General features: G+C 28.6%; 8 protein-coding genes across 8 annotated transcripts; 4 read left to right on the forward strand and 4 right to left on the reverse strand.

Annotated features, from left to right (window-relative positions):
- The first annotated feature begins 1,596 nt into the window (after window positions 1-1,596).
- LOC109799071 (phytohormone-binding protein) lies at window positions 1,597-2,372 on the forward strand. Its single transcript, XM_020359560.3, has 2 exons — window positions 1,597-1,804; window positions 1,942-2,372. The coding sequence occupies exons 1-2, from the start codon at window positions 1,624-1,626 to the stop codon at window positions 2,226-2,228; spliced, it is 468 nt and encodes a 155-aa protein (XP_020215149.1). The 5' UTR covers window positions 1,597-1,623; the 3' UTR covers window positions 2,229-2,372.
- Window positions 2,373-3,311: 939 nt separating this feature from the next.
- Window positions 3,312-5,196, reverse strand: LOC109798307 (uncharacterized). Its single transcript, XM_020358527.3, has 2 exons — window positions 4,746-5,196; window positions 3,312-4,392 (listed from the first exon to the last, which is right to left on the reverse strand). Exons 1-2 carry the CDS (start codon window positions 4,972-4,974, stop codon window positions 3,599-3,601), a joined length of 1,023 nt encoding a protein of 340 aa, XP_020214116.1. The 5' UTR covers window positions 4,975-5,196; the 3' UTR covers window positions 3,312-3,598.
- A 3,984-nt stretch (window positions 5,197-9,180) lies between these two features.
- On the forward strand, window positions 9,181-11,662 carry LOC109798333 (uncharacterized). Its single transcript, XM_020358555.3, has 2 exons — window positions 9,181-9,442; window positions 10,662-11,662. Exons 1-2 carry the CDS (start codon window positions 9,214-9,216, stop codon window positions 11,444-11,446), a joined length of 1,014 nt encoding a protein of 337 aa, XP_020214144.1. The 5' UTR covers window positions 9,181-9,213; the 3' UTR covers window positions 11,447-11,662.
- A 567-nt stretch (window positions 11,663-12,229) lies between these two features.
- LOC109799178 (phytohormone-binding protein CSBP) lies at window positions 12,230-13,648 on the reverse strand. Its single transcript, XM_020359716.3, has 2 exons — window positions 13,412-13,648; window positions 12,230-13,009 (listed from the first exon to the last, which is right to left on the reverse strand). The coding sequence occupies exons 1-2, from the start codon at window positions 13,590-13,592 to the stop codon at window positions 12,723-12,725; spliced, it is 468 nt and encodes a 155-aa protein (XP_020215305.1). The 5' UTR covers window positions 13,593-13,648; the 3' UTR covers window positions 12,230-12,722.
- A 4,409-nt stretch (window positions 13,649-18,057) lies between these two features.
- LOC109793362 (uncharacterized) lies at window positions 18,058-19,392 on the forward strand. The gene is made up of 4 exons (XM_083061380.1): window positions 18,058-18,099; window positions 18,527-18,805; window positions 18,889-18,993; window positions 19,075-19,392. Exons 1-4 carry the CDS (start codon window positions 18,058-18,060, stop codon window positions 19,390-19,392), a joined length of 744 nt encoding a protein of 247 aa, XP_082917506.1.
- Window positions 19,393-30,780: 11,388 nt separating this feature from the next.
- Window positions 30,781-33,763, forward strand: LOC109799262 (uncharacterized). Its single transcript, XM_020359809.3, has 2 exons — window positions 30,781-31,138; window positions 31,725-33,763. The coding sequence occupies exons 1-2, from the start codon at window positions 30,907-30,909 to the stop codon at window positions 32,450-32,452; spliced, it is 960 nt and encodes a 319-aa protein (XP_020215398.1). The 5' UTR covers window positions 30,781-30,906; the 3' UTR covers window positions 32,453-33,763.
- Window positions 33,764-34,719: 956 nt separating this feature from the next.
- LOC109798473 (receptor-like protein kinase THESEUS 1) lies at window positions 34,720-38,296 on the reverse strand. Its single transcript, XM_020358784.3, has 2 exons — window positions 37,925-38,296; window positions 34,720-37,706 (listed from the first exon to the last, which is right to left on the reverse strand). Exon 2 carries the CDS (start codon window positions 37,583-37,585, stop codon window positions 35,048-35,050), a length of 2,538 nt encoding a protein of 845 aa, XP_020214373.1. The 5' UTR covers window positions 37,586-37,706; window positions 37,925-38,296; the 3' UTR covers window positions 34,720-35,047.
- Window positions 38,297-61,958: 23,662 nt separating this feature from the next.
- LOC109799033 (uncharacterized) lies at window positions 61,959-62,623 on the reverse strand. The gene has a single exon (XM_020359510.3). The coding sequence runs from the start codon at window positions 62,551-62,553 to the stop codon at window positions 62,347-62,349; it is 207 nt and encodes a 68-aa protein (XP_020215099.1). The 5' UTR covers window positions 62,554-62,623; the 3' UTR covers window positions 61,959-62,346.
- Between the last annotated feature and the right edge of the window lie 9,466 nt (window positions 62,624-72,089).

Raw genomic sequence — 72,089 nt, forward strand, 5'->3', positions numbered from 1 at the left:
TGCTTACAAGAAATTCTCGTTGGAGTAAACATACGTGACATCAACGATTTTTAAATTTTTTTCTTTGTTGCTTGTAGAAGCAACGGTTCTTAACCCTGTAAAATTGAAAATGAAGAGATTTGATTGGATGAGGTTCATCCAAGGTGGAACGTGTTTTGCAAACCAAAAAAACTGATAAAACTTCCCTCACCTGTTATTGCTCTTGGTCGACTCCCTTCGGTGGCCATGTTCTCAGAGCGCATGCATGTCTGGAAACCTCTGCCGCGTGAAACCCCCTGGACCCCCTCTGTCGTGCGGAAACCCCAAACCAACATCGTCAGCCGCGCGCACGGTTACCCCCCAGTCGCGCGAGCGCAACCCCTGACCGTCCTCGTCAGCCGCGAGCAGAACCCCCCGACTGGACGAACATCCTTAGCCGCGCACGAAACCCCCCGACCGATCGGATCCCCCAACTGCGTGCACGAAAACCCCCCACCGAACCCCTCAGCCCCGCGCGCGCTCCCCCCGACCAGCCCCCAGCCACCAGCCACGGCCAACACCCACCAGCCACCAGCCGCCAGCCACCAACCACAAGAGAGAATGAGAGAAAGTAAAAAGAGAGCTTGAGAGAGAAAGAGGGAACGAGAGAGACGTTTATTTTTTATTTTTATATTTTATTTTCTGTTTTTATTTTTTACATTTTATTTTCTATTTTTATATTTTATATTTTATAAAAAAAAATACATTTCATAAAATTTTATTAAAAAATAATTAAATCAAACACATTTTCAGTATTTCTATTTTCTAAATAGAAAACAAGAACTCAAAGTAAACAAGTTTTCTAAATCTAAAAATTTGAAAATAAAAATTATTTTTAAAGATAAAAATAGAAAATATTTTCTCAAATAAAATAGTCCTTTTAATTTTTCATTGTAGGATATACTAAGCTACTTCTTTTTATTATTGTAATTTTTTTATTATGTAATTTCTTTTATTTGTTATTCATATTTATATATTATTCATAATAATTAATTTTTTAAAAATTTATAATAAAGTGTAGTGTGAGTTGTCAAAAAATATAGTATGAGTTGTAAAAAAGTAAGGGTGCTTATAAGCAATTTTCATTGGAGCAAAAATTGTAAAATTATAATATAAATTGCTTATGAGTAACGTGATACAGTGAGATCCATTTAAAGTGGTTGGGAGTCAATATAAACTAGGCCAAAATAACTTGATTCTATTAAGGTCATTTATTTTAAAGCCTAATCTAATTTTATATGCAGGCTGACCCTACCTACCCATAACCCAAATTGTCAACTCTAATTATAATATTAAAAAATTAAAATTATTCAATTAAAAATTAAAAAATTAAAATCGCACAACTTATACTTAAAATTAAAATTATTCAATTAAAATCTTAAAAAATTAAAATCACACAACTATATTAAGAGATTAAAAATACATTTAAACCGTCTATTTATTTATTCTCTTCTTTTTTCTACTTCAAAACATTCTTTCAAACATCCCACCCTGAAGTAACCATTTATTTATTTATACTTTATTTTTAAATAGAGAGACAGTGCATTTTTTTTCCATCGGTATATATATCACCCATTTTTTAATTAAAGTCCGTACTGAACAAACATGACAAAGGAATTCAGCAACAAAGCAGAGGTAAGTGTAGGGTTGAAAACCTTGTGGCAAGCCCTGTCCAAGGATTTGGCTGTCATAATTGCAAAGGCTATACCAACTATTGTGAAAGATGTGAAAGTGGTCCAAGGCGATGGAGGGGTTGGCACAATCTTCCACTTCACTTTCTTCTCTGGTGAGAATTGCTCTTTCAATCTTTCATTCTTAGTGGTCCAAAGGGGCTCATAGTTATGATGTTATCTTATTAATGATCACAAAAAAATTATGTTTTTATTCAACACTGCTAATGTAATTCTTTGTGGGGTATCTTAGGTGTGTCCCCCGTAAGTTACCAGAAGGAGAAGATCACAGAGCTTGATGAAATTTCCCATGAATTTGGGCTGCAAGTGGTTGAAGGGGGCTATCTGAATCAAGGTTTCTCTTACTACAAGACAAGTTTTCAACTTTCTGCATTGGAAGAGCATAAGACTTTGGTCAACGTGAAGATCTCTTTTGACTATGAGTCGGACACAGAAGAAAGCACTCAACCAATGAAGACAGCAGAGTCTGCTTTATTCTTTGTTAGATGCCTAGAAACATATCTGTTGAGTGATGCTTAATATTATGCATCAATCATGAAGTATTTGCGGCTGGTTATTATCTTTTGCCTTTTGCCCCTTTAAGAATATTAATGTTTGAATGTTTTAAGTGACTGGATTTGGAATGAAGATGCATGAGGCTCTTGCTTCGCTTCAATTTGATTACATTATGCCTGTTGTTAATTGTTTCATATGATGTCACCTTATTAAGTGTAAAGAGTATTGGTCTTTTCTCAAATGATGAGCATTTTTTAGCCTTGTGTGTGTTGAGTTATTATGTCTGATTTTTGCCCATGGAAAATACCTTCTGACGCAGTACGTGGGTGTTTGGGTTCTCATTTTATTAGGGTTGTGATTAGTTAGAAAATAGTTAAGAGTTTGTTAGTAGATACCTATTAGTTGGCTTCTTGCTTACTCTCTATATCAGTCATATTAGATGGCTTAATGTAGTCACTTTTCTCAATTCAGTAAATTCTATTTTTCAGTCTTATACATTTTCTCTCAATCTTCTACTCAACCATGAATTATAACACGTTTGATGGGAGAAATAATAACCTGTTTGTATAGTAGTGTTTCTTTGGGTAGATATTGAAGCTAGTGGGAAGTAGGTTGTTCCCTATTCTTAGTGTTTTGCAATTAGTTGAGCTATGCATTTTGTTGCTAGACATTGATCGAGTTTTTTGGGCATAAGAGAAATGATCTTTAGTTCCTGATTTTATGTTCCCTTAGGTGATGATGGTGGTTCTGTTGCCTTTGGTTTGTAACAAGAGCCAAGAGTGGCATGTCTGAGCTTTCTTTTTTACTTTTTAGTGTCATATACCGTTTTTGATCTGTGAGGACCATAACCATAGGGTATTTGATTTTGACTGTACTCAAACAATGAAAGGTATCAATCAGAGTGTATTCTAGTTGTCACACTAACTCTTGCATAAATCAATCTAGCAAAAGAGACTAGAGTTTTTATAATGTGGCGAATCAAAATTTGAATTCTCGAAAGAAGTGTCCACATTTAGTATTTGATTGTACCCCAACTAGGATTGCTTCCATATTACATGAGCATCATTAAGTCCTGTTCTGTCAAGAGGAAGAAGGTAGCAATGGAGATTGTATTATAATTTGAAATTTTCATAATAGATATAGTGTTCAACAAGTTATTGGTACAGGTGGCACAGAGATCAGGTGAATTTTTTTTTTTAATACACTTATTCAAAAGTTAAACACATTAATACAATAAGACTTGCACACCATTGAGCAACAGACTCATACTACAAAGAAAGTGACCACTGTTCAATAATTATTTTTTAGAAGGTTTCAGACTTTCACCTCAACCTTGGTTATTCACTTTTTTGACAGTGGCCTAGCCAACACTGTAATATAATTAATGACGTTTCTCATTTCCTGCAAACAATTCCCAATCCATAAGAAAACTTGGAGCAATCAAGGGTGCCCATTAACTCTGAACTCACTTTAGTGGTCTCTTTGTCATATGAGGTTTGGTGTGAGAAAACACAAGCAGCACAATTTGGAGAAAGCAAGGAGGTAGTCCTGTATGTGTCCTCTCCTCCAACAACAGGCATTGCCACACCAACCTTTGCAGGATTCTCAAAATCTTCTCTATAAGTTCTCCCAAGCACACCCTCTACTTTAGGGGACAACCCAAAGAACCTGAACTGAACCTCCAAGTGAGCAAAGCAATCATCACTAGGCACTTGGTAGTTGTGAATAGTATCATCCTCTTTGGTCACAGGCACCACATTGACCAATATTTCAGCAACATCCTCTAGTGTGACAATGACACTGTTCATGGAAGCCACTCTCTCCACTTTCACATCCTTTTGTGGAGAGTGCCAAGTGGAAAGAGGGCCCTCAGGGACAACAAGAGGGTTGCCATTGTATGTGAATTTGAGATGATCAACATTTTCATTCCATTGGGGTGTCTTGGGGGCTTCAAGTGAGAAGGTTTTAGAGTTGAAGAGGATTCCTAGGGCTTGAATCCATGTGTAGTCTCGGGCTCTACCTGCTGGCCTGTGTCCAATGAAGCGAGCATTGATTTGAAGGGCTGAGTCTGAGACTAAGGTGAAGTGTTCATTGCTCTTTCCGTGGAAGTAGAATACTCTCCCATCCCCACCAATGAAACGAGGGTCATAACACCCTGATCCTGGCGCGTTGCAGTTTGGTTTGCGACCTACAAATCACAAAAATTTAACAATTGTATCATGCACGTAGAATTGTTTACATTATGTTCGGTGTGATATAGATTTTTATTTTGTTTTGCTGCGCGTATCTCCTAATTTTCTATATCAGAGACTAATTTTGTTCACTGTATTGTAATTGTTAATGGTCCAACGAGTTTCTATATATGACAGGGTTTGAACATGTGTTTTCCACTAAGTATATCGTTTCCATAATGTTTAATTGCAAGATGTCTAACTACAATGCTAATCCAGCCATCGAATTATATAAACTTGTTTGTTAAACTAGGTAGACAAATATTATTTGATTGATTTAATTAATACATGAAAGAAGGTTTTGACTTACTTCTGCAAACAGCTTTGCATATAGGTTTGTCACAATCAATTTGACAAACCTTAGCCTTAGGATCTGTTGATTCACTGCTTGGGCACTCATCTGGACATCTAATGTACTTTCCATAGCAACGAGTTCCTTTGGTGCTACATTGCCTGTAATAATATGCATTGGCCTGGATCATACATGATACCAAAAATAGCATCACAATTAGGATGGAACTGCCTTTGCTCATCTCCATGCTTTAACTCGATCTCTATTAATAAAACACACAGAAGAGATTAATTGATGCAGCAACACAATCTTTCATGAGCTATTTATAGATGCAAATGCAACATCAACTATATATGTTGCTTGTTAATTGTGAAGGTGGCTTTTGCAAACTTGTAGTCTAATCTATTGCTAGCTAGCTCAAACTCAAAGCATCAACATGGGTTTTTATGGTTCATTGCATTCAGGAAAATCACAGGCTACTACATTTTAATTGTTTAGCAATATTTTCTTTCTTATATTTGTTAAAATGTTACTATATATTGAATAAATAGGTTATTTCACAACATTTTAAAAAAAATATTATTATAAATAGAGTAACATTTTTTTTATTTCAATATTATTCTTTTCAATTGTTTTCAAAATCAAAGTTTCATATTGAGTAAAAAAAATGTCACATAGGTTATTTTGCAACATTTTAAAAAAAAATGTTACTATAATTACTTCTAAAATCATCATGTAAAAAAGTATATTTCTCCCATCTCTAATTGTTATTCATAATTAAAGTCTCACATCGAATAAATGAATGACTCATAAAGAGTATATATAATCATATAGTTATACTTAAGATAAATGAATTTTGATATTTAATATATAATTAATAGTGACTAATTAAGAATGTCTTTAATCTTCTCTTAAAAAAAACTCCTAAGAGTTTAGGAGGCATAAAAATATAATAATTAATAGTAATATCTAAATTAAAATTAATTATCATTTTATAAAGTTAACAAAAACTTAGCAATATCATTAAAATGTTACAAAAATATTACTTTGATAACATTTGAAAAATGTTACCTAATTGTATAAAAATGTTATTATAAGTCTTTAGCAACGTGGACTATATATAATATTTGATAATATGTTGTCAAAGTAAATTAGTAACATTTATACATAATTAGGTAATATTTTTCAAATATTGCTAAAAACTCTTTGTATTGTAGTGACAAGGATTCATCATATAATTGTTGTCTTCTTATAGAAGGGTACATATATGAAGGTGTTAACTGATTCCTTCAGCTGCAAAATTGGTGGATGAACTGCTGATCGATGAACAAGGCAAACTTATGGGAGAGGTAAGGAACTAAACCATATGATCTATCTTGAGGGTGACATAATATATTAATTTTAAATGTATGAGATAGAGTGAGAATTCATAAAATGTTTAGCTTATTTTTCTTCTGTGATGCGCGTTATGCGTTCCTGACTTCTGGGTTGTTAGTGGTGGTAACTTGTGCCATTATTTAGATATGATACTCGACATGATATTTAACAATTAATCTATGCTGAAATATATTGCTGCAAAACAAAATTTGGTTTAACACTATTTGGAACCGTAGGATACACTTGACATTTATAGTGTGTTTGGATGAGGAATTTTAAAAATTCAAGAAATTTTAAATTCTTGGTATTTGAATTACTTTGATTTCAATTTCTATCATTCTTTAAATATTTTGTTTGGATGAGTCAATTCAAATTTCTTAAATTTTAAATTGTTAGGTTGAATATGATAATTTGATTCTATCATAGTAAAATTGATTTTAAAAATATATTTATATGTTGAGATTTTTAAATTAAATTTTATAAAAATAAATATTAATCCTTTTTTAAATATTTAATAATTTTAAAAATTAATATTAGATAATATTTAATAATTTTAAAAATTAATATAAGATAATATTTAATAATTTTAAAAATATTTTTGAATATCCAATAATTAAAAGAATGAAGAGATAAGATAAAATATATAGGTGAAATAAGAAAAACAAATATGAGGAATTTCAAATTCTCCCATTTTTGGGAGAATTTGAAATTCTACTATTTTAAGGAATTTCACAAATGCTTGAATTTCAAATTCTTTGTAAATTCCTCATCCAAACAAAGCATTTCACCTCAAAGAATTTGAAATTCTTCAAATAAATAAATTACTCTATATAAATTCATCATCCAAACATACCATTAGGGCTGTTGGGTTCAAAAGATGGGAGGGAAAGGAAGAGGGTTAGAAATTATGTTTAGTTAAAAGGAGGGGAAAGAATGGATTTTAATGAAGAAAGAAGAAATAACTCTTATTCTTTGTTGAGCGCAAAAGAAGAAAGAATATATTTTAACTACTAATTTGCCGTTATCCTCTTATAATTTTAAATTTCATAACATAAATAAAACTATTTTAGCCATTACATTCGAAATGCATTAAAATTCTTTCCATCCAAATCTCTTCAATATTGGAGAGGAGTTAAAATTATATGAAGAAAAATTTTGTTATCTTCTATTTCTCTTATTATCCTCCTATAAAACTTGAGTCAAACAAGAAATTTTTTTTAAAAAAATTATCTCTTTTCCTCCACTTCCTTCCAATTAAACACTATCTCATATACATAAACTTTGGTCTCATATTCTAGTTTACATGATAGGAAATGTTATTCAGTGCACCTAAAAAGTTCATAAGGTGAATATGGAGTTGTTGAGTTTTTAGTAAAATCACCTAATAGTTCTAATATTTCTAAGTTAATAACCATGAACCTCTTAATAAAAAATTATGAAAACCCCATGATAAGGACTATGGAGTGCAAGTCTGAGCTATATAAATGTTGTTTTAGGTATTAAAGAATTTTTAATTATATTATATATATAATTATTATAAAAATTAAAAGCTTGTTTGGGAAAGATTAATTTCTTCCATTTTTAATATCAAACATAATAAATATAATAATACACACATATTCATATGAGACTGTGACCGATGATATATTCAATCTAATACATTATTGACAAATTTAAGACTTAATTTGATACATTCATTTCATGTGATCTATGCTATCGTTTTAAAACCTAGTTTTTCTATATTTCGCAAAAGCGCATATGTTTCTTATCATTAAACATAAATTTTAAACATAATTAAAATGTCTTAAATAAAATTTCAGTACATAAAATATCTTTTATTCCTGTAAAAAAAAATATTCATTTTTAGTCCTTAAAATAAAAATAAAAAGCGTATGTTTAAAGTAGATTAAAATCACATTACATGTTTTTGTCAAAAGTAAGGACTAAAACTGAAAAAACAATTTACAAAGTTTAAAATAATTAACTGATATTTTAAAAAACAAAAAACACATTTAAACCTAAAACAATCATGGAAGGTAAAAACAGAAAATATTCTTATGTTTTATACGATTGATTACTCGTCGGTTGATTCAACCAGTTAAACCCCATGCCTAGTTTGTGGTGTCAACTGATTGAAAGTGGTCTATGATCTATCATTTTGAATTATGTTATAAAATTGAACTATAACATTCCGTTCATGGTTGAATCTGGTGGCTAAGAGTTTGGTTTGGTATACTTTGGTTCAGGCATGATCGGATCCATTTCATCAACGTGTGCCTACGGCCCTTCAATAATATTTGAGTGTGTTTGGATAAATTTTAGAAGTGTTTTTAAAAAATTTTCTATTAAAAATTACTCTTTATTTTTAGTAAAAAGAACCCTCAAAAACACTTCTAATTTATATTCAAACATGGTAATATCTTTCGACATTTCGTTTTCTTTTCTTGTTAAGGAATTGCGTATGCCATACAACAAACTCCAAAGTGTTGAACATTTATAGAATTAAGCAGCAATATATTTTCAGCATACATTAATTGTTAAATATCATGCATGTAATTATGTACATGAGAGCAACATATGTAGATAAATAATGGCACAAGTTATAACCACTAACAAGTAATAACCCAGAGAAGTGAGGAGCACATAACGCGCATCACAAAAGAATAATAAGCTAAACTTTTTATGAATTCTCACTCTATCTCATATTTATAATTAATAGTATTATATTATTATTTCACCCTCAAAGTATCATATGCCTCTCCCATAAGCTTGCCTTGTCCATCGATCTTAAGTTCATCCCCCAATTTTGCAGCTGAAGGAATTAATTAACACCTTCACGTACCCTTATATAAGAAGACAATTAACAATCTTATGTGAATCCTTTTGATGTTTCTGCATGCAATGAATCATAGAAACACATGTTGATGCTTTGAGTTTGAGCTAGCTAGCAATAGATTAGACTACAAGTTTGCAAAAGCCACCTTCACAATTAACAAGCAACATAGTTTATGTTGCATTTGCATCTATAAATAGCACATGAAAGATTGTGTTGCTGCATCAATTAATCTCTTCTAGATCTGTGTGTTTCACTGATATAGAGAGTTAAAGCATGGAAATGAGCAAAGCCAGTTCCATCCTAATTGTGGTGCTATTTTTGGTGTCATGTATGATCCAGGCCAATGCATATTATTACAGGCAATGTAGCACCAAAGGAACCCGTTGCTATGGAAAGTACATTAGATGTCCAGCTGAGTGCCCAAGCAGTGAATCAACAGATCCTAAGGCTAAGGTCTGTCAAATTGATTGTGACAAACCTATATGCAAAGCTGTATGTAGAAGTAAGTCAAAAACCATCCTTTCATATATTAATCAAATGATATTTGTCTATCTAGTTTAATAAATGCTAAATTATATTTTTATTACTTATTTTATATTTAAATTTATTTTGATTCTTTATTTTTTAAAATATTCATTTTAGCCTTTTTATTTTTTATATTTGAATTATGTTGATCATTTAAAAAAAATGATCATTTTCAATTTATTGACATAATTTTAAATTAATTTTTTATTGATTGAAAACGTAAAACTTATATCATTAGATTCACCCAAATGAAATCCATGAAGCATAATTAATATTCGAATTTAAAAGGATCATAAATATAGTGATAATCATATAAAAAATATATCTCATGAATAATTAGAAAATAATATGAAATTATAATTTTTTTTTGAATCTTTTGATTTTCACTATAATAATTAGAAAATAATATGAAATTATAATTTTTTTTTGAATCTTTTGATTTTCACTATGTTTATAGCACTTTAGGTTTGAATTTCAATTACATTCAATATATAAGTAAATCTTATAAGACAATTTTTAATTCTTGAATTAGTTAAAAAATGATTCAAAAAGACTAAATTGACATAAAATTTAAAAGATAAAAGATTAAAATGAATATTTTAAAAATAAATTTAAAAATATAATTTATCCTTTAATAAACAAGTACGTATCAACTTGATAGGTTAGCGAAGTGGTTAAATACTTTGCACTTGCACGTTATAAATGTATGAGAATAACATATGAGAACTCACACTACAAAAATTATTACAGACATATAAAAAATATCATTAATTATAAGTATAATATATATAAGTATATATATCTATTTGATATTTTAATATTAATTTTAAATAAGATTTAATGACATATTTTATATATCATTATAATTTATATTCACACTTCTTAATAATATATCAACATATATTATATTTATTGTATAAATAGTATAAATAATTTTTAATGTCAAATATTATATTATTATAGGATATTTATTACTGTATTACAATTTTTTTGTAGTATCATAATGGATTCTCTTTGTGTGCAAAAACTTGTTAGAGCATCATCTGTCACAGTGGTATAAGAAATTAGTCTTTAGTCTAAGTGAACAAGGCACCACAAGAAAAAATCTGTATCACACACAACATAATGTAAACAAGTCAACGTGCATGATACAATTTTTTTTTTTTTTTGTGTGTGTGTGTGTGTGTGATTTGTAGGTCGCAAACCAAACTGCAATGCACCAGGATCAGGGTGTTACGACCCTCGTTTCATTGGTGGGGATGGGAGAGTGTTCTACTTCCATGGAAAGAGCAATGAACACTTCACCTTAGTCTCAGACTCAGCCCTTCAAATCAATGCTCGTTTCATTGGACACAGGCCAGCAGGTAGAGCCCGAGACTACACATGGATTCAAGCCCTAGGAATCCTCTTCAACTCCAAAACCTTCTCACTTGAAGCCCCCAAGACACCCCAATGGAATGAAAATGTTGATCATCTCAAATTCACATACAATGGTAACCCTCTTGTTGTCCCTGAGGGCCCTCTTTCCACTTGGCACTCTCCACAAAAGGATGTGAAAGTGGAGAGAGTGGCTGCCATGAACAGTGTCATTGTCACACTAGAGGATGTTGCTGAAATATTGGTCAATGTGGTGCCTGTGACCAAAGAGGATGACACAATTCACAACTACCAAGTGCCTAGTGATGATTGCTTTGCTCACTTGGAGGTTCAGTTCAGGTTCTTTGGGTTGTCCCCTAAAGTGGAGGGTGTGCTTGGGAGGACTTATAGGGAAGATTTTGAGAACCCTGCAAAGGTTGGTGTGGCAATGCCTGTTGTTGGAGGAGAGGACACATACAGGACTAACTCCTTGCTTTCTCCAAATTGTGCTGCTTGTGTCTTCTCACACCAATCATCATATCACACTAAAGTGAATTCAGAGTTCATGGCCACCCTTGATTGCTCCAAGTTTTCTTATGGCTTGGGAATCGTTTGCAAGAAATGAGAATTGCCATTAATTATATATATGGTTACTGTCAAAATATTAGTAAACTATGGTTGAGGCTAGTGTCTTAAACCTTTTAAAAATAATGTCTGAACATTTGTTGCTTATTTGTTTTATATGGGTCTGTTACTCATTGTTGTGTAACTCTTATATATATTAATGTGTATTATTATTAACATTTGAATAATTACAACAAGAAAGGAGAGAAAATCTGGATCTACCCTATTGAATCTTTAATTATTTTTTCCATACTTATAAGTTACATAATAATTTTAAACAGGTGTGAAAACTTATGTGACTGGTGCAATAGACGAGAACTATACCAGTTGAAAAAACAAAAACTATACACAAAATTCAGCATCTTTTTTCTCTGGATATTGTTTGATGAGTTCCACAATCCTTCCATTCTACATTATGAAGTGTTTGGCATTTGCAAAGGCCTTTTGCTTTTCTTTTTCCTTCACTGGCTATTGAGATAAAGAAAGTTTTTTTTTTGGTACTTTAAAAGGTGGGAGTGTTTGGGAACATAAATGGATTGATTTTGATGAGAAGAAAAATATTTGATCCAATCGCATTGATTCTTTAACTTTATATATCCCCCAATTGATTTGATTCCAAATTTAAATTTGATCCAACCTATATTTGAATCTTTTCCCCTTTTTAGCATAATATTGTCAGAGCTCTCGTGGTAATTGGTAAACCCTGTATGTAACATATTCTATGCTGTGAACTTTTTTATAAACCTTTTTTCTCCCTCTTTGCCATTAAATAGAAGAAAAAAAATAATTATAACCATATATTCACTTTCCTTTCAACCAAAATTATATGGTTCAGAAACAAATCAACATTATTGTTATATAGATTTCCTGTCTGGAAAAAGTAAAACAATATTCTCCAAAACCAAAGATACAAGTACAGCAACAAGCCCCAGATTACTAATATTACAATACTAGCCTACTAAGTGCATGTCTGGATTCACGTTTTCGATTCACGTTTTAACCGATTTGACGCAGAAGTAAAAAGTTATAGCGTCTTATTTTCACGTCGTTTGCGTGAGTCAAGCCCGGGAAACGTGAAACTAAACACACCATAAGACATGTTTGGTTTCAGAAAATAGATTTTATTTTCGGCACTTATTTATAATAACATCATATTATTTTATTTTTATTTTTGAATATTTATAGAAAAATAGTAAAAGCATCAAAAAACTATTTTCTATAAAATATTTAAAAATAAAAATAATATAAGACAATATTACAATAAATATTATTTTTCTTCAAGCACCATTTAACTGCAGATATTTTTCTAGGCGTCTAAGATAGAGTATAGTGGAATCTGATGTCTTGGTAGGTTGGACCCTTTCTTCTATGTCGGATTCATGGTCATAAGAGATTTTCACCTTGACCAAAGTCTTTTGCTCTTCAATTGAAGATAATTGAAAAGTTGTTTTGTAGTATGACAATCCTTGACTCAGATAACCTCCCTCAATCACTTGCAGCCCAATTTCATGTGAAATCTCATCAAACTCTGTGATCCTCTCCCTCTGGTAACTTGGGGATATATCTAAGGTTCATTCCAATAAGTGTTGTTAGACAATAATATTGCATGTGAATTAAGTAGGTGATTCGTTAATATATTTCAATCAATTAATACATTTTAAACTAAGTTAAAGTTTCTTTTAATAAAGATAAAAAAAATAGTCAAATTGTTTCTTATATAACACAATATATGAATTGTCATAATGGTTATGTACCCTGTATTCACATTATTTATTTAGCAAAAAAATCTTGTAATTGTTTTTCATCAAGTGCAAAAACCTTTAGACTGAGTGAGAATCATAGTATCGCGAGTAAGATCAATCTTTGATTTAGTAGATTGAGTGATACCATTATAAGAAAATAAAATGATTCTTAAATATTAAAAAAAAAAAGAGGAAATATTTGAAAAGTGAGAAGCAACACTCACCAGACAAAAAATTGAAGATGAGGATTGTACCAACCCTTCCATCACCTTCAATGAGTTGCACATCTTTCACAATATTTGGGAGTACCTTTGGAACTATGTTTATGAAATCCTTGGACAGAGCTGCCCAGAGGGCTTCCAATCCAACACTGATCTCTGTTTGGGTGTTGAATTCCTTTATCATGCCTCTTTTCTACGTTTGGCACGTATTCATATGTCTATGTATAGTGCTATATATATATAGAAGGGGCATCTTTATCATATCATTGACATATATGAGCATGAAATTGAAATATGCTTTTGTCTTTCTAAGAGGGGTTGGTGCCTGTGTATATTAAATTTAAACAAAATGTATAAAGCAAGTTTGCTGGAATACATTATCAAGATTTTATGCTGTAAATAAAATATTGTCGGTGAACTTTGAACATAAAAAATAATATTATTAGAATAATAAAGTATAAGATACCCGCACATAATAGTGTCGGTTCCTTTATATATAGCTCCAAACATATTCGGCAAGTTAAATTAATATATCTTCATGTACCAAGATAGAGTTAAATAAGTGAGAGTGGTTAAGTTGACAATTAAATAAGTGAGAGTGGTTAAGTTGATAATTAATTTACGTTGATTGAGTTAAGTATAACATTTTTCAAGTCAATTAGTATATTTTTTTATGATAATTGAAAAGTAAAAACTAATATGTGTTTATGAGATGTGACTTCTATTAATCAAACATTATTTTAATATAAATAGAAATTAAATATAAGATTATCAAATTTATTTTTGTATCTCAAGATAGGTTTATAATTATTGAGTTAAGAGATTTGGTTAATCAAATGGTCAAATAGTATATATGCATATACGGCATATATAACTGATTGAACTTTTCTTCTTGTAAATTAAAAAAAAAAAAAATTGAGTACATAAAGACTAGTTGGGACAATAAACACACAATAGACTTAATCGATTATATAGGTAATCAATTATTTTTATAATTGATTATAGTTATAATAAAATTTTTGTTTGGGTAAATTTGTCAAAAAAAAATAATTTTAAGATGTTTAATTTCATTTGGATATATAAAAAAAAATTTATTGAAAAAATTGCATTTTTGATCTTTTTTATTTCTGTCAATTTGTAATTTTGGTATCTCTAATTTAAAATAAAGACATTTGGTTCTCTTATTTTTGAAAACACAAAATTTTGGTCTTATCATCAAATTGACATTTACTAATTTTGGTATCTTTAATTTAAAATAAAGACATTTGGTTCTCTTATTCTTAAAAATATAAAATTTTGATCTCGACATCAAATTGACATTTGCTAATCATCGTTTACTAATATTTAAATAGTAACATTTAGTGACATGACATCTAAACATAAAAAAATACTAAAAAAAAATCACTACAAACAAAAGGCAAATTTTAAATCTGTCGGAAAAAAAAAAATTTTCGACGAAAAATTTCTGATGGATCATACATTTTTCGACGGATCAAAATCTGACAGAAATTTCTGACGGATTTATATCCGTCAGAAATTTTTGACGGAATTTCTGTCAGAAATTTTCGATCGGATTATTCCGTCAGAAATTCCATCAAAAATTCTGTCAGAAATCATGCCCTATTTATATTAATTAATATTAAATCATATTAATTAATAGTGGATGCTCGTGCTAATTAATTAGAACCACTGATAACGGAACATTATTCCCTAACTGCTCATTTGTAGCCACAAAAACATGCATCAATAATTTAGAGAGCCTTGTACCATAGCAACTCTTCATACATTATTAATTACAATAATATTAGTTATATAACATCTTTTTAGAAATGTGTTGACAAGATAATCGATAATATATTTGTTTTTAGATAAAACTTAAATGTAATATTAAATGCTAGAGGGAACCGGCCAAGTTAACTAGAGTACCATACAAAGAGGGGAGAGTGACACTTAAGTATTCTTAATTAAGATTTATATTAAAGTTTATATTAATATTTTATTGGATTTATTGTATTGCCCTTTATCAAATTTTTCTCGTATTAAGTGCATTTATTTAGAGTTTTATAAATTTTACACTCAAAATGTGAGGAAGTGTATTAAAAATTTTATATTGAATAATGATATAACTAAAATAAAGTATATATAAATAATAAAAATTCGTACATTACAAATCACTTATATATATATATATGATTAAATTAAACTTAGATTCATATAGTTAAGAGAAAACTAAAGATTGTGAAAGGCTTAAAAAAGTGTTTAAAAGGATCGACTATTTTTTTAAAGCTAAAATTAATAAAATTTATTTGAAATCATCAACGTTACAAGAAAATTAATAAAATCTATTTGCTGAATTATATTTGAAACCATCACGTAGTTATTTAATTTTGTAGATTCATAGGCATTTCTAAACGATCAGTGAAAAATAAGGTAAGGGTTGAAGGATTAATCTGTGCGGCTTACTTGCACCGAGAGACAACTCATTTTTGTTCCCATTATTTCAATCACTTCATGTTATCAACGAGTAATAGAAACGAAATGGTAAATGAAAGGGAAAATCTTCCACACCGATGTTATCAGTCTTTAACCAACCTGGTCGCCATTTTGGTAAGGAGTTGATTAAATGGTTAACCGATGAACAACACAATTCAGCCCATGTTCATGTGTTGATCAACTGCACTGAAGTTAAATCGTACCTTGAGTAAGCATTTGGCAATGAATGTTTTCATTATTGTACAACTTATCTTGTATTCTGATCTTAAACTCACCCTTCAAGTGATATATTTGGGCAGTTTATTCATGCAAACTCAAGAAAATGCTTTTGTTCTTATACATGCTGATTTTCCTAGATGGTTCAAGGAACAAGTATGTATATAACAATTTATTTTAATTCTCCATTATATATACATTAATTAAAATATAACTTTTCATGTGTCTTACATGCACACAGGTTCACAACGAGCCTTTAAATGGGAGAAACCAACACTTAAGGGATTTGTCAAATAAGCCATTTAGATGTGTTAAAGAATGGCACACATATTTTGTTAATGGGTACAAGTTTCAAACTTATGCATGGTGCAAGGAGAAAAAGATCATTAATAGTGGAGTTTATGTAAAGGGCATTACAGAAGGAGGTGAAGATGATTTCTATGGGGTCATTCAACACATATATGAACTTCAGTACAATACTTTAAGTTATCCTAAGAAAGTGGTTGTATTTTATTGTGATTGGTTTGATCCGTCAAGAAGAGGTAGAAGAGTGGATCAAAAATATAATATAGTGGATATTCGGATTGATGCAAGATATAAAGAGTTTGATCCATTTATCATTGCACATAATGTAAGGCAAGTGTATTATGTCCCATATCCAACAACACGAATGGATAAATGTGGTTGGTTTGTTGCAATCAAAACAAAGCCAAGGGGTCGTATAGAATTTGATGATGTGCAAGATGAAGTGGCTTACCAGGTAGATGAAATGACACATACCAATGAAGTCATTGAAGTTCAAGATATTTTAGGATTACAGGATGTACAAGGTGATCTTGAAGAAGTTGATGAGCCTGAAGAACCCCTACAACATGTTGAAGTACAAGAGGATGAGGAGGAAGAAGAAGAGGAATCAAATGAAGGGGAATTAGAAGAAGACTTTGATGTATATAGCTCTGAAGAGGATTAGGCAATAAGGATAAATGTCTAAAAAAGTTACTAGGACGGGATTCTATACTTTATTTTTATGTATTTTGTGGTACAACTATATTCATTTATCACAATGATTATATTGGTTTTATCCCTCTATTTAGTTCTCTATTTTTATGATGCATTTGAATCACTTAATCATAATATTATTTATACATGTTAATTTTGATTTTTATGATGCATTTGAATCACTTAATCATAATATTATTTATACATGTTAATTTTGATTTATCCCATTATATTTATACATGTTAATTTTGATTTATTATTCACAATATTATTATTCCTATATAGATATGACAGGAGAAGGTTCCTCTCTTGGTAATAAGGGAAAGGATAAAGGAAAGCCGAAGAAGTCACGTTATGTAATTAAATTATTTCCAGGAACAAATACTCCCGGATCATCTACTCGAACCCCATCAAACTTACCATCTCCATCACCATCACCTTCCTCAATTGCTGCACCCACACCATCCCTAGTTATTGAACCCACCCAATCACCATCTCCACTTGTTGCACCCACACATGCACCATCGTCTATTGCTGCAACCACACCATCCCCAGTTGCTCCAACCACTCGATCACCAACTTCATTTGTTGCACCCACACAAACACCTTCGCTAGTTTTTGAACCCACATGATCACTATCTCCATTTATTGCAGTCACACCATCCCCAACTACTACAAGGGTTCCATCATCTTCTAGATCTATAAATGGAGATGATTTAGACTTGGGAGCAGAAGACCCCCCCACCCAATGATCGCCCAGTAATTGAACCTATTGGGACAGGATAAGAATAAATTAGAATTTATTTTTCATCATTCACTGTCTTTTTAATTTTGCTAACCTTTTTTTTGTATTTAGGTTTGAACCATCCCTTATTGCTACACATTCTATCACACAGACCATTAAGCAACATTTTCTTCATCCATGGCCTACATGGAGAGCGATGGAAGATAGTGATAAGGATGCCTTCTTCCAACGTTTTAAGGTATGAATTGCTTGTTTAATTCTTGTTTGTGAACATTCATATGAATTGCTTGTTTGTGAACAATGATATGTTCATCTAAACTGTACCAATTTTTGAGTGATATATTGTTCATCTCATTTCTTTACTTGGAACTTTGATGCTTAATTTACATGTTCACAAACACTTGAACTTACTTGTTATTGTAGTTTCGATATAAACATTTGTTTTTAACATGAGTTGTAAAAAAAACTGATTTGAAATGCTTGTGTTATTGCTTTTGGTTTGGTTTAATTTATTTATTTGTATCCTCATGTTATATTTGTTTGTTGCTTCACTTGCATGATATCAATTCTATTAATTGTTGAAAAAGTTTTGAATTTCATTTCCTTATCTTTGACATTTTGATGTGTTACAATTATTATAATTCATTGGTTTTTTCTTCATGTAGCGTAAGGTGGCATGGAGACCCGAGGATGAGGAAAAAGTAAAGAAAATTTTTCACTCAAAAGCCTCTCATAGATTATCTGATATGTTTAATGAAGCTCGGAAAGCAGGTAAAAGGCCACTTTGGGTTAGAGAAGATGTGTGGAACCAATTGGTAGCACATTGGAATTCAGCTGCTTTTCGAGTAAAGTCTACACAAGCCTCACTAAATCGAGCGTTTGAAAAGGGTGGGAGTCTTCATACAGGTGGCTCAATTACAGTTCATGATCATGCCAAGCGCATGGTATGTATGGATTAAAATTTTCTTTTCTATTTTTACAACTTTACAACAAATTAATTTATTTTGCATCAATGTATTATTTGCAGGCAAAAGAATTTGGTCGCTCAGTACATATTGATGAGGTCTTTCAACATACCCATATACGAAAAGATATTGGACAGTTTGTTGATGAAAGATCTAACAAAACATATGTAAGTTATTTAAATAATTATTGAAGTTATTTTTAATCATATTTACAAGATTAGTAAAACAATGCCTTTGTTGAATAACAGGAAGATTTTCTCAATAAATTTTCTCAAGCTATGTCTGAGGCTGCATCATCTGTTGATGAATCACATCCTATCAACCCTGGTTTGGAGGATACAATTAGGTCTAAGTGTTGGTCTGATGCAGTTGGTGACATGACCACTAAGGGGCGACTGTATGGAGCTGGAGACCTTGCTCGTCATTTAAAAGATACACAGAGCAGTCGTGTCGACGTCAATCTTAAAAGGAAAGCATTTTGTAGCAGTTCACATGACACAGAAGACATTGTTCAATTGAAACAACGACTTGCAGAAAATGATGTGGTTATTCGTCAGTTACAATAGTTTCAATCAATTGTCTTGCAATTCTTACCCACAGAAGCACAAACTGCCATTCAAAATATTTGTCAACAACAAAATACCAACCTAGATCAACAAAATGGGGAACAACATCAAAACCAACAACAAGAAGATGACCAAGACAAAAATCAACAAGACTCTCCTAATTATGAAGATTATTAGTTAGCATTAGAAAAATATTTAGAAAAATATTAATTACTCTATTTGAATAACTATATATCATGTTTGAATTATGATTTTTTTTATTATTATGATATAAACATTACTATTATCTTTTAAATTTATTTTGATGAAGCTTCTATAATTTATATATATATATATATATATATTTAACAGGTAAAAATAATGTCAATTAGTTATATTAAAAAATTTATTTAAAATTTAAAGTTAATAATTTTTTACGAAAATTTCTGTCGGAAATATTTATCATAAAATTCCGACAGAAATTTTCGTCAGAAACGGTTTTCAAAAATTTCTGACGGAAATTTCTGTTGGAAATGTTTGTCAAATTTTCGACGGAAATTTCTGTCGTAAGTGTCCTAAAGAAATTTCTGACGGAATTTCTGTCGGAAGTGTTCCCCAGAAATTTTCGACGGAATTTCTGTCGAAAATGTCCCCCAGAAATTTCTGACAGAATTTCCATCGGAAATGTCTGCCAGAATTTTTCGACAGAAATTTCTGTCGGAAATTTCTAGGAGACATTTCAGACAGAAATTTTGTCAGAAATTTTTGATAGATACTTCTGTCAGAGATTTCAGACAGAATTTTTCGACGGAATTTTTCATCGGAAATTTCTGATGAAAATTGGTATTTCTAACGGAATTTTTTTCCAACACTTTAAATCCGTCGAAAATACCAAATTCTGTCAAAAATTTACTTGTTTCTGTCGGAAATTTTCGCCAGAATTTGGCATTTTTCTTGTATATGTAAATAAAATTTATTAATAAAATAAATATCAATTACTCATTAAAATATAAATTACTCATTAAAATATATTTAATAGAGATATTTTGTAAGTTATTTTGTTTTTAATTTTTATCATTACATGCATGTTACTTAAGTAATGGTATGTCATCAAACAATGTTAAAATTTAATGATCAATAAATATCAAATTAAGAAAAGGACCAAAATTCTATATTTTTCAAAATAGGAAGACTAAATATTTTTATTTTAAAATAGAAGGACCAAAATTATAAATTAAAAAAAATGAAGGATTGAATGGACAATTCAGCTATTTTTATATAATAAACTAACATAAAAAAATTGTTGAAAAATAATCATAAGTTTTAAATATTTAGCTTCTTAAGAATAGATTTTTTTTCTTTAAAAAAATCTATTTGTTGTCTCAAATATATAATTTATTTTACAATAGTACGTATCATTTCAACTTATTTTTCTCTTCCTTACATTTCAACTTATTTTTCTCTTCCTTAATTATCGTATTTATATTTCTCTTTTTTCTTTCTTTATCTTTATAGATGTTAAATAAAATTGTAACATATATTTCTAAAATGTATTTGCAGATGTTATTGAGTGATGATATATGAATATCTTCACATATTATACATTATTACAGTTTATCAATAGTTATCATTTTAACCCTTTTTTTTAATTTCTCTCCTCATATAATTTTTTTGGTTCGTCCTCTGGAGTATCCACCGCCGATAGCGGTGACTAATCTCCTCGCTACGAGGGTGGGATAACTGGCCCCAAGATTTAACGCGACTGCATACACAAGGCAGGATTCAAACCTCTAACCTTGCTTGAGCGTAGATCAACCCCTATCGCTGAACCTTGTATTATACTTACATATTTTTTCTTTTATCTCTTTTTCTCTAAGTGCTATAACTAACATTTTTTGTTGAGTGTTATTTTTCTTCCTATATGCATGTATTTTATCAGTGATTTTGGTGATTTAAGTAATAGGTAGGTGTGATTACTTTTTTTTCTCTTTCATTTCTCTCCAATTTCTAATTTTTTGTATTGTTCCACATTGTTCTTTATATTTTCCTATTATTATTATTTTTTTGTTGCATAAGATTTACAGTGACTAGATTTTCTAAAAATTAGACTATCTACTTACTCTTCGTCTTTAAAAATGGATTTTCCTCTACCTTACTGTCTCATGCACCAATGTAATTTACTGCACTCCATATGGTAGTACAAAATATAATTTCCATAAGTCCTACCCCATGAATACTTTTTGACTTTATTGGTTCTTTAACTCCACTGAACAAACATATTAAAACATCTTGAAATTACAAATACATTTGATTTTTTTTTAATGAAAAGGTATTTGTTTTGTTAGTTATGAAGTCAATTAATAGTTTTTTCATTTATTATTCTTTGATCATTTTAATGAGTAATATGAATAGAAATAGTTTCATAACCATTAATATTTTGATCATTCTTTAGGTCTACATATTATGAAAAATATTATGAAAGACAAGCTTTAAAGTTACTTAGATTTTTATGCAACTTTTAGTGGTTTAGTTTTCTGTCATATATATATGTCAATATTGACAATGAAATAATTATTAGTTAATTAGTTTTTAATAATTTTTTTTAAAACTATTAATTACTTTCTTTTGCTTCTGCTTCTTATATTTTCGGTATACATGGTCGTAGATACCATTCAACAGAGAAGTAAATTTTCATTTTTCACTTAAAAAAACTAACTACGAAAAGTAACCTAACAATTATTTTAATTTAACTACATGTAAAAACCTGCATAGTAAAAAGAAAAATTGTATTTGTGATTTTATTTTATTTCTTTTCGTGCACATGTGGTTGATTGCTTTCTCATGATCATGATGCTTATAACAACAACAATATTGACCATAAAAATATAGAGAAGCAAATGTTGCAGGCTTGAATGGCACAAAGACAGATGTTTTGGGTTGAACTTCATTTTCTATCACCACTGATCACTAAAATCGATCCATACAAGAATTTTACAATGTGTTGCACTATCAAATGTAATAGAATCTCCTCGTGAGTCTCATAAGGTGGATATCATGCTCTTAAATCCTAGTATATATGTATAATCTATTTCATACTTAAGTTTAAAATATAATTACAGAATTCGCTCCTCTTTATGAAGAATGGCGAATTAGCTCGTGCATACCAATTGACATTTTTTTTCCCAACCTTCAATAAAGGTTAAAAACCTCTTTTGGTCCCTGATAATATTTTTTTGTTTTAATTTAGTCCCATTTTAATTTTAGGTCTCAATTTGGTCTCCAATAATTTAAATCATTGCAATTTGGGACTTTCATCCAAATGATTTAAACGGGATTAACTCCTGCTGACGTGGATGTCAGGTGGATGCCACGTAGATGCATAGGTGGATGCCAAATGTCATGAATACACCTGGAACCAAAACGGCCCATTCTGAAATCAGAACGGCCCGTTCTGCATGCACATGTTATGTGTTAATTTTGCAGCTGGAACGGGCGGTTCCAAATACAAATTTAACACAACATGAGTGCAGCAAAACGGGCCGTTCTGCTGTTAGAACGACCCGTTCCAGAACGCCAACTTCATGTTTTTTATTGTATTTTTTTTATTATATCTATATTAATAAAAATATAATAAATAAAAAATACAATAAATTAATATTCATTTATGAATAAAACTAAAAAAAATCAAATAAGATAAGACCTTCCAAAATCCTTCTTTGATTTGAACTTATCCAGTTCAAAATCTTGACTAAAATGTCACAATGTGATTCAAAAATTAAAAATAAAAATTCATAATATATCATAAATTCAAAGACAGAAACATGATTCAGAAACTGAAAACAAAAATTCAGAACATAACATATACTAAAAAAGTTCAAAGAAATTATTGAGAAAGGAAATCATCTGGGTAACGCTGAAGGGAAACTCTAAACCACAAAAATTTAGGTTGTACCTCCTCAAGAACAGGTTGTTATTGTTGGGGTACATCGTCAATGACTTCAAGGGGAAACACCGTTTCGTTTCATCCTTGACTGTATAGTGTCAATTTGGTAGTAAGTGGTTCACTCTAGTTTGACTAACAATGAAATAAAACTTGTTACCATTGTCCTTAGTGATATACTGCATCGTCCTTAATGATATAGCTCAAATGTTTAGCAATTGAAGTTATCAATCCCCATTAACAATATTATCAAATCTAGTGTTTGAAATGTTTTGTACTTTGATTTTATGTGCACGAAATTCTGGAACCAGAACGGTCCATTCTGAAACCAGAACGGCCCGTTCTGGTTACACTGTTGGTGTGTTAATTTTGCATCTGGAACGGCCCGTTCCAGGTACAAAATTTACACACCAATAGTGTAACCAGAACGGGCCGTTCTGGTTCCAGGTGTATTCAAGTATTTTAGGATCCACTTACGTGGCATCTACGTGACATCTACCTGGCATCCACGTGGCCACCAGTTAACTCCGTTTAAATCATTTAGTCGGAAGTCCCAAATTACAATGATTTAAATTATTGGGGACCAAATTGAGACCTAAAATTAAAGTGAGACTAAATTGAAACAAAAAAATATTATAAGGGACCAAAAGAGGTTTTTAACCTTCAATAAATTCGTGAACAAGGCATATTTTATTCTTATATTTGAATCAAATCATACCCTACTGTCCTCACAGACGAATGAAACACAGTATATAAAGCACAGACAAGGCATACACTTGCCAAATCAAAGGCAAGCATACCCATCTATCTAAATTCATATAAAACAAACACTTTTAGTTAATTGTACGCAACAAAAAAGTGAGTTTTTAGAGTTCAAACTCAAAATCATTAGTTAAATTACTTATCTAACTGCATATTTAGAGTTCAAACTCAAAATCATTAGTTAAATGAAAACAATTTTGTACCGATTGATTCACGGATTTGGTAATTGATTTCTTTTATATATTTTGGTTACCGAAAACGATCAAACATTAATATTCTTGAGATGCCTCAAACTTAAAACAATTACCCACCCTAGATATTTCATAATATTGATGAGATAATATTTATTATCTTGAAGCATCATTCAACAGATAAGTTTCTAGGCATCTAATAAGAAAGAATAAAGTGGACTCTGATGATGTCTTCATTGGTAGAGTACTTTCTTCTGTTTTCTATACTAATAGTCAAAAGAGATATTCACGTTGACCAAAGCCTTATGCTCTCTTATTATTGCAGATAGTTGGAAAAGTTGTCTCGTATAGTATGAGATACCTTGATTCAAATATCCTCCTTCAACCACTTGCAACCCAATTTCATGTGAAATCTTATCAAGCTCTGTGATATTCTCCTTTTGGTAACTTGGATACATCTAAGATTCCCCACAAGCAGTATTGTATAAACCATAAAGTTTGTGTGATTGATATATAATAGAGGTGCAAGTGGCGATAAGATAACATCAGAAGCCCCTTGTGGACCTAAGAAAGATTGAATGAGGCAAAGCAACACTCACCAGATAAAATATAAAGTGAAGAGGAAGATTGTGCCAAAATCTTGGATTAATTGAATAGAGCTTGCCAATTCCTACAGGGTTTTCAACCCACACTGATCTCTGTTTAACGTATTAATTTTGGCATATAATTTCATGATTAAAAATCAATTAATATAGCTAATATTCTTCATCTTTGTTAAAGTTCCAATTTGATTTTTTAATTTATGTTTTTTTTTAATTTATGCTCCTTATTTTTTTCGAATCCTACAACGTTAGAAAATTACACTTAAGGGATGTTAGTAAATTATACTAACATTTCTTGAAAATGAGTGAAATTGCATATATACTCCTAACTCCTTACTTTTCTACAACAACTAATAACTTTCTTTTAATTGTTTGAAAAACATTACATTAACGTCCCTTTAAACATTACATAAACACTCTTAATTATTTGAAAATATTACAATGTGACTCTTGTAAGAGAAGGTACTATAAACATTAAAAAGAAATTAGTGCAATTTTATAAAATCTTAAGAAGTGTCAATATAATTTATGCATGTATTTTTTTAAACTATATTATTAGTGTGAAATGACTTTATCTATGAATAATCTCTACTGAAAAACTTGATTAATCATTTTCATTGAAATTTCTCTTTTTAATTATATTTTTTTTATCAACAAAACTTGAATCCAAAATTTATTTAAGAAAATTAAATCCAATTTTGTTCTGTACATGTCAATGATTTATTGGTTTAAAATTGTTTCCCTTTATTAATGTTAGTATTTTTAATATTTTTTCTCATTGAATTTATAATCCCTAAATTTATAAATCACACATCCTCCTTAATTTATGAAGTATATTGGATTGAGATTTTGAAGGATTTTTTTTTATAAAAAATCTTATGATATTTAATCAAGACTTTTGAATAACATAAAAAAGTAAAATAGTATTCAATCAAGACTTTTAAGATTTTGCAAGTTATGGTAATAATAACCTTCAAAATAATAATAACCTTTAAGATTTTGATATCATCTCCAAGATTTTGCAAGTTACGGTAATAATAACCTTCAAAATGAAAATGAAGTGTTCAATTTATGTCACTCATTAAGAAATGTAATCAAGAGAATATTTGGTATTTTAAAATCATACTTTACAATTTTTAAATTAGTATCGATATCTCTATTTCTTTTTAAGATACGAGCTGAATTTCTGTTAACATGTATAACATTACATAATTTTCTTCGTCATAATGAATGTCATTTTGGTGAATTTTCAATTGAATAAATGGATGAATCTTCATCTTTGATGCTATCAGTTAATGAAAACTATAATTTTGAATATATTATTCATACGCAAGAGAATGAAAGAGAATATGTCAATGCGTGAAGGATTAATATAACTTTAAATATGTGAATAAATGTTAATTAGAAAAACATTAAAGTCAATTATTTGTTAAAGATAGAGACAATTATTTGTCAAAAAACTATAAAAATTATGTTTTTTTTATTTATATTTTTTATTAATCATGTGAAATCAATGTTTATATTTTCATGTGAAATTCATAAAATCCTTTAAAATCTTATGATATAAATCCATCAAAATCCATTAAAATACTAACTATAAAATCTTGATTAAAATTCATTAAAATCTTAAAGGTTATCACATTCCTTCAAAATCTTCTAAAATTCATTAAAATCCACAAGACTTTTTTATTTTAAAAAACCCCATCGAAATCCTAATTCAATCCACCCCTAAGTTCATATTCAAAAGTAGATATGGAAAATTTAAATTTAATTTTGAGAATAAATATAAATATAAATATAAATGAAGAGGGATCTGTTTACTCCAAGAATAAATTTACATAAACTTATTTCATTCAATAACTCATGTTCTACATTCAACAATCCAACCGTTAAAATTAAAGTTCTTAATGCATAAATCAAATATACAAATTTTTAAAAAATTTATAAATCATTTAATACTTCATTTCATTAATTCAAATTGACGGATAATCATAAAATTATTTTATACATTAATTTGAATTGATGAAACGAAGTATCAAAAAATTTTAAATTTTTTAAAACTTATAAATTTGATCTATGCATTAAAAATTTTAAATTCAACTATTTAATCATTAAAATTTGATGTAAAACATGAGTTATTAAATAAAATAAGTCTAAATAGACTTATTCATATAATAAACAAATTCCTTTTATATATATTGCATTATACATAACCCGATATATATTGACATGTTTGTGAATTTGATACATGATAAAATTTTACTTAGTATGTCGTGACATGTATATTAAGTTTATTTTAATATTTTTTTTCTGATAGCATGTTTATATATACACTTTTTTTTTACTTGTGTCTACTATCTATTATAATGGTAATACGATAATTTAGTTTTTTTTTTCCTTTTACATTGTACGAAGTTGTACACAAATAATGTATAAAAGAAGTTTTAATTATTATATACACAAACATATAAACTTGATGGAAGTATTGCATAGATGTCAGAACGGTTCGATTAGGAACTAGTTCTTAATCAGATTAGTTAGTTAAAAAAATTGTTTTACAACGAATTAGTGAAAATCAATAGAATTGGTTTATAACTAGTAAAAAAATAAGTTAAATTGGTTTGAACATATCAAATTAATATATATATATATATATATATATATATATATATATTATTTTTATTTTTAAAATTTGAAATATTTTTAATAAAAAATACAAATTTAATAAAGAAATGTAAATTAAAATAACTTTTTTTAATACTTTTTTTTATAAATGCAATTTAACCATTTATATTAATTTTAATTTAATATTTTTATTTTTATAATTTATATTATATTAATATGATACTTTTTATTCAAGATGAAAATTTGTTATTATTAATGGACATTGTTATATTTTATTAAAGTTTAAACTTAAATGTTATTTAATTTATAATTTCATGTATACATTAAATATTAAAAACTTATAAATAATATTTTATTTTAATTTTTAGTGTTATAAAATTATGATATTATATTTATTTCATATTATTTATTATTATTATTATTATTATTAATTATTTTATTAATATTGATTTGATCATTGTTCAACTACAATTGAACAATTGAATCTTGAACCAATATTTAAGTTGGTTCAATGACCAATCTAATTTTAAAAACATTAAATATATATATATATATATATATATATATATATATATATATATATATATATATATATATATATATATATATAAAAGTCAAAAGAAATATGTTATTTATATGTAATATTATTATTTTGTAAAAAAAAATTATGATTAGGAGACCAAATTATGATTACATTTTGATATATTTTTAATTTCGTGGGTGCACCAATGAAAAAAACAGAGGAATTATTTAGTTAATATAGTTTAAATGTTTTAATTTTCTTTTATATATGTTAAAATAATATTTAATCAATAAAAATTATACATTAAAAATACAATTTAGTCTTTAATTATGAACTTTGAGACACTATATAAATCATGTTTATCCTTCCATCTCCTCCAAATTAAATTCTCCAATACTGAAAAGCACAAATCAGATGAAAAGAGACATTTTTCTCCTCCATTTTCTTTCTATCTTAAAAATTGAATTAAAAAATAATAATTTTTTTTCTTCCTCACCATTTTCTTCCAACCTAACACTGGATAGGATAACTATTTCCATTATCATTCAATAGCGAACAAAATACATGCAATATTGTGTCTATGTTGCGTCGTGTTTGTCTTTGTATTTTTTTTTATTTGATAAAATGTGAAGTTTGATTAATAAAAAAAAAGACAAAAAAAATAACCTATGTTCCTTTAACATGTATATCAATCTTATTTATTGATAATATGTATTTTTTCTGTTGTTTTTAGTTTAATAAAGTTGAAAAGTGGTGAGGTATATTACATCGATTCAAACTGTCAATCTAAAAAGAGTTTTTTCATTGCTTATTTTGCTACAGAAATTAAAAAGTTGTCTTAAATTTTAAAAATATCATCACATCCACTACAAAAAAAAAGGTAGTTAGTGGGGTTTTTTTCTGGCGGTTTCAAAAAACCGCCACAAAAGATTACATTTCTGGCACTCAAAACCAGCATTTACAAAATATCCGCCACAAACGATTTTTGGCGACCGTAGATCCGGCGGTTATTAACGACGCCGGTAATGCAATTTGTGGTGGTTTTTAACCGCCAGAAACTGCCAAAATAGCCGTCACAAATCACACATTTTTTTGTAGTGATCCTTTTCTATATTAGTTGTTACATAATCAATGTGTAAAGAAAAAAAAATGAAAAATTACATTTTAGTACTAGTGAAAGGACGATGATGAATATATAACTTTTGTTCAAACATTATAGCTTGAACTTACTCTTTCTATATGATAAATAAAAAAAAGTGACTTCACGTGTATTAAAAAAATTAATTAATTACATTAAATTTTATTGTTCTAACAATATTCTTTTTAAATTGTCTTTGTCATAAATACTTGAAATGTTAGCACAACTAAAATGTTATGTGTTAAATGAAAGATATTTTAGAAAGAATATTATTAAATGAGATAAAAATAATTGAAATTTACTTATATTTTTTAAATAAAAAAATCAGTGTTTCTTTTGCTTATAATAGAGAACAAATTTTTTTTTTCCATCTAGGATTTTACTGTAAACTCTCTAAGTGTGAATATTATGACTTGAACTTTATTTGGACATTAGTCTTGTTAAAACTCTAGTCAATGAAATCTTACCATTATTTAAACTTTTCTAAGTGAAAATAGTGCAAGCTTAAAAAGATTAATTCAAAATATATTAAGTGAGCCTGAATAGACTTATGTGCAAACAATTCTTGAGAAACAAATTAAATAATACTCAACTTGAGTATGGAGACACATGATAAAACAATTAATACTTCTGAAAGTCCTATCTATATAGTAGAACTCTTGATATCCAACACTGAATGCAGTCTTATTAAAGATGAACCAATTTAAAAAGTCTTAAATGTTTTATCACTTGTTCTGTTCGCTATATATATATCTTTCATAAAATACATTAAATAGTCTCCGAAAACTTAACAAGTTTTAAGATTATACTCACTTTAATTTTAAAACAAACTTATTTCAAAATAGCTAGTGTATCATATACGAATAACCATTTTAAGTGAATGGAGTTGCAAAATTTTGTTAAAAACACAATTTGTCCCTCTTTATGTGTTTTTATGTGTCTTCTTACAACACCATTTTCATCTTTATCGACTGCTAACATTTTGTCAGTATATGAATTTTGCTCTAGAATTCACATATCAGCACACTAGTGGCGTTGTAACTACCATTGTTTGCTCTTTTAATTCTATGTTGTCATTAAAGTTTTAAGTAATGACAATAAAGCAAAATCTTACAAATTTTTTCATTTTAATAATAAAAAATTAATTACCAATCTTTTTAAAGATTACCTACCATCTACTCCATTACAACGCAAATCTACATTAAGACATAAAACATAAGAATAATCGAATTTGATCTCATATTCTAATCAGTATAGATTTATAAATTCTTATGAAACTTAAAATGCTGTTGTTAGAATTTATATATAGTGAGATTGAATTTTTTAAAAGGCAAAAAAAATGATTTTTCAATGATACTAATAAATTCATAATTTCCTCCATCCCTCATGGCTATACCAGACTTAACGGGGGATCAATTGAATCACCCCTCTCTTAATACACGCAACTCTTGATCATGATGCCTTTGCCTTCATTGGAAGGTACATTGGTCAACCATCACTTGCTATGTATAATGTGAATATTAATGCACTTACAAGATTAAAAAAAAAATGTATCAAAGTTTCAAGAAATCCATCCTTGACACATTCTATATGAGTTGATTTACTTTAGATGAGACTTTAAGAAAGCAACAAGTGCCAACTGCCAACATTGTAGAAAAATGACCACTTGCTGAGATTTTTCTATTAATAGTGATAAAGCAAAGAGTGGTTATAACACAAGTTCACATCACATTTTTGTGAATAGGAAAGAAGTGATGGGTATCTCAAGTAGGAATGGCTTAATGTATGTGCTGCTTTTGTTTGCATTCTGTGAAATGCAAATCATTGCAGGAAAAAACACTCTGTCATGCCCCTTCCGCAGCAGCCCATGCTTTGGGAAGAAAGTGCCATGCCCTTCTGAGTGCCCTCTTAAATCCCCATCTGACCCAAAAGCCAAAGTCTGCTACCTTGACTGTGACAATCCCACATGCGAAACTCGGTGCAAAAGTAAGATCATTCGCTCTACAATTTTACTCTTAAAGTGAATAAGGGTAAAATAAATACATGTTAACAAGAAAATCATTAATAATTAATATTCTAATATATTCATGATTTGTTATGTAAAAGAAAAATTTATCATTGATTGTCTCGTAACTCGTATTATTTAACTTTATATTCTTTAAAGTAAATTACTCTCTTTAGAGGAAACTAATCTTTCATTATATGTTCAATTACGAATTAAGATTGATCATCTCATTTTGAATCTTCCATAACTTTAGAGTTGAAAATTTCATGTAAACGAGTAATATAAGTTAACGTTGAGAAAAAATCTCATTTCATAGCTAACTTTTGGATTGAGTTTGATCTAAATCTAAATTTTATGTTGCGTTAGAATTTTTCAGTCACTGTCGAATCACCAAGAAACATTTATTCTTATAATTGTAAACTATTTGAAATATTTATTTCTTATGTAAGAGTGTGCTAGAGATCTCTTGTACCAGAAAAATGTTTAAAATCTCACATTAACTATTAACATTAACTTTGTTGGTAATTTAACGAGTGGATGCTTAAAGATTCTGCATTTGTGCGACAGCTCGCAAAGCAAATTGCAATGGACGTGGATCAGCATGCCTGGACCCACGTTTCGTGGGAGCAGACGGAACAGTGTTCTACTTCCACGGAAGAAGAAACGAGCACTTCGCCTTGGTATCAGACACCCACTTCCAGATAAACGCACGTTTCATCGGGCTGAGGCCCGCGACAAGAGCCCGCGACTACACGTGGATCCAGGCCCTCGGAATCATCCTCCAGGGCCCCCACACCTTCACCGTCGAGGCCACGTCATCGCCCACGTGGGACAACGACGTCGACCACCTCAAATTCTCCCACGACGGCAAGCCCCTCGCCATCGCCCAGGGCTACCTCTCCACGTGGCAAAGCGACCACGTCAGGGTAGAGAGAGCTTCCAGCGTCAACAGTGTCACCATCACGCTGCATGGCGTTGCTGAGATATCGGTGAACGTTGTGCCCGTCACTAGGGAAGATAGTAGGGTCCACAACTACCAGATTCCTCACGATGATTGCTTTGCACACTTGGAGGTGCAGTTTAAGTTCCATGGTTTGTCTCAGAAAGTTGAAGGGGTTCTTGGGAGGACTTATCAGCCGGACTTTGAGAACCCTGCGGCGAAGTTGGGGGTGGCCATGCCGGTGGTCGGAGGGGAAGACAGGTACAGGACCACGTCGCTTGTTGCTGCCCATTGTAGGGTTTGTTTGTTTGGTGCAGAAGAAACACTCCGAGCAATAATATTACAGGGAATATAATTCTTAGGAATGTAGTATCATTGTACGTCTCCTTAATTATGCAAAAAAAAATGTCCACAATTTTAGTTATCTAATAACTTTTTTATGATTTTTATTTATTATTACTGGTTGATAGAAATGGTAGCAATTTATATTTCTTCACTATATTGTTCAAGATAGCAATTTATATTTCTTCACTATATTGTTCAAGATAACTTTAGATGTAGAATAAAATATATTGAAAAAAAATATTTATCTTATAAGTCTCTGATATAAACTAATCACTAATGATAATAATTTATATCAATATTATGATTAAAAAAATGAATTTTATTTAAGAACCTAACTGACTTCCTTTACTAAAAATAAGATTATGATGGATGATTAGATTTGTACAATTTCATTTTAAAATAATAAGCATTAATAATATTTTTTTTATTTGTAAGAAATGCAATAATGATAACAAAATTTGAATTTAATATATTGTACATTGACAATATATTGTCTTTTCTTAACTAAATAAGTTTAAATTAAAGTAAGATAAAGTTTAAATTAAAGTAAGATATATATATAGGATCAAAGTCAACTATCAAACTTTTTAATAATTAAGTTTTTAGTAATTGTCTTAAAATTATAAGGATGATTATGTTTAATTAATTAACCGTGTATTAATATTGCATCTTCTGAGCTCTTTTTTTCGGTATTATCATCTCCCCTTTATACGCGCCTCTAAAAAACATTGACTCCAAAGGTAAATTCCATTTAGGAACTGTACCCAGAGAAAAAGGTCAGTCTTTTTACAAGTACTTTTTATCGAAACAAGGATATTCACTAGGTGGTTAAATTAATAACAATATATACCACTAGGGTATCATGATTCATGGTTCATATATTAGCTCTGCTTAATTCGAAAGAAATAATCACTTTTTAATTGTTATCTGATAAAATTTAAAAAAAAAAAAAAACATTTGTGTTTTCTTATATAAGTTAAATCAATCTGTAAGGCCCGATAGTCCACCTGTTTCTCCATAGTATGATATTGTCCGCTTTGGGCTAGGCCTGCACGGTTTCATATATTAGCTCTGCTTAATTCGAAAGAAATAATCACTTTTTAATTGTTATCTGATAAAACTTAAAAAAAATAAAAAACATTTGTGTTTTCTTATATAAGTTAAATCAATCTGTAAGGCCCGATAGTCCACCTGTTTCTCCATAGTATGATATTGTCCGCTTTGGGCTAGGCTTGCACGGTTTTGTTTTTGGGCTCCTTCCCAAAAGGCCTCATACTATATTGAATGGTGGACACCCTTATAAACTAGCTAATGTTCCTTCATTTTACAGATGTGGGACTTGGGATGAATCCTAACACAATCAATAAAGATTTAAATTCGATCCTTTATCGTATATAAAAAAAATAAATAAATAAACACACGATGTTGTAAACACAAGAATTAAAATTGTGGCCACGTATTAAGTGAGACACTTAAATCATAACCAGCCTAATGTGGCGGAAAAACCAAAATAATATTTAGGAGAACAGATGTAATGAAGAAGTTAGAATCGTTTCCTTTGCACACACGAATTCAAATAAAAAAGTTAAAATAAAGATACACATGTAAGTTCATAAAATAAATTAAAAAAGGAAGAAAAACATGTCATTTGGAAAGAAAAAAAAAAAAAAAAAAAAAAAAAAAAGGGTGGGGGGGAAACGAATAAAAAATGTCATATGGAATAAGAAAAGTACAAGAATTAAAATTTAGGTAACGTATTTCTACACAGCCTGCATATCCATTATGACCTAAAAACTAGGATGAAAAATTAAATTGCTTGGAGAACGGGTGTAATGATGTTAATGTCAATGAAACTAGTTCCCTTTGCATACACATTAATATAGGAGGAAAATGAACCATCTCTTTCTTGGGTCTAAATCACAAGTGTCCACACCCAGAAGGAGACAGTTATGTTTAAACTAAAAATATTTGCAACATAATGAGACCAACTTTCTGTGGAGATATTTTGATTATTTCTCATATGCATAGTTCAATTAAACTGAAGATTCATTGTTAAAAATAAACCATCACTAACAATTCATTTCATGAAACATTTTCTCCAAGTTTTTCACATTATTTTCAACTCATTGAAGTTCCACATTGATTACGCACTAGTTTCATAAAGTCCTGAAACTTTTCAAGCGTCACCTTGGAAGCCATATGTAAATAGTAAACAGCATCTAAAAAATTCCATGAGAAGTGAAAAGCAAAGCAATTCAACTTACCATAACTCGTGTCTGAAGAAAGAACTTAGAACCTTCATATATTGTAACGTGTAAGAACAACTTGGGGAGCATAACTCCTAATTGGTTTATATGTAGTACAACAGAATTTTATGGGGTACCTTGCATGCAATTACTAACCAGCTTAATGGCACCCAACCCATCACTATCACTCAAGTATATTACAAAGTAAATTGATTTTGGCAGAAAAAAAAATGATTACAAAAGTAGTAACTAAATAAGAAATAACCTTCATTCACCAATCAGGACTTTTCAACTAGTCCTAAGGCCAGAACAGCCACTTACTTGATGGCCTTTGGCAAGAATTATCCATGCACAAGAGCTTATCTTCCGCGAGGATTTACCAATTGTGAGAACACTGCACTTGTGGCAGCATCTTCTGCATCATCATCAGTGCAAGAGTTTCCCCCATCAATCATACTCACACTGTTGTCAAAATGGTCAAGGGGTGTCAACTGAATTCCAGTGATGTGGTTTGTGCTGTTATCTTCAGGCTCCATGAGGGCTGATGAGGTCTCTTGAAGCTGCAATGCATACTCAAGGTTCCACAAAACATCCCCCATAGACGGCCGGTCCACACCGTGCTCGGCCAAGCACTTCTCGGCGGTCTCGCCAAACTTCTTGAGAGAAGCAGGATTCACCTTGCCAACAAGATTTTGATCCATGATTTGGTCAAGCATGCCTTTCTTCTGCCAGGTCATGGCCCATTCAGCTATGTTAACTTGCTCCCTGGGAAGAACAGGGTTCAAGGCTGGCCTTGTGCATAACACTTCCATTAACACCACTCCAAATGAATACACATCTGATTTCTCAGTAAGTTGTTGCCTTCTGAAGTACTCAGGATCAAGATAACCAAAGCTACCCTTCACAGCAGTGCTCACATGGGTCTGATCAAGAGCTGGACCAGTCTTGGAGAGGCCGAAATCAGCAACTTTGGCAACAAAGTTCTCATCTAAGAGGATATTCGTTGTCTTCACATCGCGGTGAATTATGCTCTGAGCTGCGCCGGTGTGGAGATAATGAAGGCCTCTTGCTGCTCCAATGCAAATCTCAAGCCTCTGCTTCCATGACAGAGGTGGCAAGTCCGTTCCATACAAATGACTCCTGAGAGGTCCATTAGCCATGTATTCATAGACAAGAATCATCTCTGACCTCTCATCACAATAGCCAATGAGAGACACCAGGTGACGGTGGCGAAGCTTGGACAGCATTTCAATTTCGGTCCGAAATTCAGCAAGGCCCTGCTCAGATCTTGGGTTGCCCCTTTTAACAGCTACATTGGTCCCATCTTCAAGTGTTCCCTTGTAAACCCTTCCAAAACCACCAACACCAAGAAGTAGCTTCTCATCGAATTTGTTGGTTGCGTCTAGGATTTCTTGGAAACTGAAGAATCGACCAAGATTTGTCGAAGCCAAAGAAATGCAGCTTGCAGTTCCACTCTTCTGTGAAATTGTTGAATTCTTTGTCATGGTAAGAGAGTTTCCATATAGTGGTAAAGGCAGCCATGAGTGGCTTGGTTGAGTAGACTTTGACTTGCGTTTCACCAAGCAGCAATAACACAAACCAACCACTGCTACGGCAGCTAGAGCCCCAACGGCGGAACCAACTATAACTCCTACCTTACTTTTCTTAGAATGTGAACTTGGAAGAAGAGTATCAACTGAATAAAGCCCATCCAAGCTCTTCAATGAGTTGCTAATCTTCATTATCTCCAACCCATTCATAGTGGCATTTGGGAGGTCTGCCACAGTATCTGGACCAACACTCACAGACAAAGTGTTAGAGTCTTCCGAGGCATTGGCAACGAAATCCTTGAAGTAAGGCACAGCCAAGTCGTTAGTTATTGATGAGAGGTCAAGGCTTTGAAGAGCTATGTCAGAATTTAGGAACAAATTGAACACCAAAGTGTTGAGTGACTTGCTCATGATATCACAAAAGTGAGCCCGGATGAAATAGGAGAAATTTGGATCCACATTGAAGACCCAAGTGATGTTGAAATTTGGATCATTCACATTAGCATCCCCCATTGCTTCAGCAGTGGCATAGACCCAATTTGGAGCCGTTTCAGGCGTAACAGCAACCGGATACTTAATGGTCGATGGATTCACGGACACATTAAGGACAGAGCTGTTCACATGAAGATACTTCCTATCATTCACCCAAGTCCTACCCAAGGTGTCATTTTGGGCAGTAATCAAAGGACCCCCCATGTTTAACCGATAAACAGTTTCAAAAGCAAGTTCAGAAAGCCCACTAAATGGTGCTGGTGGGTTAACAGCCAGTGCCTGATCAACAAACAACTCATTTGGCATTGACACAACTTCAATTGCATTGACAAAGGCTACCGAACCATTCGATGGGATGAAGATAACAGTCAATGAATCAGAGGTAACATTGATTGCATACTCCTTAAACATATAAGAACCATTGTATCTCTTAAAAGTAAAGTTACTCAAGAGTACAAAATCTTCAGTAACCACAGTTAAAGAAGCTGAAGTCAAGTTATGGTTAGAGTTTGGAATAGGTGAAAAGTATAGCCTAACCCAGTGCCTACCTTCTTGCTTAATCTCAAACCTATAAGAAGCTCTCTCTGTGAAAACCCTAGCAGATTGGTAAATTGGAAAAGGGGCACTACTGGAATTGGAACTAGCAACAACAGAATTCCCAGTTTTCAACACAAGTGAGGAATGCTGTGAATCAGGAACAAAAGTGCGACCTTGGAAGGTGATGTTTTGAGAAGAACCACAAGCAATTAGATAACTATCAGGAGGAGTGTACAAGGCAAACGACCCATTAACCAAAACCAGAAAAACAACTACCACAACACAAGGAACCCACTTAATGAGTTCCATTTTCACCATTGCAGCTTCCCCCGGGTCTTCAATAGTCCATAAACGGTTTGACGGATACCCAAATCACCAAAACGGGTCCTGTCAAAATCCGGATCCAAGGGGGACCCCAGAAATGCAAATCTCAGAAAACCTGCAACAACCACGGATCTATCAGAAGCAATGCACAGAACCAGACATTTTTATTGCAAGCAAGAGACAAAGTACGAAGTTTCCAACGTCACAAACACAACACAAAGACACAAACTTTAGCTCCAACACCACAACAAGGGTCTTAAATCCAGCATAAGATAAATCTTGTGACGTAAGTAGATTGAGCATAGGTTAAAAAATAATAATAACAAGACTTACCTTAATCTAGCACAGGGTATGGAACATTGGAGGGAGACCCAGTTGAGAATGCATTACACTACATTACATACATGATACATGAAAATGAAGTAATGGAGGCCATTAACGTAAACTCATCATCAAGTTGAGCTTTTTAGTGTGGTTGCTAACACCCTTTTCCAGGCTGTTGATTAGGCTGTCACTTACTGAGGAAAAAAGGGGACCCCACATAGAACAGAAGAAAAGGGGTACGAAACTTCAAACTGTTGTTACTACTCATACACACACACCCTTAAAACCAGCTGTTCCCTTGAGGTTTTGTGGTGGTGATCTTGTGATTTTCCAAATCCAGAATCTTTGAGAACAAATCAATAATTTAAAGCCCAAAAGGCAGAAAGAAAGAAAAAACTTGAAAATAACACAACAGTGAGTTAGGCAATGAAACTTCTATTTTGCATGATATAATATTGAATTTAATGGAATCTAGAAAAAAAAATATATTGAATTTAATATTTCTGACATATAATAATTACTTAGATAGTAGTGTTTAGAGTAATTTTTAATTAATTAATATAGTAAATCTTACAATTTTTTTTACTAAAGACAATGTTACTCTAGTCGAAAGATTATGATGAGAGATAAATTAAGTTTTTTCTCAATTATTTAATATAATTTTATGTTGAAGGTTCAACCTCTCATATTATTTGTGTTAATCGACATACTTAGTAATTAATATGAGTTTTTTTTCATATAATAATTGCATATATATAAATACTACTTCGATTTTTTCTATAATAGTTCGTACAAGTAAAAATGTTTGTTTAAATGAACTTAAATTGATTTGTAAAATTGAATTGATTTATGTTTGGGTGTCCATTTTAAAACCTAGTAAAATTCAATGTTGACTTCTTTTTATCTAGCATGAAGGCAACTTAAAATCAATGTAGAACCTAAAATCTGATTTCTTAACATGAGATCACACATGCGAATATTTCACTCAAAATTAATCATGTTAATTAGCAGGTATTTCAGCGTGATTTAACATAAATTTAAATAGACACTAAATTTTTTTATAAAGATAATATTTTAAAATTTAATTATAATACACTAATAATGCCAAGATTTTATACTTTAATATAATAAGAAAGTATTATATAAAAAAATAACTTTATAATAGTTATTTTAAAATATTTTAATTATCTTAAAGTATTGATATTCACATCATATTAAAAAATAAAATTTAAGCTGATAATTATTTTAGCTGTAAAATAGGTTGTAGTTGTATATTAACCTAAGTGGAAAGAGTTTATAATATTTGTAGTTTTTGTATAAATATGAAAGTAGAAAAGAAAATTGATGGGTGGGAGTGGGAAGGAAATAGGAAAGGTTGCTGCGCTGTACTGTGGTGTGTTGAAGGATTTGTGGGGCCCACATTAACGCGGCTTGAAGATACTTACAGAGCAGGAGGGGCAGGGGTATATGGCCCTTGATGCATGCATGGACTTCCTTTGCACTCACGCCGTTAATTTCGCATATATATATAATATAATAATACTCACTAATCATTTCTTATTTAATTAGTGTTATTTTTTTTTTTTTTTTAACCTCAAGCGTGTGGTTCAGCGATAGAAATTGATCCACGCTTAAGCAAGGTCAGGGGTTCGAATCCTGCTTTGTGTATGCAGCCGCGTTAGATCTTGGGGCCAGCTATCCCACCCTTTGAGGTGCCTCTAACGTAGCGAGGAGATCAGTCACTGCTATCGGCCCTGGATACTCCAGGGACGAACCAAAAAAAAAAAAAAAAAAAAAAGCACTCTCAAACAACATTGTTATTATTATTATCTATTTCACGTTATCAATATTATTCACTATTATATTTGTCACTATCATTATCGTTATCATTGTCATTATTACTATTATTGTCAACAACGATGATGGATGTTATTGGTAATAGTAATGATGATAACAACAACAATAGTAATTATGATAGTGATGATAGTAATTATGTCGACATTATCATCATTATCGTCATTATTGCTACATAATAATGTAGCAACAATATCAGTGACAATGATGACAGTATAACTATTATCACTATCATTATAGTTGTCAATATTGTTAGTGTCATCATAGTGGTGGTGATAGCGATAACCAAAATTGTGACAATGACAATGACGATGGATAATGATGATATTAATAATTATGCAAGAAATAATAGTAATAATTTTACAAGGAAGCATTTATAATTATACTTAAACTTGACTATTAATTATTTTTATCTATAATCTAAAGATTATGATTTATTCGTCTTATTTCTCATAATAAATTATATATGTTCTTATTGGATATACTTCTTATAAATAAATATTTTATTTGTATATATAAATTATATTTAGAATTTGAATGAGTAGATATTTTTAAACATATAAATTATATTTTAAATTTATGATAAATAATTCATATTATAATATAAGATTATTTTTATTTATTGAAAATTTATTTTAAGAATATTAAAACTTAATTAATAAATTATTATAATAAATAAAAATCAAATTATAATGAAGTTGAAAAAATCCTTAAAAATTCTTATTAAAAAAAATTAAATACACTCTTACTCTTATGTAAAATAGTGGTTCCTGTTTTATATACTAAGAGTTGATTTTATCTTATTTGATATTTCATATGTTGGTGTCTTCTAATTGTGTTGAATATATTTCCCTGTAAAAAGAAAATCATGAAACCCGCTGGATCATACATTTTATATACTAAAAACTTTATATATAACTTATCAAACAAAATTTGTAAAAATTATTGTGATTTTTTTTGGTACACAATCTTTTATTTTTGGTGCATAAAAAATTATTTTAACTGGCTTGCCTTTTGTTTTGTCTGGTTAAAATTAAATTGTTTATAAATAATTTTGATATATTAATAATATACTTATTATAATATATTATACCATTAATATTAATAGTTTATATTCACAAGACAAAACTTATACTAATAAAAAGTAATTCAATATTAAACTAAGAGTTTAATTTACATGTAATATCAATGTAGAAAAAGATTTTTACATTTGATAACTAATTAGAAATTATCCAAGTGACTAAAAAGAAATGCGTGTTGTTTTGTAAAACGTGTTAACGGTGTTAATGAAAGAGAGAGGGGGAAAGGAAATGAAGACAATAAATAACATCGTGGGAGAGAATCTGAGAGAAGGGTATGGTTTGAAAATTGACGTAAATGTGTGTACCTAAACTACACCACATTTTTAAATAACCGCCGCATTGGAGCACATGGCCTCTAACGTCTCATTTTCCAACTATTCTTCTTGTCCATTATTTGTATATTCCATTCCAATAAAATTCCACCAAGTCCTCCTTCAAAGTCAAGTACCTTTTCCATTTTTTCTTTTAACGACTAGGACAATTTTTTATTTTGTGAGGTTTATATTTATAAAAATGAATGAATAAATAAATAAACATATCATTACAAATATTAAGTATTCTGAAGTATGTTTTGTTAGAGGAAAAGAAAATAAAAAAAGAAAAAAAACACGGGTAACAATCTATTTTCTTTTGTTTGGTTAAATAAAATAAATTAAAATGTTGACTCTACAGAAATAAAAGATAAAAAAATATATAAAAAAAATTCCTTTTATTATTCCTCCAGTTTGAATTTCAATTCTTTTCTTTTTCTCATTCCAATTGAGCAATATGAGTTATTTATAAACATTTTTCTCATTTAACTTATCTCAACTAATGTTAATGCAAACAATATTTTGGGCATAGTAATTCTAATGATATTAACTAGATTGATGCTAAAAGAATCATTAAAGGTCTATTTATTGGTGGGAATTGAGTAATGTAATGACTCGATTGATCACTATACTTAATATAACATAGTTACTATGTAATGAAAAATATTAAATTGTAATAAACTATTTCAGGATTCTCATGCAATAATTACTTGGTCATTCATGTAAAAGATATATCTATAAGGGCAAAAAACATAAAATAGTTCTTACATATATAACTGAAAACATAAATTCCCTTATGAAGTTACATATATATCCTGTACATATATACAATCTACATAAAATATACCACTTATACAAAATAGCTTTAATCATTGATTATGCGTCTATACAATAACCATGCTACGCCCAAGTAACATCACCAAAATTAGGTCATTATCAGTATGACCTTCCACCAGCCAAAGTTATCTAGCTATATTCCTGCATTACTCTCATACCAAATATGATTATTACAATCCAACTACAAGGAAAATAATAAGTAAGCTTGTGAAAGAATCAACATAATCAATTCAATAAGATAGTTAGCTAAAGCAAAAGTCTCAACTGAAATCATTCACTAATGATTTATGACAAACAATTGAATAAAATTATCCAACAATTGATCGTCATATAAACAACTCAGTATAGAAGATAAATAACTTTCACAACTTCAAACACATCTTAACAACTTTCACAACTCCAAACACAACATAACAATAACTAATGATTGAGCAATTATTAAACAACCAACAATAACTACTAATCAATTGAACAACGGATGTGTCGTCATGCATAACAATTCATGGTGCTCTCCTATAACAACGGTGAGTAGTTTGAGTGATTTGACCCTACCAAATCACAATGACTGATATAAAATCAAAAATAATTAATTAGAAGTGTAAAACTATAAACAATGACTAACACAATGGTCAGATTGATTTCTCAAGTTTTACCACTTAAATTAGGAAAATTTAGTACTACTATTAGGGTAAAACAACTCAGGTGTGAGCCTACCATGACCTTAACATGCATAACTAAGTCTCTCATGAGATTAGTCCGCCAACTACCCTTCAAATATTATGTACATTTCCAATAATCGATTAAGGATTTTAACCATTGACTTCATATCTTACTCAATTGGTCACTTTATACACATATGGCTCAACTTGCCCCCATGGTTCCACACAAAACCTATAGGAGACTATTTAAAAACATCTTCTCATTTAGAAGTCAACTACTCACTAAAAGTTTTCAACTTTGGTCTCTTTGAGCACCATTATTGATATCCTCACAATGGGATATGAAATTTTTTTAAAACAACTCTCTCCTCTAATTTTTATGTATCTCATCCGAGACATGTATCACAATACCACATGTCTAGACAACTTAACTCAACTCCAATCAATTAATAACTTAAAACATCACTACACATTGTCCTAGATCAATGCAAAATAATTCATAATTATACAACATCATATTGTAAGTAAGAAAGCATTACACTTCATATAAATCTCAAGACTTACCCATGTTTCATTAAAGAAACCAGACCCAGAGCTATTGAGGCAGAGATTCTCTAGCTCGCCCATGTCCATCACCAAATCATATACGTTTGACGTGGATGAGGTAGAGAGTCTCTATGTCAATCACATCTGACGTGGTTAAACCCATGCCTAGCCCCAATTCAAGTAGAGGGTCTCTGTCAAACTCACACCTAACACCATTACACTTACGCTCGGTGTCATCCACGTAGAGAGCTTTTGTCTTGATTACACCCGATGCCATTCATCTTATGCTCGAAGTCACCAAGTCAAAGAGTTCTCCAGTAATCAAGCTTGGCGCCTCTGATCAATACCAAGCTCAGCGTGACCAAATCAAATAGCTCATCACTGACCCACATCCTACACTACTAATTCTATGCTCGAAGTGATTAGGACAGAGAACCCCTAACTCGAGCCACACTCAACGTCATAAAAGTGTGTCGGATGCGATGATGATTTTTGCATATAGCTGAATCACCAAATCTACTCAAACTTACAATTCTTCATGAAAAAACAACATGCAATCCAATATTTAGTGTATAGGCAACATATATGACACAATTCAAGTGCAATATACAACATGCAACAACTAATACTCAAAACTACCAAGTCTACCAAAAGCATCTTCAAAAACACATTCCTAACAACACTTATGAATCCAAAATTCTCGCCAATTCAATCATATAATGTCATATACAGTTCACAAACAACAAGCATTCATCAAACAACATTCAATTCACAAACTTTCCATACCTCTAGATGCTCTAAATGAGAAGAAATGAGGAAGAAGAATGTGATCTTTGCATGGTCCCGACTTGAGATCCCTAACTTTGGAAGATTGAATCTTCAAATCAATCAACTCTGATCAACTGCAAGAAGGGTGTAGAAGGGATCATTGGGAAAAGAGGAAGAAAAAATTTTTTGGCTCTAAAGATCCTTTTTTTAACTTCTCTATACTTTTTCTTAAAATATAAATTTATGAAGTTCATGTCTTAAAAAAAAATCGTATACTTTTCCTTAAGATAAACCAACTTAATACTAACTTAGACTACCTTAATCAACTTAACTCTCAAGAGTCTCTTGACCTCTAAAACTCAAAAACAACAAAATAACAATAATTCAACAAATAGTCATATATAACATATAATTAAATAAAACACCTAAAATATATAATGTTGCAAGTAATACATATAAATTTTTGGGTTCAAATCTTAGTGTAGTCAATATAATTTTGATGAATAAAAAAAACTTAATGTTGAAACATTAGTTATTTATTAGTTCAATAATGTTCTTGTTTCTAATTATTTATATATTTTTTTCACATACATGATTCACGCAATATAAAAAACTTATAATGAAGAACTCATTTACATCTAAATGACGTAACTTTTATTGAATAAATGTTATTTTAATATTAAAAATTAATCTAAAAATACCAATTCGATCTCATGTCAGAATAGACCTTAATAAAATCGATAGATGATGAGGCTTTGATTTTATTTTTAGACCGTTTTATATTCACCAATTGAAAATATATTAAATTAGTAATACAGGTGTATTGAAAGGTCAAGAGCCTCAATGTTTATTTTTCTTATTAGAAAAAATATGCTACTAGTAAAAGAATTTCAAAAGTTGCTGCTGGTAGTTTTCGCACCAACTTTTTCTATTACGCAGCCTCCAATCTAATGAAAATTCAAAAGAAAATAAGCATAACACATTTCTTCTAACATTTTTTATGAGTTAAAATTATTAAAAAAATTATAAATTATGAACAAAGTTTATTAAATAAAAAATAAAACTTGCATAATTTATGATTTTTAATAAATTTTAATTAATAATAAAAAAATATGCAGCTTAATAGTACGTATCCTCCTAACATATTTCTCCTATGGAGAAATCATTATCTATCAGATTTCCAGTACATAAGCTTTATAAGCTTAGAAAATGTCAAGTTGAAAGATGACTTTCTAAATTAGATACTATTTAATTTCCTAACTGCATAAAGTTTTTTCAACAAACTCCTCTAATCTCGGATAACTACTACTTAAATGATTACAAGTTTCAACAACTTTAAAAATCATGCATAGTCTGGGTCCTAGTCCAATCTTATTCAGGTGATGCAACTTGCAAGTATGATATATATATGCATTATTAATTAATAATTCATTCATCAATAATCTGTGAATGGATATGGATTTTTATCTGTAAAAAAACTTATTTCTCTTCTAACTAAGCATTTGCTGTGTCTGGGCAATTTCAGTTCTGTTCATACATTCTTGTGCCTCAAATCATGCACTTTGTTATGGATCATTTTTTTAATTGGTTTAGTGTAACCCTTTTTTAACGAAATCCTGCCTCAAAGACAGCATGTTTTAATTAAACGTTGTGATTTATTAAGTAACTAGTGTATTTTAATGTGTGCAATATATAAGTTATTAAATGTTTATTATATATAATTAAAATTTAAAATAAAGTATTTATATAAATTAATATAGTGTTTAAATATATAAATTAAATTTAAAATTTAAAATAAGTAGATATTTTTTAATATATAAATTATATTGTATATTTATGATACACAATTTATATTATAGTACAAAATTATTTTTATTTGTTAATAATTTATTTTAAAAATATTAAAATTTAATTTATAAATAATTATGATAAATAAAAATTATATATGAAATTGAAAGAATTCCTAAAAAGTTTCTCGTTGAAAAAAATTCTTAAAAATATTTTTGCGTAAGATAGTCATATCCATATTTTATATATAGGAATTGATGATTAAATTTATAACTAACGAAATTTAAGGTGTAAAAGAATACTTTCTAGCAATATGAAAATTTTAATTTGGATTTAATTTCAATTTAATATTGATTTATTGGTAAAAATGTACTTTTAATTATACTAAATTTTCAAAATTTGAGTTTAGTCCAAAAAAAATATTTAATCCACTAATTTTAAAATACAATACATTTTGGTTCTAAAAGTGATTTAGATAGTACTTTAAGATATATGGTTATAAAACCTTTATTTAAATTACTTTGAGACTAAAAAGGAAGTATTTTTAAAATAAAAAATCAAAATAAGACAACAGATTAGAAGAACTAAAAATAGGCTTAATAAATTTTAGATGTACCAAAAAGGATATTCTTATACATTTTTTTTTAATCAAAAGAGGAACAACTCAGTGCATCTAAAAATAAAATTTTAAAATAATATATTTCTAAATTAATTATGATAATTTATTAAAATTATTGAAATTTTATCTAAAATTTTTCCTTTTGACCTTCTTTGGAATACAAAATTATTGTCAATGAATCATCTCACCATGGGTATTTACCAACATCACATTTACATTGTATGTTATTTTATATAGATTTGTATTGAACTAGATAACAAAATGTTGTATTGAATTGTTTGGAATGTATTTTTGATGTGCAGGTTTGGAAAAATTTTAAAAATGAAAAATATATATATTAAGAAAATGCACTTTTTATGAAAGATGTTATCATACCTATCATAAAAATTACATATTCTATGATAGGTGAGACCTTACCCACCATAAAATTTGACACATTCTATAATGGGTGTGACCATACATGACATAGAATGTGTACTTTCTATATTGCATATAATCACAACTATCATAGAATATGAGTGTTAATGTGATTAAACCATCACATTTGTTACTCATTATGATATACATTAACCATCTGAGATAGAAAGTGAACTTTTTATATTATTTGTTGACCTGTCATAGAATGTATGGTCTTTAGAATCTATATCATGTATAAGATCAACATAAAATGTCCAATTTAAGTGACATAGAATGTCTTATCCACAATAATGTCTTTTCCAAGAATATGAACTTAAAAATACATTTAAAATATATATTACATTAGTTCAAATTTAAATTAGTATAAAAAAAAATCTCCTTTTACAATGATTCTAATTTTAGTCAAGGTAAAATATCTCATTTTAGATAGATTATAATTTGAACTAGTAAGAAAGATTTTTTTTTTGTTTTTATTTATTAGAACCAGTGTAGAAAAGTTGCTTCTAATCGATTGTGTGACAATATCAATGTAGAAAAATAGTGTAAAATATCATTTTTGTATTAATAAAAAATGAAAACAAATCTCATAAGTTAATTTTCATAAGTTAGAAATTATGCATACTAAATAAATTTATTTTAGTCCAACTAATTTATAAGTTATTTCTATTTCCTTCTAAACACACTACAAGTTAATATATATATATATATATATATATATATATATATATATATATATATATATATATATATATAATATTTAATTTAATTATGTAAAGAAAAAAAAAGTATATATGCATAAGTTAATGTGGGACAATATAAATGACATTGTTACACATTCAATATGACGTAAAATCTCATCCGAGTTGAATAACGACCGAATAGTCAATTTTTTTTTAAAAAATATATATTCACCTAGAGTGAATTTTACGTTATTCAATAAAGTCTTCTCTTCACATATAATTAAAAATAAAACATCTAATAGCATGCTTAGGTTTAAGATAAACTTTGAACCCCATAAATTTTTGGTGGATCCTACGTTCTATATATCACAAGAAAAAGAGTAAAGATATTGTTATAATAACTTTTATAACATTATTTTTTTTTATGTTCCTAACATAAGTCTGTTGTCATTGTTAGGGTCACCGCATCCGAGGTATTGTCTATTTTGGTACTTGTTGGGCCGTCACGGACTACTCTTAGCCTCGACTCTTAAGCGATGTGAGACTGTGGGACTTTTAGGTAGTGGTCTGGGCCCTCCTTCTAGCGCTAAATGTTCCTACCGTAAGTTTGCTGTTATTGTTAAGATGACCGTATCCGAGATATTGTCTATTTTGGCATTCGTTGGGCCGTCACGATTTTGTCCTTGAAAAGGTGTCTCGGTGGGTTAAGGAGGAAGGGTGTTTTATAAACTATCCTTAGCATCGACTCCTAAGTAGGGGTGGGTAGATGGACCCGGGTCCGCGGACAGGTCCGTAAGCCCGCGGATTTCGCGGATAACGGGCCTGTTTTTTTCAAATCCGTATGATTATGTCTAATTTTTTAGCCCGGCCCGTTAAGTCCGCAGACTTGACAGATTTAATTCGCGGGCTCGCGGGCTAGTCCGCGGACTTCACATTTAATATTTTTAAATATTATGATTTTAATATTAAGTTGTGTATTTAATTTTTTAAAATTATTATGACATTAAAATTATGTTTAGTTCGTATATATTTGTAATTTGAATTATTTTTATGACATTTTGATGCTTTTATTATTGAAAGTTTGGTACTATTATTTAAGTATTTGTAATTATTTTTATTTTAATATTTAGTATTTTAAATCATTTTAACTATTGATAAATTTTAGTATGATAAAATTTAGCTTGTAAATAAAAAATATTTTTTTCTTCTAATTTTTTGTATTTTTATTTTTAAAAAATTTATTTTTTTGAACTATTATTTAGGCCCGCGGACCGGTCCGTTATTCGCGAATTTTGGCGGGCCGGATACAGACTTAAAAAATAAGTCCATTTATTTTACGGACTGGACTTATCCGGCTCGTATAAAACGCGAGTTTTACGGACCGGACCTTAAACGGGCCGAACCGGTCCGTATACCCACCCCTACTCCTAGGCGACGTGGAACTATACCGAAACAATATATATTAATAATGAAAAGAAATAAACATATACAATTTGTATGTTATACGTGTAATATTGCTGGAAGAAGAATTAATAGTTTGGCCTAAATTGACGGCCACATCACCGCCACGACAAGGATGTTAACTGTTAAGCGAAGCTGACAGACAGGAGTGAGGATGAGACATGCATGGGAATCCGAAGTTGAGTGCTATACATCACAGATCACACAAACAACTTTTAATATCAATGTGCCTTCCGTCAAGGGCAATATCTGGACACAACATCATATGAACATGCATGTGTACTCTAGAAGGATGAGTGAGTCAATTGTCCATGGATCTTTCACGTGGAACCTTTTTTCTTTTTCTTCCTTCTTTTTTTTCGGTTATGTCGTGAAGATGGATACTAGTGTTTGGTGCTTGCTATGTGTTTTAACATAGCTTGTAAAGTACTAATAAAGGTTGGTTTAGTTAAAATTAAATAGACTCATTTCAAAAGAATGTGGATTCGATTTCTCATAAAATCTTAAAATTTGCCCCATGAATTTTGAAGCTCTAATTCTCCTAAACTTTTTAATAAAAAAAAAAGTATAGAAAGTTAATTTTGGTTATGGAAATTTTTGTGAGACTGGACACGGATGTTTTGTTTAAGATTTTTTTAAGAAAATTATTTATTTATTTTTTGGAAGATTTCTTTAAAATATGTCATGGTAGTCGATAAAGTCTCTTAAAATACAAAAGTTAGAAAATATATTTCAAATTATTTTTTTAGAAAGTTTGAAGAATAGTTTTTAGAAGTTTTTTTTTTTAATAAAATCACTTTTTATATTACTTTTAAATTAATTTTTTATGATGTCTTTTATTATTTATAGAGGGTCATAGTCCAAAAAGGAAATAATTTATATCAGAATAAAAAGTAAAAACTCTCAAAGCATTATTAGTGGGGAAGTAATAGTGATAGACTCTAACTTATTATTGTAATAAATCTTTAATATTATTTAAAATTTATTAAAAAATACAACATAAATCAAACTCTTCCTGAATAATAGATGAAATTCATAAAATTTTATAACTTTTAAAAAATATATTACTTACATTTCTCTTAATTGAAGTGACATGACTTAACTCTAATGGTTCTCTAAAATCACCACACATTTTCTTAAGTTTTTTGTATCTTCAAGAATTACAATGACAACAATAATAGTCAAACTTAAAATTTGTAAAATCAAAAGGCAATCTTGAAATTCTTGATAGGCTATAAGTTTTAATGATAACAAACAAAATCTTTCAAGAAAACTTTTCGAATGAAGCAAACATCATATTTCATCTGTTATATGAAGTACACCAGGTGAAGCACAACAATTTGAATTAATGCTACATTCATTTCTAGTTATGATTCAAATTATCTCTTCAATGCATTAAAATACTTTATTCCTTAACAAATCGAACAAGAAAACTTTCTTGAAAGTTGGTAATACTGGAAAGTCAAATATCTGTGTCAGAAAGAAAAAGAAAGATCCCAAAAATCACGAGAAAGCAAATAGGAACTCTAAACATGCACACACTACTCTGATTCAGCCACTATTTTTTGTCTCACCTAAAAGAAATGATGAAAAGTAGCTGCCAAGATCAAGTAAGAGATGAACATCTTCACACAAAGTATTAAATGCTTGCAGTAATGGCTAATTTACTCTCTCTATGTGATCTCGAAGAGAAGACAGACGAAGCAACTCAAAAAGAAAATTTAAATGTTCAACTCAGTTACTATAACGATCATCTTCTTTGAAACTACTATAAAAGGATCAGTCTTCAAACAACACAAAAGCAAGAACAAGAAGAATATAGCAAAAAGTTATAACGTAAATAAAAGATCAATACTTATTAAGAAATTTGCATTTCCTGGACTTCACATGACAATGATGACTAAACACTTATTCGAGTTAGTCTTGATCCCCCAATGTGTTAACATGAACCCTAGAAATTTGTCGGATCGCACATTAATTAAGCATTTTTTTGGGTTTAGCTTTAATTAGTATTGATTTAAGGTATCAAAGACCTCTTGGAGATTAGTATGATGAGAATCATAGGCTTCTAATTTAACCATCATGTTATCGACGTATGCCTCCATATTCTAATCCAAATATCCAATAAGAACTCCGTCCATCAGTCTTTAGTATATGTCACCTTGACTATTTTTAAATCAAAAGATATTACTTGGTAACTAAATTGTCTTGGTCAACTATGAACGCAGTCTTATCTTCATCCCTTGGGTGCATTTGAATCTAATTGTACCCAGAATAACCATCAATAAAACTTAGAAGCTCGTACTTAGATATCTTATCTATTAGACAGTCAATACTAAATAAGGAATATGAGTCCTTTGAGCAGACCTTATTGAAGTTCGATAAAGTCTATGCATTTGCATTACTTGTCGCTGAATTTCTTCAATATTACCACATTTAATAACCATATTAGATCCTGAATTTCACAAATATGACCCACTACTAATTTCCTTTGCAATCACCTTTTTCTTTTCTTCATCAAACTTCCTCCTCCTTTAAATGACGGGCTTGACCTTTGGATCCAATGCCAATTTGTGACAACGAAAATATGGATGAATTAGACATTTCAAACTGTATTTTTATTTACATGTAGCGACAGGACTCCGTATAAAATTCCTAAAAATCATGTTTGCATGGAAGACATGCATTTGGGAGTGAAGTTGCGTGTATCACTGTCACGCATATAATGTCAATGCCATGTGGCTTACGTCATTCTTATTCTCCATTTTGTCCCTTTCCTTCCATTTGGGTTCTCCACTTTAAATTTTCAACTTCTCCCATCTTCAACATTTCAAAAATCTTCTATATAAATTTATAAATATGAATAAGTTCAAAATATTTTTAAGATTACATGTAGAAGAGTGACTTATATATTCAAACAATTCTTGTAAAAAAAATGAATTTTGATTTTGATCATTTAAAAATATTTTTTATCTCTAAAATTTATAATAATTATTTTTGGTCATGTAAAGTGAACAAATGATTTTAGTCTATAAAATATACTTTTTTTTTTAAATTTTCATCTATTTAAAATTTAAAGTTATTATTTTTAGTTTTTAATGTTTATTTTAAGATAAATAAGTAACATTTATTTTAACAATCTATTAAAAAAAGTTAGAAATGTCACATACTTACATGATATCATAAATACTCATGTGAGTATCACTTAGTACTATAGATTAAAAACAACTATTCTAAATTTTAAAAGGAAGAAAATAAACATTTTATACATAATCTAAAATAAAAATTATTTTTATAGCAACTAAAAATATATTTAAGATTATTTTAAAACACAAATAATTTAATTATAAAATCAAATCCCATACTGATCTAACTTTCACTAAATCAATTTTAAAATGTAATCTTGACCAAAAAATATCAAATATAATAACATACGCGGCCCGTTTCACCATATATCACATACATTGGGCTTGGTACCGGCCCATATTCCAGTGATGAATCTAAACTTTATCTCAAACATTTTTAAATATTGTTAGGGCCAAAAGTAAAATGTATTTAAGCATTAAATATCACTATATTATGAAAAGGAGAGGAAAAAAATGCATTAGATTCTGGGGTTTTACTTCCTGCACTTGTCATTTTAGATGTTACACCTATTATATGTATTCACACCAAAGGAGAGTTTTGTTGCCTCTTTCTGTTTTTGTTTTTTTTTTCCCATAATATTGCCTATACAATAAAAACATTTTCTAGTTGTATATTAAAAATATATGTCCGTTCTGTGTTTAAGTTTGGTGTGCAATTAAAACATGTTTCTATTATGTAATAAAACTTTTAGTAAACTGAATAACTTTTAGGATAAATTACAAGCAGGTTTCTAATTGAGAATTTCAAAAGGTTCCTATTTATATATGGTTTAATTCGATGGGCAAGTTGTTCTGGTAGATGCAATGATGGTAGCTGCAACTAGCAATTGCTAGAGGCAGAGGATAATGTGGCAGACCATAGCTAGAACAGTAGTGCATTTTAAATTTTTTTTACTATTGTTTTTTATTTATATATTTTAATGCATTATTTTTATTTTTGTATAGTCTGTTCATTTGTGTTTATTTGGTATACATGTAGTTGGACTGGACTGTTATTATTTTAGAGAGCTTGAAGCCCAACAGCATATATAAGTTGTCTTATTTTTGTTTGGGTGATGATATATACACCTCCTATTTTTTATAAATACACCTCCAATTTCTTTTTTTAAAATAAAATTTCTAAAATATCCTTCTAATTAAATATGATTATGTTGATAGAAACGTTAATTTTAGCATTTCGGAAAGTATTTTTCGGAATAGTAAAATTATTATTCCGGAAAGCATTTTCTGGAAGTGTGTTTCTTATATAATTCCGGAAAAGTTCTTTCTGGAACATTAAATTTAGGGGGTGTATTGGTTTAGGATTTTGTAAGATTTTAAAAGATTTTTTTTAGTAAAAAAGTTCATTAGTATTCAATCAAGATTTTATGTCACTTAAAAATAATCCAGTGGTATTCAATCTGAATTTTCAAGATTTTTTAAAGAGTCCATTAAAAATCATTGGTATTCATTTGAGATTTTTTACAACTTAAAAATAATCCATTGGTATTAAAAAATATAAGGATTTTAAAGGATTGTTGTACGAGAAGGATTTTGAAGGATTTTCTAGTGCTATCTATAAATACCAAATTCATAAAACAATCTCATCCAAACCCATCGGATTTTGAAGGATTGTTTGAAGTGACTTTTCAAGTGCTTCAAGAATTTTCAAGTGAATTTTTCATTTTTTTTTCTGTGCTTATGTCTTCCCCATTTTTTCTCTGCTAATAATACTGCACTATTATTTATTGCTCATATATAATATTGTAATATTGCTCCCATTTCATTTCCCTATTTTGTGAAACTCCGATATGTAAATGATAGTGTCATTGACTTGCTCTATTTTTCTGTTTGTTATTTTTAATTGACTTGCTCTATTTTATTCTATTTAATTAAATTTGTTCCTTTATATAACATAAGAAAAATGCTTGAAATTTCAAATTTTAAGTGATAATTTTTTTATAACACACGTCAAGAAAAGGAAAAGGTGAAAGATGAAATTGATATCATGATCTCTAATATATATATATATATATATATATATATATATATATATATATATATATATATATATATATATATATATATATATATAGGATGAATTTAAATTAGGATTGCTGTGAGTAGAATGAGATGAAAATGGATCTTAGTTGGAGGAAGAACCTTCTCAGCATAAAAACTGCGATCTCTCTCTTTCCCTTAAGTTTGTTACTCTTATCCCTCCTCCTTTTATGACTCAACAATTATTTTATTTTTTTTACTATGAATTTTTCTTTTTATGTTTATATTGTGAAATTAGGATTTTTTATATTTTAAAAAAAGAAAATTAACATAAGACATTGTAGTATCTAATTTTTTAGGATTTAGGGTTTATGCCTTCATTAGCTTATTTTAAAAAAAAATAAATATTGTTAAAATATTTGTTAGAATAATTTACATTTATAAATATCGTTAAAAAATTATCATATAATATATAACTAAAATAATATATATATATATATATACATATATATATATATATATATATATATATATATATATATCCTCTATATCTAAATACTTTCATTTATATAAAAAAATTTATATATCTAAATATTTTCTGTATCAAATATATTGATTTTTTTATATAAAAAATTATCTTATGTTTCTATATTTTCATTTTTTACATGTTTTTTATAATGGTTGAGGTATTTGATCCATTTGGATAGCTAAGATATATTCGATCTTGTATGATTGAGGTTCTTCTAAAAATAATAATATAATTTTATTGATTTTGTCTCTTATCCATGATTATTTATATAACTAGTTTTCAACATATATTGTTTTAGTAATTCAAATGGGAGATTTACAAGGAAATAATAAAGGAAAAGGAAAAAGAGAAAGAAAACTATGAAGTTTAGACCAAGGAGGATTCCGATGAATTGTTACAATTGATAGTGAATGCTATAAAAAGTGGATTGCGTGATGTTAATGGGTCAATTAGCAAACTAAATGTAGAATTCATTAAAATCCTACAAAATTCTACAGAATCCATTAAAATCTTAATTTTAAGTCTTGTAGAATCCTGCAAAATCTTAAAAGTCATGAAAATCTTGCAAAGTCTTTTAAAATCCCTAGGATTTTTTTTAACTAAAAAAAATCTTTTAAAATCCTAATCCAATACACCCCCCTTAGTATTCCGGAAAATATTTTCCGGAATTATTTAACAAGCACGCTTCCGGATTTATTATTTTTTTAACTTATAATTTTTTAGATTCACACCTCCATTCTCACTGTTCTTCTTTCTTCTTTGTGCACCCCATTTCTTCTTCTTTACTTTTTTCTCCGCACCTCCATACCTCCCCTTCTTCCTTTTTCAATTTCTGCATTATTCTCTTCCCTTTTTAGTTTTGTTATAAGTTGTAAGCGGGTTCAGTATTGAAGGGAAAAGTGTCAAACCATATGCATTTTTTCTTCCAAGTAATTCTTCTCACTATTTGTTCCGGAAAGTGTTTTCCGGAATAATAAAACTTTTGTTCCAAAAAGTATATTTATGAATAGTAAATTTTTTATTCTGTAAAGTATTTTTCGGAAGTGTGTTTGTTACATAAATCCTGAAAATATTTTCTGGAATACTAAATTTAATGTTCCGGAAAGAACTTTCCGGAATTATATAAGAAACATACTTCTGGAAAATATCTTCCGAATAATAATTTTACTATTCTGAAAAATATTTTCCGGAATACTAAAATTAACGTTTCCATAAACTTAATCATATTTAGTTAGAAGGATATTTTAGAAATTTTATTTAAAAAAAAAAAGATTGAAGGTATATTTATAAAAAATAGGAAGTGTATATATCATCACCCTTTTTGTTTTCCTAATGGGTTCTAATGACCCAACATAAGAAAGGAAAGATGAAAGGCAGATGTTAAACACACCTCCACTCTCGTATAAACACACCTCCATTTTTAAAAAAAATATATAAAATATCTAAATTATCCTTTTAAAAAAAATTTTAATTCCTAAATTTACACCTCTCTTCTCCGCGCCCCCCTTCCCCGCACCCCCACACCCCACACCCCTCTTCTTCCCAAAGTTTCTTTCCGCTCAATGTCACTAAGAGTAATATGAATATACTTTTACAGTCATTTTGAATAGAAAAAAAGGACTAGCCCCACCATAACTAGCATAAGAAAGGCTCTTTGCCGGTGAAGGATTTGACTCTGGTAAGTACCCTTTTTCACACACTTTTTTTTTTCTCTTTTAGTTTTCACATGCTACCAAAATAGGTGTAGTGAAAGAAAGGTAGGGGGTGCATGTAAAAATTAAAAAAAAAGATGAAAGATATGTGAAAAAAAGTACTAAATTAAATATTATGGATGTAAAATTTAAAATTTAAAATAAAAAAATTAAGAATATTTTAAAATTTAATTAATTTTTTAAAAAAAGAGGTGTACTTATAGAAAAAAGGAGGTGCATATATCACAAACCAAGATGAAATCTAACTAAAACGCCTGGGCCTAGATGGCGCAGTGTAAAAAAACACAAAAAGCAAGAGAAGGAATAAGTATTACGAAAGTTTTGGGGTTTAAATTGGTCAAATTGATTTTTTAGAAAGGTATACTCAAGAAAATAAACAAATAGAATTAATTCATTAAATTTATCACAATTAATATGATATTGCAAAGTTAAAAGTAAAAGAAAAATACGAGAGAAAGGGGGGGAAATAAAAAATGGGCATGAGTAAAGCAAGAGAATTGTATATGATGAATAAAGTGAATAAAACAAAATAAATAATCAAAATAAAATGGTGGATAAAATTTGTTATATCTCTCTCTTTTTTTTTTCTTTTTTTTTTTATTTATAGTTTCTGTGCATAGTGTAAGTGCATGTCCCACATTAAATAATACAGTAATAAAGAAAAAACTGAAATAATTCCTTCGAAATGATGCCCATGATGTTGAGTCATGAATGATCATAAATGTGCGAGTGAATGCATCCCATAATCCAATTCATCGTCCTTCGTGTCAATTTCATGTCGCATGCATTTTCTTCATAAGGCTTCAATCCACAGAAAATATATATATATATATATATATATATATATATATATATATATATATATATATATATATATTTTGTCAATGTAAAATTTTTTATACCGACAATTAATTATATATTTTAAGTTATTTTATTTTATTTTTATTTAATTAAATAAGTAAATGACATGACATTTTTAAAAGATATGATTGATTGTCAGTGTAAAAAATTTTTACACTGGCAATATATAAGTGATTAACTCTCTCTCTCTCTCTCTATATATATATATATAAGAGGGTTCAAACGATACCAGAATAGCTTTTACTAAATATTACACTGCTTAATAACTTTATATTAAATGTGAATTTTATAAATCCAACTGTTAGATTGAAAGTTCTTTATTCTTAGATCATATATACAAAATTTGATACTTCATTCTTATAAAACAAAATTGACGTAATATATACATTTCAAAATATAAAATATGAACACTTTGAATACCTTCAAGTTATTCAATTTTAATAAAATTTAATACATATAAAGTGATATGAACTTTCAATCTAATGGTTGAATTTATAAAAATAAAAAGTTATTAAACAGTGTAATACTTAGTAAAAGTTATACCGATGTCGTTTGAACCCTTCTCATATAAATATATATGAAGAAATTCATTTATTTTAATAATAAATCTATTTAAATTTATTTTATTTAATAATTTATATTTCATATCAAATTTTAATGATTTAATTATTGAATTTAAAATTTTTAATACATAAATTAAGGTCATAAAAAATTTTAAATTTTAAAATCTCATTTTATTAATTCAAATAAACAAAACTCATATATATATAAAATATGAAGAGGGTTCAAACAACATTAGTATAACTTTTATTAAGTATTATATATTTTTTCATACTATTATACTTATATTTGGATAAAATCCTTTCCAGAAATATTATTGGACAAAAAAAATTGAAATATTTTTTTATTATAAACTAAAATTAATTTATGTTTCAGTTAAAAATATTTATATTAGATTTTTAATTCTCTTTTAATTTAACTCTTATATTATATTTAATAATAAACTAAATTTTTAATATGAAATATTTTTTTTGTAAAATAAATTAATTTATGCATCAGTTAAGTTCTTTTAAAAATTAACCTTTACATAAATTAACTTTAATTTTAAAAAAAAATTATTTAATTTTTTTTCTCCTATCAATGCTTCTAAAATATATTTATCCAAATAGAACCTTAGTTAAAAATCTCTATTTCGTTGCACATGACATAGGAATTAAAAATAACATTTCTATTTTTAATTTTTGTACAAATGATCAACTAATTTTTTTTATATTATACTTTTTAATTCTCATATTAATTTATTTTAGAATATATACATTAATTGTTAAATGAAATTAAAACTTTCTTAATTATTCATTGAAATTGTAATACAACAATCAAATTAAAATAAAAAACTATTAAAACATTAAACAAAATGATAGGAGTAGTTGGAAAGTTTTCAGCAGAAAAATTGGCATCTTTAATTTTTTTTTCTCCCCATTTTATATACTCTTGTTTGAGTTGAAAACACCTTAAAGTATACTACCACTTTAACAATATAATCTTTCCTAAACCTACATCTACATTAATTTGCAACTTTATCATTCTTCTTGGGTCGGCAAATTCAAACTTGAAAACCATACATGTGTATAATTTTCAAAATGGTGGAAAACATTTATTGAACATAACTCAATTTCCACGTTTCCAACTAGCATCTACATTTACATGACTTGCACCGTCGCCAAATAAATTCAAAATTAAGAAAGTTGATATAGTTTCAAACCTATAGCTAGCTTCGTTGTCATTCATTCCAATCACGATTGATCTAGTTGACCAAAACCTCATGTATGAAATGTGTCTTGTGCTATTAATAATACTCCTCATACAATACGACACTTATAGAGGATTCATTCACTTCTTTTTAAGGTACGAGATAATTAGGCATTGTTTCAAACGTTTTATGGCATGAATCTACTAACAAACTAATTAATGTCCTATTTTCAATGTGGCCGATCCTGAGAAAAATTAGAGTGTATAAAAAGTTATTATTATTATATAATAAAAGTAAAAGTGTATATATTTTTACTCTATATTGAGGAGGTATAACTCTCTCTGCCAAATGGACCCAATTAAAATTGCAAGTTTATGTCCAAAATAAAAGTGTATATTAAGTACTAGAATTAAATGACATGATCTTTTCAAATTTAAAATTTTAAAGGAATAATTTGATAATAAAGTTATTACATACACTACAAAAAAATGTTACATATAATAAATATATAAAAAGTATTATTATAAGTATAATATATATATATATATATATATATATATATATATTTGATATATAGTTATACATAATTTTATTATTAATTTTGAATGAAATTTAACAATATATTCTATATGTTACAATAGCATATTTTGAATTTTTTTAACAATATACCAACATATATTATATATATTGTATAGATAAAAGTAATTTTTAATAATATTATTTGATAATTCTAGTAACATTTAAATATGAAGGATTAGACCAAAGGTTTTCTTATAAATTTTATGTTTGAATAAACCAGATGAAAAAGGATTTAGAAATAATTATATTTCGTTTAAATCTTCTAAAAAGAGTTTTTCATAGAAAAATTACAAAAGGGTAGGATATTAAATATAATAATTTATTTTGTGTTTAGAAAAATCAATTGTTGGAGATGAAATGAAAAAAAAATGTTACTATATATTTTTATTATATCTACATTTGATTATTGTTATAAGTAATTATATGTGTGATGGAAAGTAATTTTAAGATGATTTTTAAAGTATACCAATTTTATAGTAAAATTGTTGTGGGGAAAATAATTTGATAGTTTTTAACCATAAAATTTTGCTCATGAGCAAAACCTTTTTTTTTTTACATAGAAAAATACTTTCTTTATCAACTCGATTATTTTATCAAAAATACTAATTTTAAAAATAAAACCGTCTGTGACCTTTAAAATACCTTATCCAAACATCAAAATGTTTAGGATAAGATTGTTTTGTGAAATAAAATGTTTTTAAATTATATTTCTGATAAAATAATGGACATCATGAAAAAAAAAAACAAACTTTTTTCCTTTATAATTTTTCAAAAATTTATAATCTATATTTATATATAAAGATGAGTTCTTATTTTAATATACACATTTTTTGACAATTTTAAATTTTTACAAAAAATTACATAATAATGAATAAAAGATAGAACATTTTATTTACATAAAAATTTTATTATTAAAACTGATCATACACTACTTTTATTAATGTGTGTTTAGAAAAAGACATCACATATATATGTATCACTAATCCAAATAAAGTAACTTAATTAGATGGTAGAGTTACGTGGTTGAATTGAGCATGTACTGGCACATGAACTAAATGCATGTACTTATAATATAGATATTAATTGACAAGAACACAATATTGACATTTTACATTAAAAAGAGAGAGAGAAATAGAAGTAGAAAACTGGTATTAATTGACAAGAACACAATATTGACATTTTACAATTAAAAAGAGAGAGAGAGAAACAGAAGTAGAAAACTGGCATTAAAGTTTCTCCTACAGTACAGACACAGCTGTGTCCCAGCCCCATGACACTCTCACAAATCACAAGTGCTCCTTACTAAAACATGGGACCAAAAATGACTCTTATTAGGTCAAAAGTAATTAAGAATTCAAGTGACACGATAACCAACAAAATTATAGTGAGTGAGTATCTATCTACAATGATTATTTATTTATTTTTACATAATTGCGTTTTTATTGTTATTATTTTTCGAATTTAATAATTAATTTTTAAATATATATATTAATTGTATAATTCTTCCATATCTAATACTACTTCTTTTTTATTTATTTATAAGATCTAATTTAAGATAGTTATTTATTTTTTTATACAAGACTCAATTTATATTATTTCACATGTTAATTATTTTTAGTTAAAATAAATTTTTTTAATTTGATATAGTGTATTAATTATAAGTTCTTTAACGAGTATAATAAACATGATATCTAATTAGTTAAAACAAAGAAGATGATTATTATTTAATTCTTTTATAATAGTCGTTTAAAATAATTTTACACAATCAAAAAATGTAATAATTTTTTTTATATATAATGATTTTATAGGATTTCCTCGGTCCCTTCTAAGTAGGGTTTATTCATATAACTACACCTTTATTCATATACAAGATTTGAATATGAAAGCCAGCCTAATAAACATTACAACTACATGTTAGATGTGAAGTTATCAAATAAACTTATACTACACAATTTAAATAGTAAGAGAACCACATTTCGCAAAAGAAGAATAGAGAGATTAATAAATCAGCAAAATAAGAATATCAAGAGAACAAAAGTGTGATGAAGTTTTCTTCAAGGACAATGACCAAACAATGACGATGATTTCCAACTAAAATTGATCAAAACACCCCCACTCTACTCAAGAACAGTATCTTATATCTGAAGGCTTTGCATATAGAAAAAGCAACCCAATGGTATTCACAGCATGCGTGGTTTCATCAAATCTACATCCATTTTTCTCATTCATATAAATTACGTACTGTATAATTTTTTTTAATGATCAACATAATACACAAAATATCTTAAAATTGATAATTAAGATTTAATCTGTGATTCCTAACATAGTTAATTAAAACTAATCTATATGACTTCAAGTTTTCGGCATGATGATCCATACTACAAAAAAAAAAAAAGCAAAATTGATTTAAATAAGAGGAATACAATAAGTACTTTAACTCATATATACAATATAACTAAAATAATAGACTTCACATCAAGAAGTATTTAATGAAAACAACACAATAAATATATACATTCTAAAATCAATTTTACAATCATTATACAATAAAAAAATCTTATACCAATAGGTAGAATAACTAAATTAACAATAAATTAATAAAAAAAGACTTTCAACTATAAAATGAAACTAATCAATATTGTGAAAAGCATTGCCGCAACTAACCCATAATCACACACCAAAGTTGTTGAATGAAGATGGGAAAAAGGGACTTGAAAATTTTGGCCCCAATATATTTCCAAATTAAAACTCGGATACAAAATATACTCTAAACCCCTAAATAAAAAAAAAAAAAAAAAAAAAAGAAGAAGCATTGTATAGATGAAAAAGATTTTATAGAAGCATTGAAAATTTCATGCATAGGACTTGAGCATAGCACCACAGAAAGTGCACATAATAGCCTTCCAAGATTTCCAATAGAAAGGGACGAAGCAGAATCTAGTTTGTGTGATCATATCTGCCACGCTGGCACCGCCGCCACACCGCGAGCAAGACCCCGCCACGGGTTTGCTCCGCTTCACTTTCTTCGTCTGATCCACAAGGAAACAAAAGCAAACCATTTTTTCTTTTCCAACGTAAGAAACTCAAACTCTCTCCCACGTTGTTTGCGATTTTGGAGTTTGGGGGATTGGGGTGGTTTTATAGAGGGTGCAGGGGAAGGGGATAGAGTTTGATTAAAAGGTCAACTGTATGGGCCGTCTGATGCCTCACGCGTGTCAAGGAAGAGTTTAATGATTGGACACGTGGTGGGATCCGAATGGCTGTACCAATGTTTGCGATCATGACTCTGGCGCGGGAAACCTACTCGGTTCAGGCGAGGTGTATTGCGTGGAAAGTAGGATGACAAAATGGGCTTTGTCCCGTGCTCCTCGAGCTTATCATTTCAACCCGATAAGTCTATCAATCCGTTGGGATAAATGGTGGGGCTGGTTCATCACCGTCTGCAAATTTTTAATTTAATTTTAATTTTGTTATAAGTTGATTAATTTTTATTTAATTTTGTTGTAAGTTTGTAATTTGTTTTTGTTGAATATATATTATACACAATATATATGTACTTTCAATTTCATGTGATTATATTTTTTTATTTAAATATAAGATATATTTTTTTTTGTAATATTATAGTGGTATAAGGGTTAGCTCGTCGGCCCGTCAACCTGTCCTTAGGTGAGGTGGGTTAACATTCTTAACCCATTTTTTAATGGTAAACTGGCCTGACCTAACCAATTTTTGGCAGACCATTGACAGATCTAGTCAAAATAGGTCAGATTGACCCATTTTACTATCCTAATGAAAAGTTAATGATTGTCATGTGAACGATGAAGATGAATTTCTATAAATATGAATATGGAAATGGAATGGGATGAGATATGAGAAAAGAAAAATCTATATCGTATTATATGATATCTTAAAATATTCTAAACTAAATCTTATACAAAGAAAATTAGCATATATTTGAGTAAATTTCTTACTTTCATTACGTTGATTAGGCTAATAGTTAAAAATATAATAAAAGTATATTTGGTGATGGCAAAAGAAGACAGTTTTGAGAGACTTACAAATTTTGAGAGACCGTGACACCTTAACCTCCTCTAACTTTACCCTTGAGTATAATGTTAAAATGACATAATAAATAATATAAACAGTGTAATAGTTAAAATAAACATAGTTAGAAGAAGGGAAATAATAATAATAATAATAATAATAAAATCTTATCTTGTATACATAAGACAAAGTATTAATGAAGAAACTTAATAAATATTGGTGAACAAGAAACAAAATATAAAAATTAAAAGCGTTTTAAAAATTAGTATTGCTTAAAGTAATAATATCTCAAGAACCCTATAAGCTATCGAAGATATTTGTTTACCAAACATAGTTAATAAGGTTAAATAAGCTTTTAGGCCGGCTAATAAAGCTAGAAGCTAGCTTAAAATGTTTGTCAAATATAGCCATTAACGCCTCTTAAAAATAAAATCAACTAAAAATCAAGTGTAAAAATGATGAAAATACTTTTCTTTTTTAATAGAAAGGAAGCTACTAATTAAAATTTTAATTTGAATGTATATAAAGTATAATTCCATTATATATATATATATATATATATATATATATTATAGAATAAAATAATATGGCATTTAATTTAGAATTAATTATATTTTTTATCATTTATTTTATTTGTAATATTCATTTTAGTTTGTTGTCTTTCAATTTATTTATTTTGATTATTTATCTTTTTAAATTTAGATTAATTTGGTCCTTTTAAAAAGTGACCATTTTTAATTTTGGTCCATCTAAAATAATGATATTAAATTTAGGAAAAATTTGGTACACAATAAATTTGTTTAGTTGGTTATAAATATTTTAGAAATTTTTATAAATTACTCTAAGAGAATTAAGGGTTTTTACTATATTAAATAAATAATTAAAAGTAACATGACACTTTTTTTTTTTGCATTAAAATCTTATTTTTATCTTACAAAAGTTAGTTTCTCACATTTCATATGAAAATAATTTTGTAGAAAATTTATACAAAAATCATTTCCAGAAAATTATTTTTTTTTTATAAATATTATTTTTTAAATAATAAATCAAACATGAGAAATTAATATTCCCAACACCAAATTTTTGAAAAAGCAAAATTTTTTCAAACATCCCTTAGATTAAATTATACTTTTGATTGACCTTTTATCTTAATTTTATAATTTATTTTAGTTTTTTTTAAGTTTTAAAATATTCATTCTAATTTTTTATTTTTTAATCCTTTTTTAATTGATTAATTTAAGATGTAAAATATATAATATTAGATTCACCTACATGGAAGTTGTTATCATCTATGTTTTATTTCTTTAAAAATGATTATTAAAAATACAATTTATTCTCCTCTTCCTGTCTAAAATCAAACTCCCAATTCACATCTTAGAGAAGGGGAGACATAACACATCCCCCCCCCCCCCCCCCCAACTAGTTGTCATGTTTAGTCCTAATTCATGTTTGCCAAGTTTAGTCTTTATTCATATATTCTGTTGTTCATATGAAATATAATTGAGTGGTATGGGTAGATCCACTTGCATGATAAGAGAAGAGCTTCATTAATAATTTAGATAACACGAAGACAAATTTTACATTTGTGACTAAGACTCATGCGAATTGTTTTTTCAATTGGTGTAATGGTCAAATATCTAATTAATAGGGACGAACGTGGGTATAATACAGTTCAGTTTTCAGTTAGAAGTTAGAACTTTTACTTGGCCACAAAGCTTGAAAAATATGACCAATGAGCATGTTGCATGCTTGTTGTCAACACCCATATATATTTGTTTTATTTCAAGGCAGAAAACTTGTTTCAAAAGACAAGAGAAACATTTTTATTTTGTGAAAAGGAAAAGATATTCAAAATTCCATTCAAGAAAATTAGCACAAGTTTTCTGAAAAGGAAAATAGGAAGGGTTTATGCTGAAATTTAGTGGGTTCCACGTTAAACACTTCTTTTCAACATTAAAAAAATAAAATAAAATAAAAAACTTAGATACAAATTTTTAAATGTGAATGATATTATTCTAACCAGAATTTATAATTTACTTAGATAATATGCATTTGCATTCAATATATATTTTATCAATATACACTTATGCATATTACTCATATAAATATCTAATTTTGATTGAAGAACTATATCAACAACACCTATTAAATTGTACTTAAGTTTTGTTCAAAATAAAAATGTTAAAGTCAAATTATTATCATAACCGGTTATATTATCCCATAAAACCAATTATATAGTTGTTCCTCTCCCCTAATCAGTTATTATTATTATTTTATATCAAAAGTACATGAATGATAATAAAGATATCGAACTTAAAATTATGTAAATATTACTTCAACTCCACCATAACCCCTAATCAATTATGAAGCCAACTTTTCCAATAAAACAATAATTAAAAATTTTATTTAGAAATTTTTTAAAATGCACTTAAATTTTAGTTAAAATATATTACCAAGTTTTAACTAAAAATTATCTTAAAATACATTATTCAACTAAAAAGCAAGGTAGTATATTTCAGCAAATATTAACATGGTTTGCTATCTTACACTCAATTTTAATAATATTATATATTGTTAACATACTTCAACTAAATAAATAAGTAAAAGTAGGTTAATAAATCTTTTTTATTTATTATTTTAAATCAAATAATTTATCAAAAAGTTAATTTTTACTCTATTTTTCTATTTCTTTTAAATCAATCAATTTTTTTATTTATTTTATTTCCACTATATTTCTCATTTATTTTTATTTTTTTGTTTCATTCTCTCCTATCAAATATTGTGCAAGAGTGTGTTTCATGTCTCCCGATGCATCAATATATATATTATTTATTAATAACTACCATAATCAAGGACTTTAAGAGCTCAGATCCCCTCCTGATCTCCAGCCAAATTTTTTAAAAAAGAAATATTTAAAAAAAATAAAAAGAAAAATAGATGATAGAGAAATAAGAAGAAAATAGAAAGGAAAAACAAAAGGCTGAAGAAGGGTTTTGGGCCGGACTTTAGTACTTTGGTGAGGGTTAGGACATTGGCCACAAATTTCAGTCCATTGGGTCGGTTATTAATACATTTGTGTTTCCTAGACATTCTTGGCTGTGAAATGCAATCTTTCATTTCATCAAATATTTACCCTTCATATTAAAAAGGCTAAAACCCTATTTTGATCTCTTATATTAATTGTTTATTTTAATTTAGTCTAACTTTTAATTTTAGTTTTAATTTGGTCTCAAACTAATTAATTAGTTTTAATTTGGTCCCAAATTAATTAATTGGTTTCAATGTGAGACTTCCGTCCAAATTATTTAAACGGAGTTAACTTTTGGTCACGTGGATGCCATGTAGATGCATACGTGAATGCCACGTGGATAACAATTTTTTTGAAAACACATGGACCCAGAACTACCCATTCTGAAACCAAAACGGGTCGTTCTGGTTGCACTCTTGGTGTGTTAATTTTGCAACTGAAACAGGTCGTTCCAGATGCAAAAATTAACTCACTACCAGTGTATCAGAACTTTCAGAACGGCCCGTTCCAAAACTGAGAATAGAATATTCTTGGCTTAATTATGTTTTTGATCGCTCAAGTATTATAATTATGCAATTTTGATTCCAAAGGTTTTAATTGAGTAATTTCAGTCCTTAAAAGATTACAGCTGTGTAAATTTAGTCTCACAATTTTTAATTGAACAATTTTAATCTCTCAAATATCATAATTATGCAATTTTAGTCTTTCTCATTAAAAATTTAATAATTTTAAAATTTTAATATATATATATAATGTTTTAAAACTATATAATTGTTTGCTTATTTAAATTAACTTATATTATAATTTTTTTTAATGTATCAAATGATATATATTTATTATTAATTTTTAATGGGAGAAACTAAAATTGTACTATTATGATATTCGAGGGACTAAAATTGTTCAATTAAAAATTGAAGGACCAAAATCGCGCAATTGCAATTTTTAAGGACTAAAATTACCCAATTAAAATCTTGGGGATCAAAACTGCACAATTGTAATACTTGAGGAATAAAAGATGCAATTAAACCAATATTCTTTATTAATTTTATTAAAAAAATATAATAATTTTGAAAAATATTTTTTTATGGTAAAAATTTTAAAATTACTTATTTTTATAAAATACAATTGTCTTATAAATAGAGTAATAATTTTTTCTTTTTCTCTTTCTGTTTCAAGAAATATTTAAGTATCACTTTATAATTTTTTGCAGCTTATTTAAAATTAGAGGAATAAAATGATAAAAATTAATAAGATAAACATAATAAAATAAAATATAAAAAAATATTAATATATTTATTTTATTAAATATAAAAGCATAATTAAAATATAATTAATAATATATATTTTATAAAATTATTAATACTTTATATATAAAAAGGATGAAACCGGAACGACCCGTTCTGAAACCGGAACGGGCCGTTCTGGTTGCACTTTTGGTGTGTTAATTTTACACCTGGAACGGGCCGTTCCGGATGCAAAATTAACACACCAAAAGTGCAACCAAAACGGCTCGTTCCGGTTTCAGAACGGACCGTTCTGGGTCCAGGTATTTTCAAAAAAATTGTCATCCACGTGGCATCCACGTGATATCCACGTATGCATCTACGTGGCATCCACGTGGCATCTACGTGACCAAAAGTTAACTCCGTTTAAATAATTTGGACGGAAGTTCCACATTGAAACTAATTAATTAATTTGGGACTAAATTGAAACCAATTAATTAGTTTGGGACCAAATTGAAACCAAAAATAAAAGTGGGACTAAATTGAAACAAACAATTAATATAAGGGACCAAAATAGAGTTTTAGCCTATTAAAAATATTTGGAGATAGCAGATGATAGGAGAAATTATTAAAAATTTCAAATAATTTTATTAAAACATGTAATATAATTTATCTATATTTTTGTACTATTTATAAAGACAATATCTCTTTTACTAATTGCATTTCTTGTCCACTTTTATATGAACAATTTTACCTTTATTTACATTTTGTAATTTCATTTTTTTTTATATTTTTATATGGAGTACTTTTGATGTACATTTTTTTTATCCTGTTCTACCCTTATAGCTATCTAAAAACTTTTAAACTCCCCAATTATAACTATCCACTATTACTCAACTTCAAATATTTTATCTTTTATTTTTATTTTTTTAAAAAAAATACACAAAGGTACATAGTGTCTCTTTTACTATAATAATCTATTAGTTAATTAGGACATGATCCTCTTTCATAATTGGTCTTATTTGTAAATAATTGCATTTCCCATCTACCAGAAAGATTAAAAAGAAATGTTACCTTTATAATAAATAATAATTATATATAACCAATGAAAAGGCCATATTTGAAGTATACAAATTTGGGGAAAAGAGTTTACTTAAAAGAAATTATTTTTAACTGAGTAACTATATCGATATAAATTTTAATTGATAAAGATCACAGTACACTTTAAATTAATTAAGAAAATAACTATACATTCTTATTTACGCACATTAAAAATAAATTCACTACTAATAAGAGAATGATATGTGTGAAAATGAGTTTGAATTTCTCAAGTAATAATTTAATCTTAATTTTGTAAATAGAAAAATATAATTAAAATGAAAGATTCTACTAAAAGTATTTAACTAAGTTTCTCAACAAATAATAATTATTAGGAAAGTTGATAGTTATTTTGTATTAATAATATACTTAAAAAAATATTAACTTTAATAATCATGAGTGGATGTCCAAAACCAATGTGTTGTGTTTTGGTCCAAACCAATGCGCCATGTTTGAATGAATGTCAATGTGGTGGTAGGAAAATATGTTCAGCATAAACGAGCTCATATGAGTCATGGGCTACATAAATTTATAGTGGGCTTTTTTACTTATACTTTTTAAATTACTATATCTAATTTTAATTATAAATAATAAATTGATTTTTTTGTCATTATTATAAGTAATAATTATTATATTTTAAATTTACTTAGAATTAATTTTTTTTTATACTTTTCATTCATTGTTAACTCTGTTTTCTATACATTTAATTATAACTGATATTAAATATAAAAATCATTTTAAAGTAAATGATAGATTTAGAATAAAACTGAAATTTATGGTAGAATTAGTTAAAAGAAATCATATTAAATATTTTTTTAATTTTGATGAGTTGTCCAATATTGCTCATAATTAGGATATGAGATAGTACTAAATATACTTCTCTTTTTTTTTTATTTAATATTTTTATTATAAAAAATATCCTTTATACCAAAATCTAATAAATTCTATTATTTACATTCCATCTCCACTGTTCTCTAAACTCTTTGGACTTATTTTTTCCTCCTTTTCCATATCAAAATTATTATAATTTAATAGTAATTTCATTAAAATCATGTCCACTCTAAAATCATCTTAAACCATTTTCTACATATCATTGTGAAAAAAATTCTTTAGTGGTCTATAACAGTGGTTTAAGGCAACAAACAAGTTGGATGATGGAGCTTTTGGTCCAAGACTACGCATAATTAATGGAGTTATTACTTTTTTTTTTAAAGCATATTATATGTGACTGTAATAAAGCAACAAATGTGTTTACCTTATTCTAACTGATGAAAAAAAAAAAATACACGCTCATTGTTTCTGATATGTAACTGTGTGGATTATCCAACCTTTTATTGTGCTTAATGTCATTTCTTCTTATTCATATGAATGAATGAAAGCCTTCATTAAAAAAAAAAATAGACCTTATTAGTGAAGCTATAACAGAAGAGCTTGCAACAATCATCTTTTAGAAGCTACTTACAAATATCATAACTATGAGCCTACTCTAACATAGAAAAGATTCTTTAATTTTTATCTAAAGTGTCTGAAACCTTTCTTGTAAAATATTTTTTTTCTTCTTCATTGTATCTTTCATATTTTAAGATAATTGATTTGTTTGTTACTTATCCTTTAACTTAAACCCAATGTTTTAACTTAAAATTTAAAGAAACTTTGTTTTCAAAAAAATACTGAGATTCTTGAAGTATGGAAAAACTGTGTTAAAAAACACTTGATAAATTGTTTGAAGAGATAAATCAAAAGTTATTTAGGTGTGAGTCAATAGTAACTTAATAAAGAATACATTATAACTTTGATAGATTTGAGGAATTTAATCTAGTTGATAAAAAATTAGACATAGTTATAGTGGTGAAGAGAAACCAATGTAAAAATTGTTCTTATATGTTTTTATACCATTTTCTAATATTGTCTTGCCAAATTGCATCATTTTCAAGCCATCATTTGTTTTAACAACAAATTCTTCGAGAACACAATCCACTCCTCTGTTTGTGTATAAATTTCTAATTCTAAAGACTTGATCTCATTATACTAATTATGCACATTCGATTGCTAAAATGATAAAAGTCAATTAGTCTTACCCTTAATCAAACTCTTCAAGATTTTGATTTGAGCATGAAGATAATTTGTTCAAAAAAATACTTGGGTGGTTGTTTACTACTTGGATTTTGTGAACCCATAAGATAAAAATTAAGTGCAAAATATCTAATCCTTCTACACCTTTGAAGCCCCTAAAAAAATAGTGAGTTTTCTACCATGGGTTTACAGACGTTGGCTTCTTCATCAAAGGTCCACCATCGCGGGTTCCATCTTCAGTTTTGCTCACCTCTACCCAGATAACACAGATTCTTAGCCTGTTCTTGTGTTTTGCTCTTCCCACACTATCGTTCTTCTTCTTTTCTCTTGTCCTGTTTTAATGTTTGCATTTCAAAATCAAAATTAAATTATATACTTTTTTTTCTTCTACATAAAACACAAAGATCCTAAAAGCAACACAAAGCCTCCTCATTCTCGACCTCCCTAGCTCAATGCCTCAAAGAAATGAAGGTTTCTCTTACAGGTTCTTTTCTTTATTAAAATGTTTCAAATAATGTGGATAATTATATGTTTTTGTAGCTTTATATTTCTTCTAGCATGTATTATGGTTAACCATATTTGAATCTTTTGAGGCACTGCTAGGTAAGTATAATGATACCTTTCTATTTGTGCATCATATAAACTATTTATTAGAGTTAATTACCTATAAACTGTTAGTGTAAATTTTTTTTACACTGACAATCAATTAGATCTTTTAATTATGTTATGTTACTAATGAGCGCGAGATAATAATTTCATATTAATTCGAATCAACCCATATGCTCCCATTTTTAATAATATTCCGGCTAAAAGCATACAAGTGCTTTAATGTGCCTCTCCATGGGTATCTGGTAACCATGTATGTAAGGGTATAATTGGTAATTTGACAGCAAAAGCAATAAAAAATCCTATATATAATATTATTTCCAACGCCACGGGATAAGATTGATTAGTTAATGATTCTAAATTTAATGTTGGTTTAATATAACAGTGACATAACACAATTAAAAGATCTAATTGGTTGTCAGTGTAAAAAAATTTTACACTGACAATGTATAGATGATTAACTTCATTTATTATTCTACATTATAATTTAAACTAGTGAAATAAGTTGTGATTGTGTGTGCTT

This window comes from Cajanus cajan, chromosome 8 (assembly GCF_000230855.2).
Source record: "Cajanus cajan strain Asha chromosome 8, NIPB_CcT2T_4, whole genome shotgun sequence".
Classification (NCBI taxonomy): Eukaryota; Viridiplantae; Streptophyta; class Magnoliopsida; order Fabales; family Fabaceae; genus Cajanus; species Cajanus cajan.

Excerpts from the sequence above, each read along its gene's own strand:
- LOC109799071 (XM_020359560.3), top strand. The coding sequence starts at position 1,624 with ATGACAAAGGAATTCAGCAACAAAGCAGAGGTAAGTGTAGGGTTGAAA. Across the intron at positions 1,805-1,941 it reads CCACTTCACTTTCTTCTCTG|GTGTGTCCCCCGTAAGTTAC; the intron begins GTGAGAATTGCT and ends GGGGTATCTTAG.
- LOC109798307 (XM_020358527.3), bottom strand. The coding sequence starts at position 4,974 with ATGGAGATGAGCAAAGGCAGTTCCATCCTAATTGTGATGCTATTTTTG. Across the intron at positions 4,393-4,745 it reads ATGCAAAGCTGTTTGCAGAA|GTCGCAAACCAAACTGCAAC; the intron begins GTAAGTCAAAAC and ends TGTGATTTGTAG.
- LOC109798333 (XM_020358555.3), top strand. The coding sequence starts at position 9,214 with ATGGAAATGAGCAAAGCCAGTTCCATCCTAATTGTGGTGCTATTTTTG. Across the intron at positions 9,443-10,661 it reads ATGCAAAGCTGTATGTAGAA|GTCGCAAACCAAACTGCAAT; the intron begins GTAAGTCAAAAA and ends TGTGATTTGTAG.
- LOC109799178 (XM_020359716.3), bottom strand. The coding sequence starts at position 13,592 with ATGATAAAGGAATTCAACACCCAAACAGAGATCAGTGTTGGATTGGAA. Across the intron at positions 13,010-13,411 it reads CATCTTCAATTTTTTGTCTG|ATATATCCCCAAGTTACCAG; the intron begins GTGAGTGTTGCT and ends AATGAACCTTAG.
- LOC109793362 (XM_083061380.1), top strand. The coding sequence starts at position 18,058 with ATGGAAGATAGTGATAAGGATGCCTTCTTCCAACGTTTTAAG. Across the intron at positions 18,806-18,888 it reads ATGATCATGCCAAGCGCATG|GCAAAAGAATTTGGTCGCTC; the intron begins GTATGTATGGAT and ends TATTATTTGCAG. Across the intron at positions 18,994-19,074 it reads AAAGATCTAACAAAACATAT|GAAGATTTTCTCAATAAATT; the intron begins GTAAGTTATTTA and ends GTTGAATAACAG.
- LOC109799262 (XM_020359809.3), top strand. The coding sequence starts at position 30,907 with ATGGGTATCTCAAGTAGGAATGGCTTAATGTATGTGCTGCTTTTGTTT. Across the intron at positions 31,139-31,724 it reads ATGCGAAACTCGGTGCAAAA|CTCGCAAAGCAAATTGCAAT; the intron begins GTAAGATCATTC and ends TTTGTGCGACAG.
- LOC109798473 (XM_020358784.3), bottom strand. The coding sequence starts at position 37,585 with ATGGTGAAAATGGAACTCATTAAGTGGGTTCCTTGTGTTGTGGTAGTT.
- LOC109799033 (XM_020359510.3), bottom strand. The coding sequence starts at position 62,553 with ATGGTTTGCTTTTGTTTCCTTGTGGATCAGACGAAGAAAGTGAAGCGG.